Genomic DNA, 60,948 nt, shown 5'->3' with positions numbered 1-60,948 from the left:
TAAAAGGCAACCTACAGAATGGGAGAAAATATTTGCAAATCATATATCTGATAAGGCATTAATATCCAAACTACATAAAGAACTCTATACTTAATAGTTTAAAAAATCTGTTTTAAAATGGGTAGACACATTGAATAATTTTCCCAAAGAATACATATTATAAATCACCAAGAGGTATGTGAAGATGTGCTCAACATTTCTAACCATCACAGAAATGCAAACCAAAGCCACAATGATCTATCACCTCACATCTGTTAGAATAGCTATTATCAAGTACAAGACACAAGAAGTATTTGTGACCATATGGACAAAAGAGAACTCTAGTGTACTATTTGGGGGAATGTAAATTAGTACAGCTACTATGGAAAACAGTATGGAGGTTTTGTGATAAAAAAAAAAATAGAGCTACACATATTTAGCAATTCCCCTTCTGGGTACATATCCAATGCAAATGGAAACAGGATCTAACAGCGATATCTGCACTCATGTTCATTTTAGCATTAATAACTACAGCCAAGATATAGAAATAATCTAAGTGTCCATCAATAGATGAATGGGCAAACTGATGTGATATATGTATACAATAGAAGATTAGTTAGCTATGAGAAAGAAGGAAATCTTTCCATCTGCCACAGCATAGATGGACATTGTGGGCATAATGCTAAGTGAAATAAGTTTGACAGAGAAAGACATACTGTATGATATCACTTATATGTGGAATCTAAAGAAGCCAAACTTATAGAAACAGAGAATAGAATTGTGGTTTCTTGAAGGTAGGGGTTAAAGTGAAGGGAGAGATGATGGTAAAAGTGCACAAACATACAATTATAAGACGAATGAGTTCTGGGGACCTAATGTACTGCATGGTGATTATTGTTAATAATACTGTATTACACTTGAAAGTTGCTAAGTGAAAACATTTTCAATGTTTTCACCACAAAAAAAGCAAAGAAGCAAAGAATGGTAATTATGTGGTGTCTCAAAGATGTTATTTAATGCTAAGGCAGTAATTATTTCTAATATAAAAGCATTTCAAGTCACCTCAAATTTATACTATGTTGTATGTTGATTATATCTCAATAACTGTTTGGATATCATTAAAAATTTCTTGTATTAATGATTCTGCTGAATTATATTTGTAATGAACCACAAAAGGGATAAATAACTTTGACCCACAGCCAATGAATTCATCCATTATCAGTATTACCCTCTCAATGTTATTAGATGTTTCCTGGCTTGGATGTTAACCATTTGTACTTTAGTAGGAAAAAACTAAAAGTGTTTATTTTGTTCTCTTAGTCTTAGGAAGTCTGGAAAAATAAGAGAGTGGGCTTTCTCTTGGATTTGAGTTCAGTGAGTCACTAAATTTTTACATTACAAAAATTCCATTCTTGTTGCAAAGCTTCCTCCGGTTCTGCTTCAATTTGTTTATTCAAAGATTTTTCCAAGTCATTTAAATTTCTTAGTAATTAAGTCAGTTAAGGTATTGACTCCATTTTTGTCCATGATGGTATAACTGGAACCAGACTAACCCTCTGCCACAAACAACTAGAGAACTGGACAAATTATATGTAACAACTATTTTCAGGTATTGAACAGGCATCACAGAAACTTGACAACTAAGAGAAGGGAAGCTAATGAGGTGAACCCTAAGATCACTATAGCTTTCTGACTATAGCCACTTTTGAGATTACATTGCCAAAAATAGAATCAATAGCAGAAACTGGGGGTATCAATGAGTGAAGAAAAAGAAATGAGAACTTGAGGAGAATTGACATCTGGGAAAGGAACTGCCATAAATTGGAAATTCAAAATGCTCTACACTGTTTTCTACTGAAAAACTAAGGTACTAAGTTTGTGTTGATGCTGAAGTCAATTTTCACCCGTGGCCTTAAAATATCTTGATTTTTTTACCACTTTTATACCTCTCAGTCTTAGGAACCAATAAAATTGCTAAAATTCTGGGTCAATGAAATGTGACCTTTTTGCAGAGTCCATGTAGATAATAAGATAAAATCATTTCCAGTATTATCTAACTATTTCTGTCAGGGTAAATAGCCAGTGTGAAAGGGATCCAATTTAGGAAATTGGCCTCAGTGCCCAGTTGGTTTACTCTAGCAATGATGCCCTATCAGGAACTCAATGTTTAATTCTCTTCCAAGCAGATATGATCCTTTTGACACTCAGGGAGTAGTTACATGAGCCTCAGTAAATAGGATCCCATACACTGGGGCCCATGCATAGCTTTACTCTCTGTCACCATAGTCACTTTGTTAATTTGTTCTAGGAGCCAGAACTGGGGTGGATGATGATAAAAGCGGTCTGATGTGACCCGGCTGGGTAATTTTGCCTACTTAATTGCTTAATGCCAATTCTATGATGGTTGGTCTCTGGTGAGAAATAACATGATGTCCCATGGTTGAGTGTTCCATATTTAACAGGGTCCCATAACATGTCAGGAGTTGTTTTTCCAAAAACACATAATTCTTCAGTCCAGATGACTTTATATTGCTGTGTTGTGATTCTTCTATTAAGCTTGGCAGAGATTCCATACAGTGTCTTCTCTCACTGCTGATGTATTTAATGCTATAAGGTTTACCTAATATTGCAGACTATTACAGGCTGGACCTATTGCAGAATTCTTTCCTGCTCTGGGTCCATTCATAACTGATAGTCTTTTGAGTTATCTGGCCTACGAGTCAAGAATGGAAAAATATGCTTCCCCTAATTCCTGAAAAGGCCTACAATATCTATTATTTTTCTTTGCAGAAAAAAGGCAAAATGCAAAATCTATCCTCTTTTGGAAATGATAACCTTAAATATCCCTGATCACTGGATCTCAATTAATTTTACTGATGTGGAAGATCACACTTGAATATTCACAGGGTTTTTCTCCCACTTTCTAAAGCTCATGTGTCTTACACAGTTGCCCAACATACTAACCACGTTTTGCTCATCTTTCTGATTTGCATAGTGTTGTCAACATAGCTGGTTAGTACAATTTTCTGAAGGATATCCAGATAATTCATATCTCATTGGCCTATATTATGAGGGAAGAGAAGAAAGTTTATTTTATATAGTCTTCAGGCAAAATTGTATATACATGTATATTATTGTCTTTTCCAAGTGAATGAGAACTGTATCTGATCTCCTTTCAGATAGGGATGGCAGAGAACACAGTTACTAGAGCAATGACCTCATCCCATGTACCTGAAGATGTATGCTTTAGCAGAGATATCACATCAGACACAGAGTGTGAGAGTAGAATGAATTCTTGTATGAGTTTGCAGGATCCACTACCATTTTCCAGGATCTTTTGGTTTTGAGGGGCCCAGATAGGATGGAGCTCATCATTCTGCATTCTTTAACTCTTTAATATCTTTAATTTTCACCATACACAGAAGTGTGATCCTGTCTTCTGTTTGTGTTTTTGGGGTCAAGTGGTGGTGAGAGTAAGTTGTTTCAAGTCTTTAATGGGTTGACTAGTGGACACCCCAAAGTATGTCCAAGTTGTAACTCCCAGGATCTATAAAATTGACCTTATATGGAGAAAGCAGTCTTTGAAATATACAGGCATACCTCATTTTATTGTTCTTTGCTTTATTGTGTTTCACAAATATCAGCTTTTTAACAATTGAATGTTTGTGGCAACCATGAGTCAATCAAGTCAATCAATGCCATATTTTCAACAGCATTTGCTCACTACATACCTCTGTGTCACATCTGGGTAATTCCTGTAATATTTCAAACTTTTTCATTATTATTATATTTGATGTGGTGATCTGTGATCAGTGATCTTTGATATTACTATTGTAATTTTAGGGGGTGCCACAGAACCTCACCCATACAAAATGATGAACTTAATCAATAAATACATGTGTTCTAACTGCTCCATCAACTGGCTATTCACCTGTCACTCTCCTGCTCTTCAGATCTCCCTATTCCCTTAGACACAACAGTATTGAAATTAGGCCATTAAAAACCCTGCAATGGTCTCTGTGTTTTCAACTGAAAGAGTTGAATATCTCTCCTTTAAATCAAAGGTAAAAATAATAAAGCTTAAGGAGAAAGGCATATTGAAAGCTAAGACAGACCAAAATCTAGGCTTCTTGCACCAAAGAGTTTTTTTTTTTTTTGCAAAGGAAATGTTCTTGAAGGAAATTAAAAATGCTACTCCAGTGAACACACAAACGATAAAGTGAAACAGCCTTATTGCTGAAATGGAGAAAGATTTCATGGTCTAGTTAGAAGATTAAACCAGCCACAACATTCCCTTAAACCAAAGCCTAAACCAGAGCAAGGTCCTAACTCTTTTCAATTCTAAGAAGGCTGCAAGAGGTGAGGAAGCTGCCTAAGAAAAATTGGAACTAGCAGAGTTTGGATCATAAGGTTTAAGGAAAGAAGCCCTCTTCAAAACATAAAAGTGCAAGGTAAAGCAACAAGTGCTGATGTAGAAGCTGTAGTAAGTTATCCAGAAGATCTAGCTAAGATAATTCATGAAGGTGGCTACAGGCAGCAGATTTTCAATGTAGATGAAACAGCCTTATATTGAAAGAAAATGCCATTTAGGACATTCATAGCTAATGAGGAGAAATCAATATCTGGCTTCAAATTTTCAGAGAACAGGCTGACTCTCTTGTTATGGGCCAAGCAGCTGGTAATTTGAAGTTGAAACCAAAGTTCATTTGCCATTTTGAAAATTCTAGGCCCTTAAGAATTATGATAAATCTACTCTGCCTGTGCTCTATAAATTGAACAACAAGGCCTCGATGACAGCATATCTCTTTACAACGTATATTTACAGCTAAATATTTTCAGCCCACCTCTGAGACCTACTGTCAGAGAAAAGAACCTTTCAAAATATTACTGCTCACTGACAAGGCACCTGATCATCCAAGAGCTCTCATGGAGATGTACAATGAGACTAATATTGTTTTCATACCTTCTAACACAATGTCCATCATGCATCGCATGGATCAAGGACTAACTAAAACTTTCAAGTCTTATTATTTAAGAAATACATTTTGTTAGGCTATAGCTATCATGGATAGTGATTTCTCTGATGGATCTGGTCAAAGTGAATTGAAAACCTTCTGAAAAAAACTCATCATTTTAGATACCATTGTGATTTATGGGAAAAGGTCAAAATATCAACATTAACAGAAGTTTCAAAGAAATTGATTCCAGCTCTAATGGATGATTTTTAAGGAGTTCAAGACTTCAGTGGAGGAAGGAACTGCACGTGTGAAAATAGCAAGAGGACTCAGAAGTGGAGCCTAGGCAAAAAATATACAAATCAATTTTTACTGCAAAGTAAAGGAACTGTTACAGTGGAGGATTACTGGACTGAATATCAATATTATGACATAGTATGAGTATGTTTCGTGTTTGGTAATTGCAATCATTGTTGCTTTTGTTGTGGTCATCCATTTACAGTGCTTGGTGTCAGTCTATCTTTTGTAAAAATAAAATACAGTGTGTGTGTGTGTGTGTGTGTGTGTGTGTGTGTGTGTGTGTGTGAAAATAAATAAATAAATAAAAAGTAATAGAACCTAAGATTTAGAAATAAATAATAAATAAATAAAATAATTTATTTTAATGTTTTAAAAAAAAAAAGAAGTGGAGCCTAGGGATTTCCCTGGTGGTCCAGTGGTAAAGAATCCGCCTTCCAATGCAGGGGACATGGGTTCAATTCCTGGTCAGGGAACGAAGATCCCACATGGCATGGGGCAATTAAGTCTGCACCCCACAACTACTGAGCTTGTGCACCTCAATGAGAGAACCTGTGTGTCGTAAACTACAGAGCCCATGCAGTCTGGAGCCCACACCACAACTAGAGAAAAGAAAACCCACCCTCCATAACTAGAGAGAAGCCCACGTGCTACCACTAAGACCCGAAGCAGCCAAAAAAAAAGAAGTGGAGACTTAAGATGTGACTGAATTGCTGCAATCTCATGATAGAACTAATGGGTGAGGAGTTGCTTCTTATGGATTAGTAAAGAAAGTGACTTCTTGAGATGGAAAGTAGTGCTGGTGCAGATGCTATGAAGATTGTTGAAATGAAAACAAATGATTTAGAATATTGCATAAACTTAGTTGATAAAGGGGCAGCAAGGTTTGAGAGGATTGACTCCAATTTCAAATGAAGTTCTATTGAGCACAAAATGTTTTCAAATAGCATTGTATGTTACAGAGAAACAAAAGAAAGAGTCAATTGATGTGCCACAGCCACCCTTGTCTTAAGCAACCACCAGCCTGATTCATTAACAGTCATCAAAAAGGTAAGACCTCCACCAGCAAAAAGATTATGACACATTGAAGGTTCAGATGATGATTAACATTGATTAGCAATAAAATCTTTTTTAATTAAGGAAGGTACATTTTTTTACACACTTAATAGATTACATTACAGTGCAGACATAACTTTTACATCTACTGAGAAACAAATAAATTTGTGACTCACTTCACTGTGACCTTTGCTTTGCTGTGGTGGTCTGGAATGCAACCTGCTATACCTCTGATGTATGCCTGTAATTAAGTTAAAGATATCGAGATAAGTTCATACTGGATTTAGGATGGGCTCTAAATCCAATGACAGATATTCTTATGGCAAGAAGGATGGAAAGGGTTTATAGACACACAAAGGAAAAGGTGATGTGAAGAGAGAGACAGCAATTGGAGAGAAACCACAGCCAAGGAACAACATGCATTGTCAGAAGCCAACAGAATCTTGTAGCGAGCCATGGAATGGATTTTTCAAGAAATCTCAAAAAGTAATGGAGCATAACAACACCTTGATTTCAGACTTCTGGCTTCCATAACTGTGAAAGAATAAATTTCAGTTGTTATAAACTACCAAGTTTGTGGTAATTTGTTATAGCAGCCCTAGGAATTTAATACAGAGTGCTTCTACCCGACCTTTCCCACTATTATAACTTTTATCCCACATGTCAAGGATACAGTTTGCATTTGTGCCACTGACAAAGTATTTCTATCCAATTATATATTTGAGGGACTGAAAAAATCATTAGCTGTCCCAGGATGCTGTCATCCTCTTGGGAAAGAATTGAGGAAATTATTAGCATGTACACTTACTGTGATGCTACAGCGTTCTTCCTCTAAAGGACTTAGTCTCTTCATTAGTCAATGGATCAGGTCTAAAAACTCTCAGGTCTAAAAGCTTGATAAGTGATTATGATTTGAGTGAAGCGATGGTCCTCATCCTTCTGATACTGATCCTCAAACTCTTCTGGTAGTATAGACAGGACAATGCCCTTTTTGGTGGCCTGTTTATCTCTATCACCATATTGATAGCTTTTCATGAGTTAAGACTGCTTGGCTGCCACTCTAACCTCACTGTTCACTGTGATCATTGTGACTGTCTGACTTCTGATGATTGAGTACCATCACCTAGTCTCTCTTATTTTTGGATTTGATTACAATTAACATCATTGAGCTCAGTTTTGTTACTGCCAACCACCTGGCCCTCAGAATATGACCACACTGAACAATTTATAACTTCAGTAAACAATCATATGGTAGATTTTCCAGACTTACAAGCATATAAATCTTAATATATCCACTATTCTAAGCCTTTGGATTCCTTCTTTCACTGTTTATCATGGCACTTCCAGCATATCAGTTTTACTTCCTATGGGCCATCACTTTTTCCAAGTTTCTACAGGAATCTTAGTACTCTGTTACCACCATCTCCTGGAGTCTGAACCCAGGTATTAAATCCTATGTCCTGAGAGTGCTCCAAAGTTTTAAATGATGCTTCCTTATACAACTTTATGTTTTACTTTCCTTAATCCTATTCTTCAGCATACAGTTCCATATATAATCTCTCAGTTCCTGCTGGTAAATATTGGATAGGTCCTCCAGTTCTTTTGAGCTATACTATGTTTCCTCCCTTGGTTGATCCTTCTTATACCTGGCTTTATACAATGTGACTTAACCCTAGTCATTGGCCTGTGGCCAAGAGGGGAGATAAGAGCAGATACTGAGAGGGACATAAGATGTTCTGTAGGGTAGAGGACCCTATATCATCCTCAAACAATGGAGAAGTGCTACCCCTTCACAGAGAGGAGTGGGCTCAGGGGAATCTAGGAAATCAAGATTTTCACATACATTAACTATTTCTCTGATGTCTTGGCATTCTTTTCTTTCTCAACCAGGGTCCTGCTCTTCAAAAAAGTTAAAACTACGTTGGGAATTTAAGAAGAACTGGAAATGTTTTATTTTAAAATAAAACTGATTTTTCTTTTTCTTTTGCCTTCTGCAAGAGATGAGAATTGCTTTATATTCTGACAAGGAGGCTCCTCTGGCTTTCTCACTTAGTCTTATTACGATGGTCTAAAGTTCTCATTCTATCATATTTTCCAAAGCACTAATTCTGCAGAAACAAACATGTACCTTCATTTTCCTCATAATTTCTGCTTTTTCCATATTTATCAAATACATGATATATCACAAACACTGCTACCTTCTATTGGGTTTTAAAACGGGTCATGAGGCAGGACCAAACTCAAGGCTGGAGAAGTAGCTTCACCTCTTGACAGGAGGAGTTACAAAGAAAACGTAACCATTTATATTATACTGCAGTAAGAAACTTCATTAAATATAAATAAACTCATGAGGAACTACATCTTTCAAACATGGTTTTAGTAAAAAATCTACTTTAAGCATAAGAAAGTATGACTACTTTATGTAAACTTTATGTTTGTTTGCCTTACAAATCAAACATTTCTAAGGGCTCACACCTGATGTTCCTGCAGCTTTCAGAATGATATCTCTGATATCTCTTCTCCAGATCAAATTTTTCTATTACTGTATCTGTGCTATTTCTCTATTAGGAAGGAAAATTGCTTAGTTATGGATGAGTTGTCTCTGGGCATTGTTATTACTCCTTCCTTCTCAATGGATTAAAATTCATTTGCTAAGGAAAACTAAAGCTTTGGGGATTAACATTAGAATTATTATTATCAAGTATCTATTTTCTGATTCTACTATTACTGCCAATATGCTTTTACAACCAAGTCAGTTCTCCAGCCTAACTCTCCAGATTTTTTATGTCATTCCTTGAACAGGCACCCATCACAGCATTGTTGATTTAGTCTATGGATAGAAGCTGACAAAGGAGATATTTTGACCAAGCTATAATATATAAAAGTGCTAATTTTTAGCTTTTTGCTGTTGAATCTCTCTTTTACCCATTCCTCCTTGCTTAGTAATATTTTTCAGTTTTTCCAATACTTATATTTTTTCTTTTTTTTTTTTTTTATTAACATCTTTATTGGGGTATAATTACTTTACAATGGTGTGTTAGTTTCTGCTTTATAACAAAGTGAATCAGTTATACATATACATATGTTCCCATATCTCTTCCCTCTTGCGTCTCCCTCCCTCCCACCCTCCCTATCCCACCCCTCCAGGCTGTCACAGAGCACCGAGCCAATATCCCCGTGCCATGCGGCTGCTTCCCTCTAGCTATCTACCTTACTACGTTTGTTAGTGTGTATATGTCCATGACTCTCTCTCGCCCCGTCACAGCTCACCCTTCCCCCTCCCCATAACCTCAAGTCCGTTCTCTAGGAGGTCTGCGTCTTTATTCCTGCCTTACCCCTAGGTTCTTCATGACATTTTTTTTTTTCTTAAATTCCATATATATGTGTTAGCATACTGTATTTGTCTTTTTCGTTCTGACTTACTTCACTGTGTATGACAGACTCTAGGTCTATCCACCTCATTACAAATAGCTCAATTTCGTTTCTTTTTATGGCTGAGTAATATTCCATTGTATATATGTGCCACATCTTCTTTATCCATTCATCCGATGATGGGCACTTAGGTTGTTTCCATCTCCGGGCTATTGTAAATAGAGCTGCGATGAACATTTTGGTACATGACTCTTTTTGAATTTCGGTTTTCTCAGGGTATATGCCCAGTAGTGGGATTGCTGGGTCATATGGTAGTTCTATTTGTAGTTTTTTAAGGAACCTCCATACTGTTCTCCATAGTGGCTGAACCAATTCACATTCCCACCAGCAGTGCAAGAGGGTTCCCTTTTCTCCACACCCTCTCCAGCATTTATTGTTTCTAGATTTATTGATGATGGCCATTCTGACTGGTGTGAGATGATATCTCATTGTAGTTTTGATTTGCATTTCTCTAATGATTAATGATGTTGAGCATTCTTTCATGTGTTTGTTGGCAGTCTGTATATCTTCTTTGGAGAAATGTCTATTTAGGTCTTCTGCCCATTTTTGGATTGGGTTGTTTGTTTTTTTGTTGTTGAGCTGCATGAGCTGCTTGTAAATTTTGGAGATTAATCCTTTGTCAGTTGCTTCATTTGCAAATATTTTCTCCCATTCTGAGGGTTGTCTTTTGGTCTTGTTTATGGTTTCCTTTGCTGTGCAAAAGCTTTGAAGTTTCATTAGGTCCCATTTGTTTATTTTTGTTTTTATTTCCATTACTCTAGGGGGTGGGTCAGAAAGAATCTTGCTGTGATTTATGTCATAGAGTGTTCTGCCTATGTTTTCCTCTAATAGTTTGATAGTTTCTGGCCTTATATTTAGGTCTTTAATCCATTTTGAGCTTATTTTTGTGTATGGTGTTAGGGAGTGTTCTAATTTCATTCTTTTACATGTATCTGTCCAGTTTTCCCAGCACCATTTATTGAAGAGGCTGTCCTTTTTCCACTGTACATTCCTGCCACCTTTATCAAAGATAAGGTGTCCATATGTGCATGGGTTTATCTCTGGGCTTTCTATCCTGTTCCATTGATCTATCTTTCTGTTTTTGTGCCAGTACCATACTGTCTTGATAACTGTAGCTTTGTAGTATAGTCTGAAGTCTATTTTTTCTTGAAACCAGAGACACAAATTTAGATATGGGAAAACATTTGATAGATTAAATCATGCTATACTTCTTCATGGACTTGTTCTTTCCAGGCAGTTATCAAGCAACCTTTTGTTTATATTAAATTGCAATAATCAATACATTTCAGGAAGTTCCAGCTTACCTAGGAAGAAATATATAAATGACATGGAGATGGAGGTGAAAGACATCATTTCACTTAGTGCATCTCATTCATCACTCACCTTACTGATCATGGATTAACCAGGAATTTAGTCCTGCAATAACCTTTATTCTATAAAATATACATAGGAGGATGAGTCTTTTCGCTATGGAAGGGAAGACTTGTTGATTCCTGGTGAGATCTGCATCATTAGGGAGGGCTCTTAAGCCACTGGGGTTTCTCTGCTTGCCTTTCTTTACACCCCAAAAGGAAATTCACCTTCTCATGTGTAACCTGTTTATTCTCTGGTGGCTGACTAGGTGCAACTGGAGACCAAATTGAGACACATGTGAGTGATGCAAATTCTTTATGCTGCACTTCCATACTTAGCATGGAAGAAATTATAATCTTTAGAAATCAATTTCTCATTTAACCATTTATATCGACCTTGGGGCATTTCTTCATTCTCAGTGAGCATGATGAAATAGCAGTTTTATATCAATAAAGGAAGAAAGGTCTAATTTGTTCCAAACCCTCCATGAGTTTTAGGATCATCACTATTGCTAACTGCATGATGAGATTTTATGTCTAGGAGTCCTGGAAAGGAGACAGGATCTAAAATGAAGCATGTTAACCAGGGCAAATGATCAACGATGTGGGGAGCTTTCCCTCTGTAGAAGAATCATGATTTTACCACCTGACAAAGGTGAAAAACAGGTGCCTGCATTTCATGGTGTCATGTTGACTTCTGATATCATATAGGAGTGGTTTACATCTGAAGATATAAAAAGGTCATCTCTGTGGGAAATTAATGGAGGAATTGAGAGTGAGACATTAGAGCCAGAATCTAGAACCATGGTAGAATTGGAGTGGGATTCATAAGCAAAGAACCTGCAGAGGAAATGACATTGAGAAGCCAAGGGTAGGTAGTGATTCAATGTGCATTGCTGAGCTGATAGTTCCTTGTTCCATAGGCAGCAGACTCAAAAGTCCCAACTGTATTGCCGTTTGAAATATCACCATTGATAGTCCCATAAATTTGGGGAGTATGGTAGGTCTGAGGCTGTAGGTTAATCATTATTTTTGGTAAAATATGTAGAACATTACAGTAACAAACACTCCTCATCAGAAAAGGGAAGCAAGTTTGACAATCAAGACATACAACCATATGAATCACTTTTTATTTATAACAGATAGAGCTTCACTTTGTGTTCACACATATATGCATGTGCGTATGTACAAAATACCTGCATACACCTATTATTATTTTCAAATAAGTCATGACACAGAAGATATTTGAGCAGGATTTCCTAACATATAGATTATATAATATAGATTATATGTAGTTTACAAATAGAGTATTTTAAATCATATTGTTTTAACTGACTAGGAAAGCCAGAGGTCATCAAACTCCAGGAAAAATCTTCTTATTGAAACTTAAACTGGAAAAATATAGCATATTAGAAAGGTTTAACCTCTGCATACCTAAAATTATTACCAGATTGTTAATTTAGTTAATATAATGATGCATAGATAATATAAATAGGTAAATATTTGTGTTTAAGAAAAGCTTTGGTCTCTATAAATAGAATATATTCATTTATTTTTAGGAGTAGTTTTTTTTAATAAACAGAAATTGCTAACAACGTATCCAAATCTTGAGTTTAAACTCCCTTATATTATATCATTTTATAAGAATGAAAAAGTAAAGAGATATCTTGACATTAAGATTAAACTATGATTTTAAAGATTATTATAGGAAAGAACATTACCTTATTGCCAGAATAAATGATTTAGAAGTATGGTAAGTTATTGTTTTGATTACATGAATTAGATCTTAAAACAAACAGCATTAGTGCTTACATTTTTGAAACTTTATACCTTAAAGTATAATAATTATTTATTTCAAATCTCATAAAATTAAGAAAATACATTTTTTCTGCTATATTTCTTTATAGTTAATTTGCCATTTAAGAATAAATTTATATTTACATTGTACTTATTTGTGCCACTATTCCTGTTTAAAAAAACAGATAAATGCCCAAATAATTTTCATTTGTCCTAAGATAATTTTATATTATTTTCTAAAATATTTTTATATTTGATAGACTTATGTTTGTTCTATGATAGTAACTTTCAGTCTATTTTGCTTGGGTTATAAATATCAAAGTCCATAGTAAATTATTACTGAACTTGGTTGATATGTATTATATTGAATAATTTTTTGACCTCATGGGCAAATTATTGGCAAGCATACTGAGGATAGACTTTTTGGAAATGAAAGAAAGAGACTTTTTTTTAAATGGAGAATTTGGCAGAATTTCAAAATAAAATCACTGTCAGAACTCCCCAAAATTGACCCTGTATGGTTAGAGAAGAAGGAGAGGGAATATTCTTTTTTTTTTTGAGAACTTTCTATTAAAATTCAACATGTTGTCTTCATGTTTACTGCAGATTTCAGGCTGACAACTAGTTAATAAGAAGCCTAAGTACTTGTGCTTGGTATAGTGATCACAATACAGTTTGTGAGAAGACCAGGGGAAGTTATGGAGTAAAAGAAAAGGAAGAAATGAGAAAACTCACCGAGTTTCTGATTATATGTAGAAATCATCCTCACAGCAGATAGTATTTCAGAGAAATGCATTTTTCCCCCAAAGAATCTGCAGTGTAGTCTAAGAAGTTTGCTTATTTCCAAATGTGTTTATTGTAAGTAAAATTAATGTAGGAAAGAATTTTTTAAAAAATTAAGTTACTTTTAAAAAGTGGGTATTAAATTCCAATCATTTACTTTTGCTCCATCATACTATTAACCATGCTAACATATGATAATTAGTTAGTTTTCTGAAGCCACAAAGTGTTACAATACAAATGAAGTACTATCATTATTAATATCCAAATGAAAGACAATCTTCAAATCAAAGACAAAAAATAGTGTTTTGTATTCTAAGAGAGACAAAGTCCAGTGTGTCATATGAAAGGAAAGTGATGGTGTAAAATGTGCTTAATAGCAGAGTAGAAACCCTAACAGTCTCCTGACCTTCCTGATTGGAAGGGAAACTCTGACTAGAGAGAGTATGCTCTACACTACTTCTTGTAAAGTTCCTTTAGATAATATGTAATAATTCTTACATGCTGGACCCAAAATGATGTTAGATATTTAGGAAATATTCAATATGGTCAGTACTGAAAATTGTTAATCATTATGTTCCTAAGGCCTCAAGCAGCATCTCAATTTGTTGAGCTGAAAGCAATGAATGAAGTAAAACACTAAGTCTTTAATGGTAGCAACTTCCATGTGTTTATTTGTTTATCATCTCTTTTTAGAGAATAGATTATTTTAAACCTTAATTCTAAATCATGTGGCACATTTTGGGGGTGAGTCTTTGATCTTTGACCTGATAAGCTGAGGAATGGATAAGAACCCAGGAGAGTAGGAGAGGAATCTGTTCAAATCAGTGGCTGGATTAATTCAGATGGAGTTTATCAAGGTTTCCAGCCCAACTGTTAAAAAAACAAAAAAAACCCCACTACTCTTTCTTTTTCTTCTTTGCAGTTTTACCAAACTTCCAGTAACAAAACAGGCAACATTTAGTGACCAGGAATATAAAAGTTGCCACGCATGCTAGCAGGAACCCAATCACATCCAAAGAATTGTACTGGTACCAGGTGAGGTTGTGGATGGCTGGCCGAAGGTGTTTGGCTCCTTTGTGGCGCATGATAAACTCAATCCAGAAGACTGCTCGGTCCAGGGGCTTCATAGGCTGATCATGGTGAATTCTTGATAACTTCATAGCATTCTCTTTATAGCTAAGGATTGAATAAATATGTAGATACTCACTTGAAAAATTTGTTAAGGACATGAAATACCTAAGATTTTTATATATTATCAAAGGTATATTACATAATTATTAATACATTATTTCATAAATATATCACTAAGGGCACAGAATGCACATGAAAGTTTGTTTCCTCGAGATATTTCTAGATAAGGTGGTCTATCAGCTGGAATTCATTGGATGTTTCATAGTCTTAGTAATGATTGGAGGTAGGGGAAAAAATAATTTCTAATTGGAAGTAGAATTTTAAATGTTCAGAAATAGGAATGTAGAATATGTGAGTTGAGAATATAGAATTTGATCTCATTTGCTGAGTATGGTATTGGGAACATGATAGTGACAGGAAGCAGCATTGAGGGGTAGGTCTATGAGAAAGGAACCCCTTCCCCTTCCCCCTCAACCTTCCCCAGGTTCTGTCTGGAGTGTTAGTGTTAACAAGAAGCTAGTCTTCAACAGTAGCAAGAAAGATTTCAGTCTGTGATCTTCACGGCCCTGATATTTCAATTGAAAACAAAAAGCTTAATATGACCCTATGGGCAAGAAGTAGGGCCTGAGATTGAGTAGATGCTGGAAACTTTGCTTCAAGCAACAGAGGGATGCAAGTGCAGTGATGAGAGGGAAAAATGGCAATAACTAGAACACTAACCCTTCTAATTTTAGTCAAGGAACAGAAGACCAGTCCCTGGTTTTGGTTTAAGTTTTTGAACGGCTGACTTAGAAAAAGGATTTCCTTGGATTTGTGAAGGACATGAAGAAGGGAGGTTATTCTCCCACACTGAAGTGCAGTCACCATTGATGGAGAATACAGAACATTAAATTATAGAAAATAGTGGAACAGCATGTAGAAAGTTCTGAGGAAGATAATTGTGGCTAAAAAAAAAAATTATACAAAGTCCTGTTGCTCTTTGGTTAAAAAGAAAATACTACAGGCCTTTCTTAATACACAAGAATTTAAGGAGTAAATACCTCTGGATATATCTCAGGAAAACAAGGAAACAACAACAACAAAAGCTCCAAGACACAGAAACAAAATATTTGTCAGATAAAAAAATAATAAAATCGTTCAGGAATAGAAATACTGTAATAAAACATGAATTACATCAAGTCCATATAAACACCAAACTAATGCTAAACAATGTTGGAAATGTGGTCATGGACAAGATGTGTATGTTGTAAGCTTTGATAATGTTGTAATGATAATGCAGCTGACAGAAATTAACATGTGATGTTTAAGAGACATGGACTGGAAGTTGAGAATTGACTTCAAGTAAAAGTCATTCTATACTGACCAAAATTGGAAACATTTACAAAATAATTATTCTAATCTCTACTGTCAAAATTTTTTCATAGATTTATATGAAATTTTTAGTAAGAATTTATCTGATATTAAAGAAATATTTATCCAAAGTCTGGCAATACTTTTAATTTTAATGTTTTTTCCTCACAGAGTATATTTATTTGATTTTTATGAGAAAGAATAACATAATAAATATAATCATTCATCATTAGGAATTTATTTATCTATGATTAGAGCTAATCTTCATGTTGTTCAAAGTTCCCCACAATTTATTCACTGAAGTAAGTTTCAATTTACTGAAAGTTTGTAATTTTGTATAACATCTCTTCATTCCTCCAACTCCTAGCTCCTGGTAACCACCACTCTAGTATCTGTTTCTGTGTGTTTCACTTTTTATATACAAATATAAGTGCTATCATACAGTATTTTTCCTTCTCTGACGTATTTCATTTAGCATGATGCCATATTATCACAAATGGAAAGATTTCCTATTTTCTCTTTGCTGAATAATATTCCTTTATATACATATGCCACATATTCTTTATCCTTTCATCCACTGACAGAAACTTAGGTTGTTTTTATATTTGGCTATTGTGAACAAGGCTGCAATGAACATGGGAGTGAAGATATCTCTTCCATATTCTGTTTTTATTCCCTTTAGATACATACCCAGAAGTAGGATTACTGGAGAGTGTAGTAGTTCTATTTTTAATCTTTTGAGGAGCCTCCATACTTCTTTTTTATAGTCACTGCACCATTTGCATTCCCACCAAGAGTGCACTAGAGTTCCCCATTCTTCATATCCTTACCAACACTTGTTATAACTTGTCTTATTTTTTTTTAATAGATCTTTACTGGAGTATAATTGCTTCACAATCTATGTTACTTTCTTTTGTACAACAAAGTGAATCAGCCAAATGCATACAAATATCCCCATATCCCCTCCCTCTTGAGCCTCCCTCCCACCCTCCCTATCCCACCCACCCCTCTAGGTCATCGCAAAGCACCAAGCTGATCTCCCTGTGCTATGCTGCTGTTTCCTACTAGCTAATTATTTTACATTTCGTAGTGTATATATGTCGCTGCTACTCTAACTTCACCCCAGCTTCCCCCTCCCCCGCTGTGTCCTCAAGTTCATTCTCTATGTCTACATCTTTATTCCTGCCCTGCCACTAGGTTCATCAGTACCATTTTTTTTAATTCCATATATATGCGTTAGCATACAGTATTTGTTTTTCTCTTTCTGACTTATTTCACTCTGTGTGACAGATTCTAGGTCCATCCACCTCACTACATATAACTCAATTTTTTTTAAGGCTGAGTAATATTCCATTGTATATATGTGCCACATCTTCTTTATCCATTCATCTGTCAATGGGCATTTAGGTTGCTTCCATGTCCTGGCTATTGTAAATAGTGCTGCAATGAATATTGTGGTACATATCTCTTTTTGAATTATGGTTTTCTCAGGGTATATGCCCAGGAGTGGCATTGCTGGGTCATATAGTAGTTCTATTTTTAGTTTTTAAAGGCATCTCCATACTATTCTCCATAGTGGTTGTATCAATTTACATTCCCATCAACAGTGCAAGAGGGTTCCCTTTTCACCACACCCTTTCCAGCGTTCATTGTTTCTAGATTTTCTGATAATGGCCATTATGACCAGTGTGAGGTGATACTTCATTGTAGTTTTGATTTTATCTCTAATAATTAGTGATGTCGAGCATCTTTTCAAGTGTTTGTTGGCAATCTGTATGTCTTCTTTGGTGAAATGTCTATTTAGGTCTTCTGCCCATTTTTTAATTGGATTCTTTTTTGGTTTTTTTTTTGATATTGAGCTCCATGATGAGCTGTTTGTACATTTTGGAGATTAATCCTTTGTCCATTGCTTCATTTGCAAATATTTTCTCACATTCTGAAGGTTGTCCTTACGATCATACACCATGATCAAGTGGGATTTATCCCAGGGATGCAAGGATTCTTCAGTATATGCAAATCAATCAATGTGATACACCATATTAACAAATTAAGGAATAAAAACCATATGATCATCTCCATAGATGCAGAAAAAGCTTTTGTTCAATACCCATTTATGATAAAAACTCTCCAGAAAATGGGCATAGAGGGAACCCACTCAACACAATAAAGGCCATGTATGACAAACCCACAGCAAACATCACACTCAATGGTGAAAAACTGAAAGCGTTTCCTCCAAGATCAGGAACAAGACAAGGATGTCCACTCTTGCCACTCTTATTCAGCATAGTTTTGGAGGTCCTAGCCACAGAAATCAGAGAAGAAAAAGACATAAGAGGAATACAAATTGGAAAAGAAGAAGTAAAACTGTCACTGTTTGCATATGACATGATACTATATATAGAAAATCCTGTAGATGCCACCAGAAAACTACTAGAATTAATCAATGAATTTGGTAAGGTTGCAGGATACAAAATTAATGCACAGAAACCTCTGGCATTCCTATATTCTAACAACGAAAAATCAGAAAGAGAAATTAAGGAAACAATCCCATTTACCATTGCAACAAAAAGAATAAAATACCTAGGAATAAACCTACCTAAGGAGGTGAAAGACTTGTACTCAGAAAACTATAAAACTCTGATGAAAGAAATCAAAGATGACATAAACAGATGGAGAAATATACCATGTTCTTGGATTGGAAGAATCAATATTGTGAAAATGACTATACTACCCAAAGCAATCTACAGATTCAATGCAATCCTTATCAAACTAATGGCATTCTTCACAGAATTAGAACAAAAATTTTTACAATTTGTATGGAAACACAAAAGACCCCAAATAGCCAAAGCAATTTTCAGAAAGAAAAACGGAGCTGGAGGAATCAGGCTTCCAGACTTCCAACTATACTACAAAGCTACAGTAATCAAGACAGTATGGTACTGGCACAAAAACAGAAATATAGGTCAATGGTACAGGATAGAAAGCCCAGAGATAGACCCATGCACATATGGTCACCTAATTTATGACAAAGGAGGCAAGAACATACAATGGAGAAAAGACAGTCTCTTCAATAAGTGGTGCTGGGAAAACTGGACAGCTACATGTCAAAGAATGAAATTAGAACACTACCTAACACCATACACAAAAATAAACTTCAAGTGGATTAAAGACCAGACACTCAAATGTAAGACCAGACACTATAAAAGTCTTAGAGGAAAACGTAGGAACTCCTTGACATAAACTGCAGCAAGATCTTTTTTGACCCACCTCCTAGAGTAATGAAAATAAAAACAAAAATAAACAAATGGGACCTAATGAAACTTAAAAGCTTTTGCACAGCAAAGGAAACAATAAACAAGATGAAAAGACAATATACCTTGTCTTTTGATGGTGGCCATTCTACCAGGTGTGAGGTGATACCTTATTAAGGTTTGGATTTGCATTTCCTGATGCTTAGTGACATCAAACTGCTTTTCATGTACGTGTTAGCCATTTGTGTGTCTTCTTTGGACAAGTATCTATTCAGTAACTCTGCTTTATAAGAGTTCTTTATATGTTTTGTATATTAACCTCTTATCAGATATGTACTTTGCAAGTATTTTCTTCCATTTTGCCAGTTGCCTTTCATTTTGTGGATCATTTATTTTGCTGTGCAGAAGCTTTTAAGTTTGATGTAGTCCCACTTGTTGATTTTTGCATTTGTTCCTTGTGTTGTTGGTGTCATACCTAAAATATTGTTGGCAAAACCCTTGTCAAGGAATTTTTCCCCTTTGTTTTCTTCTGGGAGTTTCATGGTTTCAGGTTATGTTTTACTATTTAATCCATTTCTAGTCAATGATTCTAAGTGATGGAACATAGAGTTCCAAATTTCATTCTCCTGCGTATGATTATCAATTTACTCCAGTACCATTTAATGAAGAGACAACCATTTTCCTATTGATTATTCTTGGCTCTTTTTTCAAATATTATTCAACTTTGTATATGAAGGTTTGTTTCAGTGCTCTCAATCCTGTCCTTTGGTCTATGTGTCTATTTTTATGCCAATACCATACTTTTAAATTTACTATAGTTTTGCAGTATAGTTTGAAGTAGGAAGTGGGATGCCTTCAGCTTCATTCTTCTTTCTCAGGACTTCTTTGGCTATTTGAGATATTTTGTGGCTTCATACAAATTTAGGATTGGTTTTTCTACTTCTGTGCCCCAAAAGGCTTTAGAAGCTGGTCACTCAGTTCACTCTTCCCTTCCTGGTGAGGAACTCTTTCTAGCTGGGAATTTCTCTGTTGGTGCTGAGCAATGCTGGCCTGGGGATGGGATGATGCAGGCATAAATAAGCTGTCTTCACTGTTCTTGTGTGATTATTCTCAGAGTTTTTTTGTTCCACATTGTTGCTAAAATTTCTTAAGTGAACTTTAGAGCTCTCCCAGAGATATTTTTATTCATGGATAGTGTCTAATTGTTGATCTTTTTCAGGGGACAGGGAGGCTGGGGTCTTCTATGGCTCCACTTGGAGCTCTCAATTTTACTTCATTGACTTTCTCTTGAAATATTTTTAATTAAAAAGTAACATGATCCCATTTTTATAGGATTATTTTTCTTTTCTATTTATTAATTAGCACAAGGAAATAGCTGAGGCAATATTTCTACTGGTAATTGGTTATAGCTACATGAGGAGAGTTAAGTGGGTTTTCATTTTTATCTCCTTATGTTTTTGTCATATTGCCTGAATTCTTTATAATGGTAATATCTGCAATTTTTAAGAAATAAACAACAAACACTATTAATAAAAATAATAATATTTAGTAATAGCTTAGTTTATTTAAATAAATTTAGTATTTCTTTGAGATTGTACGTTGTTGCCCAGTAATCTATTGCCCAGGTGAATCTAAATGCATTCATAAAATTTGAAAGGTATAAGCCAATCATATTTAATGTTAGCCAGCCCCTGGTGATTATGTAAAAGTAATCAATTTAGTAGAATAAAACAATTTACTCCTTTTAAAATACTGATGCTTCTCAGAAAAGAATATATTCTATACTCACGAAGGGTTGTTAATAACTGCTTTCAAAGTGTTAAGCAGATCGGAACTTGTCATTCTTTGCAAGTCTACTTCAACAGCTGCCCCTTTGGCTTTTATACGAGCAATATTATCATGCTGATCACCAAACAGAGGAATTCCCACCATAGGGATCCCATGGTAAATAGCTTCATAGATCCCATTGGTTCCACAGTGAGTAATAAAAGCTCTGGTTTTGGGATGACCTAAAAAGAAAAAAATATATATCATTATTCTATGTTGTAAGAGTTTCAGAAACAGAAAATCATGACACTTGTATAAATAATTCAATTATGGAGCATCTTCTATATAATTCTGTGCCATGAGGCCATATGTAAATGCCTATAAACTCTAAAGAAAGCAGCAATTGATTATTCCATGCTAAGCAGCAACTAGTGATTCCAGCAATTAAGTGATCCCATAAGCCTCTGAAAGGTTTGCACAGAGTTAAATGATGAAAAATACTTGCCTTTGGACAAGTTTTTGGGGTGAGAATTCTTTAGTAAACAGGACTGAGGGATTTAAGAAAAAAATGCTTCTGTGGTTGGGGAAGGGGGGTAATATATGCAGGGTTTCAATGTGAGAATGGCTAGAAAGATAGATGAGGGCAAGATCATGAGGTTTCTGTTTAGGAAAATGGAATTTGCCCTTTATTTTGAGTAATATGGAACCATTTATAACATTATAGTTGGTGAAATGGTTTATCAGATTTTTTTCAAATAGTTATAGTGAGAAAAAGAGAAGAGAGGTGGGAGAAAATGGATACAGAGTCAGGATGATGCTGAAATATTGTATACAAAAGTTAATGAGAGCCTGATCTAAAGGTACTTTCCTTGACTCTGATTCTGAGGAGGGAGAGATTGTATCATAAATGCGAGAATTATAAATTCCATATTTATGTTAGAACTTAACAAAGATTCTATCCTTGACCAAAGTCTAGTCAAACTCCTCTGAACTCTCTTCTCAACTAGGCCCTGATTTGGGGGTTTATTTGTTTATCTCTGCATTGCCCAATTTTAGCAAGCATCCTACTAAGTCAGTTTAGCGAGACTCTTCCAACCTGATATCTGATCACCCTACGTAGCTGTTGCTTCATACTTCACCATCCCCCAAGTGATGTTTGCCTTCAGCAAGAATCTGATTCAGGCAGTTTTGCCAGGGTACCCACTTGGCCCTGAGGTTTCCTTAGTAATCTGCCATCCAGTGACACCCCCTACTCTGAACTTTGCCTACAAATTTCCCACTTTTCCTTTTTGCACTCAGAGTTGAGCCCAATCTCTCTGACTTACTGTAGAAGTCTATTGCAGTAGTAGCTATATGTATCATGATGGTTTTGAATAATGTGTGCCTTACAGTCTTTATCAAGTGCCATTTATAATTTTTTCTTTAACAAGCTCCACAAGAAATGTGAAGAAGACATCAAGGGTTTTTTGTTGTTGTTGTTTATTCCTTATTTTGAATAGAAATTTGTTGGATTTATTTGTTATTGAGTAATCATTCAGATTATCCCTCATTCACTTCCATTTAATTTTGCTTCTCTTTGGTCTTACCAAGAAGATCATTCTGTGGAATCCACTCATATAGTCGGGTATTGGCTCCTAAAGTTTCTGGTTTCTTTCCTGTGTATCTCCATAGGACCTGTTAAGATAAATGCCTTTACTCTAGAAAATTTTTAGAATCACATCCTATCAGAAGGAAGCAACTGACTGAGAATTAATCTGGTTCGGTGCCTCCAGGTAATACACAAGCAAACTGAGACCTGAAGTGATTAAGTAATGAATGTTTTTAAACCATTGATGCTATAACCATGTTTACAAATGCTTGCAATAATCCTAATCGATAGGCTATCATCATCAGGTTAATTCTTACTTAGGAGATGAAGAAAAAAGATAACCTGTACCTGAAACAATTACATAGTGGTGTTACTAAGCCATTCTGGTAAAGAGGATTTTTGAAACAGTTTTCAGAGGCAAAGGAGAGAGATGTTATTTACCTCACTAAGAAACTGTTAGTGCTTTGACCTTTGTTATATATATATATGTATGTGTGTGTGTGTGTGTATATATATATATATATATATATATATATATATATATATATATATACACACACACACACACACATTAATATAGAATCAAGCATTGCCTTTTTTAATTATAGTAAAATATACATAATGATATTTATCATTTTAAAGTATTGTAAGTATAGAATTTGGTGGCATTAAATACATCTATAATGTTTGTAACCATAAGCACTATCTATACCCCAGATATTTTCACCTTCCCTAACATAGACTCTGTACCATTAAGCAATAACTAACTCCCTATTTCCTCCACTCCCTAGCCCCTGGTAAAGTACATTCTACTTCATGTCTCTTTGAATTTGACTACTCTAGACTTGTGATATAAGTGGAATCATACAGTATTTGCCCTTTTCCCACTTAACATTATTTCACTTAGCATTGTTTTCAAGGTCATGCATGTTGTACCATGCCAGAATTTCCTTTCTTTTTAAGGCTGAATAATATTCTGTTTTGTGTGTATATCACATTTTCTTTATCCACTCATTTACTATTGTGAATAATGTTGCTGTGAACATTGGTGTGCAAGTATTTGTTTGAGCCCCTGATTTCAATTCTTTTGGCTATATAGCCAGGATTAGAATTATTGGGTTATATGATAGCTCCGTGTTTAATTTTCTGAGGAACGACAAAAATGTTTTCCAGAGAAGATGCATGATTTTGCTCTCCTACTAGCAATGCAGGAGGTCTCATTTCTCCATTAACACTTGTTTTTTTTTTTTTTAATAATAGCTGTCCTATGTGAAGTGGTATCTCTTTGTTCTTTGATTTGCATTTCCCTAATGATTAACGATGTTGAGCATCTTTTCATATACTTTTTGACCACTTGTATACCTTCTTTGGAAAAATGTCTATTCAAGTACTTTCCCCTTTTTCAATTGGGTTTTTGTTGCTGTTGTTGAGCTGTAGGAGTTCTTTATGTATTGTGCATGTTAATTCCTTGTCAGCGATATGATTTGCAAAGATTTTCTCCCAATCTGTACATTGTATTTTACTTTCTTGATAGTATCTTTTGATGCACAAAAGTTCTGCATTTGATGTAGTCCAATTTATTTATTTATTTATTTACTTTTTTTGCTTATACTTTGGTGTTATATCTATGAAATCCTGACATAATCCAATGTGATAAAGTTTTCCCTGAGAATTTTCTTGGGAAAGTGTTACAGTTTTACTGCTAAAGTTTGTCTCTGATCCATTTTCAGTTAACTTTTGCATATGGTGTAGGGTAAGGATCCAACTTCAATCTTTTGCATGTGGATATCAAGATTTTATCAGCATTATTTGTTGAGAAGAGACTGTCCTTTCCCCCAATTGAATGGTCTTGCACTCTTGTTGAAAATCAATTGACCATATATATGAGGATTAATTTCTGCATTTTCTTCTGTTCCATTGGGTTATATGCCTGTCCTTCTTCCAGTACAACAGTGTTAATTTACTGTAGGTATTATAGCATATTTCTAATTTCAATGTTTATAAATGTGACTCCTTTAACTTTGTTGTTTTTCAAGATTTCTTTGTCTGATTGTAGTTCTTATAGTTCCATATGAGGTTGAGGATTGGATTACTCATTTCTATAAAAAAGGCTGTTAGAGTTTTGATAGGCATTGCATTAATCTGTAGATTGCTTTGGATAGTAATGACTTCTTAACCATGTTAAGCTTTCCTATCTATGAACATGGGATGACTTTCCAAGTATTTAGGTATTCTTTAATTTCTTGCAGCAATAATGTTTTGTGGTTTTTCAGCAGCAAATATTTTACTTCCTTAATTAGGTTCATTCTTAAGTATTTGTTTTGTTGTTTTCGTAAATGGAATTTAAAAAATTTCATGTTCAGTGTGTTCACTGACATTTATATAAACAAAACTGATTTTTGTATGTTAATCTTGTATTCTGCACTTTTGTTAAGTTTGGTAATTAGTTCTAGTAGCTTTTTCTGAATTCTTGAGATTTTTTATGCATAAGATCATGTCATCTGCAAATACACATTGTTTTACCTCTCTCTTTCCAATTTGGATGCCTTTCATTTCTTTTTCCTGTATAATTCCCATGCTAAAACTTCTAGTATAAGGTTATATAACAGCAGTGAAACAATACATCCTTGTATTGTTCCTGATCTTAGTTTCCACCATTGAGTATGATATTAGCTGTGGGTTTTTCAGAAATACCCTGTATCATTTTGAGGGCTTTTCCCTCTATTCCTAGTTTCTTGAGAGTTTTTATCAGCAGAGAATGTTGGATTTTCTCAACTTCCTTTTCTGTGTAAGTTGAAATGGTCATTTGATAGTGTTTTTATTTCCCCTTCATTATAATCATGTAATGTATTACATTGATTGATTTACTTTTGGTAATTCAATGAATGTAATATTTATTTACTTTGCATAAATAGCATAAATACTATTTTACTACGGTGAATACTGTTTTCAACATTCTAGCGGATCTGATCTGCAAATATTTTCTTGAGTATTTTAATATCTATATTTAGAGATGATCATGGTCCGTAATTTTATTCTTGTGTGATGTCTTTATCTGGCTTTTGTAACAGGGAACATCTGGCCTCATAGAGTAATTTATTGTTTCCTTCTTTCCACATTTTTTGAATATTTGAAAAGGATTACCTTAATTATTCAATTCCTTAAACATTTGGTAGAATTTACCATTGATGTTATCTGACCCTGATTTTTCCTTTTTGGCAGGTCTTTGATTACTAATTCAGTCTCTTAATTTGATATAGGTCTGTTGAAGTAATCTGTTTCTTTTTTAGTCAGTGTAAGTAAATAGAGTTTTTCAAAGCATTTATCCACTTCTTCTAGATTGTCTAATTTTTGTTGTGCAACTTTTCATAATATCCTCTTTTATCTTCCAGTTTTATGAGATATAATTGACATACAGCACTGTGTAAGTATAATGTGTACAGCATTATGATTCTACTCACATACATTATGAAATGATTCTCACAGCAGGTATAACATTAAAGAAATTTTAAAAAAAGTTTCTTGACATGAAAACTCTTAGGATTTACTCTCAGCAATTTTCACATATAAAGTACAGCAGTGTTACCTAAATTTATGATGTCTATTGCATCCCTAGTACTTATTTATCTTATAACTGGAAGTTTGAACCTTTTAACCACCTTCTTCCAATTGTCCCTTTCCCAATCCCCTGACTCTGATAACCACAAATCTGATCTGTTTTTCTGTGAGTTTGTTTGTTTCTTTTTTGTTTTTGAAATAAAACTGACCTACAACACTATGATAGTATCTGTTACACAACATAGTGATTTGGTATTTCTATATGTGTCAAAATGATTATCATGATAAGTCTAGTTAAAACATGTGAAGATATTACATACTTATTGTCCATGTTCCTCACACTGTACTTAGCAAAATAAATACAAATATATGTACTTGATTAAGTTGCTGATCTCTTAAGATTAAATGCATTTTAAACAACCTTGCCTTTTTACTTCCCTCACCACACTTACTGTTTTTGACATCATATTTTAAATCTTTTTGTTTTGTGTATCCCTTAACTAGTTATTGTGAGTATACATGATTGTATAATTTTGTCTTTTAGCCTTCCTTCTAGCTTAATACATGGCTGATTTACTGACTTTGCAGTATATTTGCCTTTACCAATGAGATTTTTCCTTTTGCAATTTTTATGTTTCTAGTTGTGGGCTTTTCTTTCTCACTTAGAGAAGTCCCCTTAACTTTTCTTGTAAACCTAGTTTGGTGGTGCTGAACTCTCTTAGCTTTTGGTTGCTTGTAAAACTTTTGAACTCTCCATCAAATCTGAATGAGAGCCTTACTGGGTAGAGTGTTCTTGGTTGTAAGTTTTCCCCTTTCATTATTTAAAATATATCCTGCCACTCCCTTCAGGCCTGCAGTGTTTCTGCTGACTAGTCAGCTTTTAGCCTTATGGGAGTTTCCTTGTATTTAACTTGTTCCTTTTTCCTTGGGCTTTTAAAATTCTCTCTTTATGTTTTATTTTTGCTGTTTCATTACAACATGTCTTGGTGTGGTCTTCTTTGGGTTCATTCTATTTGAGATTGTCTCTGCTTGGATGACCATTTCCTTTCCCAAGTTAGGGACGTTTTCAGCTATTATGGCTTCATTACTTTTTTTTTTTTTTTTGAAGAGTTCACATATTAACAGGTTTAATGTTTTAATATAACTCCCTCACCAATTCTCTTTGTATTAAAATTTCAACTTGGGGTCTACAAGTTATGGGTGACTAATTTTCCAGTTCACAGTAATGCTAAAGATTTTTTTTCTTTTAATCTTTATTGGAGTATAATTGCTTTACAATGGTGTGTTAGTTTCTGCTTTATAACAAAGTGAATTAGCTATACATATACATAGATACCCATATCTCCTCCCTCTTGCATCTCCCTCCCATCCTCCCTATCCCACCCTTCTAGGTGGTCACAAAGCACTGAGCTGATCTCCCTGTGCTATGTGGCTGCTTCCCACTAGCTAACTATTTTACATTTGGTAGTGTATATATGTCCATGCCACTCTCTCACTTCGTCCCAGCTTACCTTTCCTCCTCCCCATGTCCTCAAGTCCATTCTCTACATCTGCGTCTTTATTCCTGTCCTGCTCTTAGGTTCTTCAAAACCATTTTTTCTTTTTTTAGATTCCATATATATGTTAGCATATGGTATTTGTTTTTCTCTTTCTGACTTACTTCACTCTGTAGGACAGACTCTAGGTCCATCCACCTCACTACAAATAACTCAATTTTGTTTCTTTTTATGTATATATGTGCCACATCTTCTTTATCCATTCATCTGTCGATGGACACTTAGGTTGTTTCCATGTCCTGGCTATTGTAAACAGAGGTGCAATGAACATTGTGGTCCATGACTCTTCTTTTTTTTTGAAGTTTTGTATTTAATTTAATTTATTTTTTTATACAGCAGGTTCTCATTAGTTATCCATTTTATACATATCAGTGTATATATGTCAATCTCAATTCATCACACCACTCCCCTCCACCACTTTCTCCACTTGGTGTCCATACATTTGTTCTCTACGTCTGTGTCTCTATTGCTGCCCTGCAAACTGGTTCATCTGTACCATTTTTCTAGGTTCCACATTTATGCTTTAATATACAACATTAGTTTTTCTCTTTCTGACTCACTTCACTCTGTATGACAGTCTCTAGGTCCATCCACCTCACTACAAATAACTCAATTTCTTTACTTTTTATGGCTGAGTAATATTCCACTGTATATGTGTACAACATCTTCTTTATCCATTAATCTGTCGATGGGCATTTAGGTTGCTTCCATGACCTGACTATTGTAAATAGTGCTGCAATGAACAGTGGGGTGCATGTATCTTTTTGAATTATGGTTTCCTTTGGGTATATGCCCAGTAGTGGGATTGCTGGGTCATATGGTAATTCTATTTTTAGTTTTTTAAGGAACTTCCATACTGTTCTCCATAGTGGCTGTATCAATTTACATTCCCACCAACAGTGCGAGAGGGTTCCCTTTTCTCCACACCCTCTCCAGCATTTATTGTTTGTAGATTTTTTGATGATGGTCATTCTGACCTGTGTGAGGTGACATCTCATTGTAGTTTTGATTTGCATTTCTCTAATGATTAGTGATGTTGAGCATCTTTTCATGTGTTTGTTAGCCATCTTTATATCTTTGGAGAAATGTCTATTTAGGTCTTCTGCCCATTTTGGATTGGGTTTTTTGTTTTTTTGATATTGAGCTGCATGAGCTGCTTGTAAATTTTGGACATTAATCCTTTGTCAGTTTCTTCAAATACAAATATTTTCTTCCAGACTGAAGGTTGTCTTTTCATCTTGTTTATGGTTTCCTTTGCTGTGCAAAAGATTTTAAGTTTCATTAGGTCCCATTTGTTTATTTTTATTTCCATTTCTCTAGGAGGTGGGTCAAAAACCATCTTGCTGTGATTTATATCATAGAGTGCCTTGCCTATGTTTTCCTCTAAGAGTTTTATAGTGTCTGGCCTTACATTTAGGTCTTTAATTCATTTTGAGTTTAATTTTGTGTATGGTGTTAGGGAGTGTTCTAATTTCATTCTTTTACATGTAGCTGTCCAGTTTTCCCAGCACCACTTATTGAAGAGGCTGTCTTTCCCCTATTGTATGTTCTTACCTCTTTTATCAAAGATAAGGTGACGAGGGGCTTCCCTGGTGGCGCAGTGGTTGAGAGTCCGCCTGCCTATGCAGGGGACACGGGTTCGTGCCCTGGTCCTGGAGGATCCCGTGTGCCGCGGAGCGGCTGGGCCCGTGAGCCATGGCCACTGGGCCTGCGCGTCCGGAGCCTGTGCTCCGCAACAGGAGAGGCCACAACAGTGAGAGGCCTGCATACTGGAAAAAAAAAAAGATAAGGTGACCATATGTGCATGGGTTTACCTCTGGGCTTTCTATCCTGTTCCATTGATCTATATTTGTTTTTGTGCCAGTACCATACTGTCTTCATTACTGTAGCTCTGTAGTATAGTCTAAAGTCCAGGAGCCTGACTTCTCCAGCTGTGTTTCTTTCTCAAGATTGCTTTAGCTATTCAAGGTCTTTTGTGTTTCCATACAAATTGTGAAATTTTTTTGTTCTAGGTCTGTGAAAAATGCCATTGATAGCTTGATAAGGATTTCATTGAATCTATAGATTGCTTTGTCTAGTATAGTCATTTTCACAATGTTGATTCTTCCAATCCAAGAACATGGTATATCTCTCCATCTTTTTTTTTTTTTTTCTGTTCAGCTTCAGTGTTTTCCAGTACTTTATCTTTCAGCTCACTGCTCTCTTTCTCTGTATCGTCTAATCTGCTATTGATTCCTTCTAGTATATTTTTCATTTCATTTTTTGTATTATTCATCTCCATTTTATTCTTCTTTATATTTTCTAACTCTTTGTTAAAAACTTCTAACTTCTCACTTTGTTCATCTAATCTTCTCCTGAGTTCTTTGAACATCTTTACAGTCATTACATTGCACTATCAAGTAGATTGTTATATGCACTTCACTTAGTTCTTTTTTTAGGGTTTCATATTGTTGCTTCATTTGGAACATATTCCTCTGTCACCTTATTTCATCTAATTTGCTGATTTTTTTTAATGTATATCTGGTAGGTTGGTTACATTGCCTGACGTTGGAGAAGTGACCTTTTGCAGGAGACATCCTATGTGTCCAAGCACTGCACTCTCTTCTAGTAATGAGAGCTACATGCTGTAGGGCAGCTCCAATTTGGGCTTCTTGGGATCTTCTGTGCTGTATGTTGAGTACTATGAGCCCTTGGCTCTTCTGAAAGTAATCCCCACTCACCTTCAAAGCCAGTGTTCTGAAGGCTTGACTTCCTGGTGCGGGAGATGTGTGCTGGGGAGCCCAATGTTTGGCTCAAACTGTTCACATCTTGGAAACAACCTCTGCTAATTTGCTCACTTGGAAATACAAATCTTTTTTTTTATAGATGACTTTTGTTTTATTTTATTTTAATTTTTATTGGGGTATAGTTGATTTACAATGTTGTGTTAGTTTCATGTGTACAGCAAAGTGAATCTGTTATGCATATACATATATCCATTCTTTTTAAGATTCTTTTTTCATATAGGCCATTACAGAGTATTGAGTAGGATTCCATGTGTTATGCAGTAGGTCCTTATTAGTTATCTATTTTGTATATAGTAGTGTATATGTGTCAGTCTCAGTCTTCCAATTTATCCCTCCCCCACTCTTACCCCCCTGTAACCATAAGTTTATTTTCTACATCTGTAACTCTATTTCAGTTTTGTATTGGGTTGGCCAAAAAGTTCTTTTGGGTTTTTCCATAACATTGTATGAAAAACCCAAAAGAACTTTTTGGCCAAGCCAATAGATAAGGTAACTTGAAGCCTTTTTTTAGATTCCACATGTAAACGATATCATATATTTGTCTTTCTCTGACTCACTTCACTCAGTATGCCAATCTCCAGGTCCAACCATGTTGCTGCAAATGGCATTATTTTGTTCTTATTTTGGTTCTTTGTTCTTTTCTCTTAACCATACTGCTTCTCCATCACTCCTATCTGGCTCATTGTGGTTCCTTCTTTATATCTTTAGTTGTAGAAGATCTTTTCTGCTCATCTTCTTTTTCTCATCAGTAGTTGCTCTGCAAATCAGAGCTATTTTTGTGTGCCTGTGAGAAGAGGTGAGATTGGGGTTTTCCTACTCTTCCATCTTGGACACAGCTCCATCATATCCTCTGATAATATTTTAATCTCTGTACAGCCATTAGTAATCTCCCTAGGTTCATTTCTGATTTTAATTATTTGCATATACTTGATTTTTCCTCTTTGCGAATCTAGCTAAAGTTTTGATAATTTCCCTGACTTTTTCAGAGAACCAGCCTTTGGTTTTATTGATTTTCTCTGTTTTTTGTTTGTTTGTTTTGTTTATCTCTGCTCTAGTCTTTATTAGTTCTTTCCTTCTGCTAGCTTTTGGTTTAGTTTGTCCTCTTTTTATAGTTCTTTAAAATATAAGATTAGGTAATTGATTTTAGATCATTATTCTTTTTCAATGTAGGTACTTGCAGCTATAAATTTCTCTCTGAACTCTGCTTTCTCTGCATCTCTTGCTTTGGTCTCTTGTGTTTTCATTCATTTAAACAAATATTTTCATATTACTTTTGTAACTTATTCTTTGACCTATTGATGGTTAACTGCAATAGCATAAAAACATGTGCTCCTTTATAGATCCATCCATCTCTCTATAATTGATGACATAAATTACATACATATACATACTGTTCCTAATTACATAGATCAATAATTGTTTTTATAAATTTTATAATTAAATTTTATAATTAAATAAATAATATTTATAATAATAATAAATTTTAATAATTTAAAATTATTAAATAATTAAATTTTTATTTAAATTTTATTTAAATTTTTTATTAAATAATTAAATTAAATTAAAAATTAATAATTAAAATTATTAATAATAATAATAATAATAAATTTTATAATTAAATTTTATAATTAAATTAAATTTTATAAATTTAATTGTTTTTATAAATTTTTATTTTAATCATTGAAAAAATTTTTTTTTTTTTTGTGTTACACGGGCCTCCCACTGTTGTGGCCTCTCCTGTTGTGGAGCACAGGCTCCGGATGCACAGGTTCAGTGGCCATGGCTCACAGGCCCAGCCACTCCACAGCATGTGGGATCTTCCCAGACTGGGACATGAACCCGTGTCCCCTGCATCGGCAGGCAGACTCTCAACCACTGCGCCACCAGGGAAGCCCAAGAAAAAATTTTAATAAATGGAGTTACAACAAAAATAACAATAATACTAGTTTTTATTATTGCCTTTAGTGCAATTTTACCTCACTGCAGATCTTTATTTCTTCTTATGGTTTTGTGTTACTGTTTAGCAACCTTTCATTTCAACAAGAAGTATTCCCTTTTGCATTTTTTACAGGGAAAGTCTAGAGTTAATGATGTCCCTCAACTTTTGTTTATCTGGGAATGTCTTAATTTCTACTCTTTAAAAAAATTTTTTTAAGGCCACATTGTGTGGCATGTGGGATCTTAGTTCCCCACCAGGGATCAAACCCATGGCCCTCGCATTGGGAGGGTGGAGTTTTAAATACTGGACCACCAGGGAAGTCTCTACTTCATTATTGAAGGACATTTTGCCTGATATAAAACTCTCAGTTAACAAGTTTGTATTTCAGCACTTTGAATTTATCAATCCACTGCCTTTTGGCCTCCAGTGTTTCTGATGAGAAATTGGCTGATCACTTTATTGAAGATATCTTTTAGGTGATGAATTCTTTCCCTTGTTTCTTTCAATAGTCACTCATTATCTTTGTTTTTCACCAACTTGAATATAATGTGTCTTGGTGTAGGTGTCTTTGAGTTTATCCAACTTGAAGTTCACTAAGCTTCTTGGATTTGTAAATTTATGTATTTTATTAAATTGGGACTATGTTAAGCCATTATTTCTTTAAATATTCTTTCCGCCCATTCTGCCCATTTCTCTCTTTCTGGGACTCCCACAATGTGTATGCTCATTCACAGGATGGTGTCCCACAAGTCCCTTAGGCTTTGTTCATTTTTCTTCATTCATTTTTCTTCCTTGAACTCGATAATTTCAAATATCCTTTCTTCAAGTTTGCTGATGATTTTGCCTGCTCATATCTGGTTTTGAACCCCTGAGGTGAACTTTTCATTATAGTTATTGTAATTTTTAACCTCTGGAATTTCTTTTTGATTCTTTTTAAAAATAATTTCTTTCTCATTATCAATATTTCCTTTTGTTCCTCCATCATTTTCTTCTCTTTGTCATTGTCTTCCCTTAGTTCTTTGTACATCTTTAAAAATGTGGTTTTAAAGGCTTTTTCTAGTAATTCCAAAATCCAGGCTCCCTCAAGAATGGTTTCTCTCAGTTTATTTTGTTTCTTTGATTGGGCCATACTTTCATCTATCTTTGTATGCCTTGTGATATTTTTCGAGTATTGTACATTTGCTTTTTATAATGTTCTATCTTCAGACATCAGATTTGCCCCTTGTTAGAGTTTGATTTTGTTGTTGCTGTTGTTGAAGTGTTTCTCTTTGCTAGAAATCAGGGTGAGGTTAAAGTTTTAGGTTTTCTCAGGTATTTTATGAGCCAGTGTTTTTCTCTGGACATGCACATAATTTTGTAAATTCCACTATTTGTGAGGTTGTTTTTTTAAAATGTCTAATTCTCTAATGCCTGGCTCCCAAATGGAGAAGAAAGTAAAAAGAAAAAAAAAAAGCTTATCCTTTAAAACCCCTGGAAGTTGCTTCTTCTAATGAATGTTGAAACAACTGTGCCCAGCTTCTGTGCATATACCTCAATGACCATGGGCAGTAATCAGCAATTAGAATGCAGAACCACAGTATTTGGAGGATAAGGTCTTATTGTCTACCGGTTCCACCAAATTACACCAGGAATGCAGGCATGTTGGCTGCCATGGGACAGAGTGATGAAGACTTTGAAGATGCTGCTATTCTAAAGGGATGACATTGACTAAAATTAACCACAGTTCCCGCTCAGTTTTTCCACTGCGAGTTGCAAGTGCTCAGTTAGAGTCCAGAGTTCCAATATAGTTACTTCAGACAGTTTTTGCTAGTACAATTTTGTTTAGATAGAGAGACAGGTCTTAGTGCTTCCTAGTCTACCCTGGTTTCACCCCTAAACATTGTATTTTAATGCAATTGAAAGTTTAATATTTTTATGAAGATGGAATTTAGATTAAATATTTAGATGGGTGCTGCTTCCACAAAACAATTATTGAAAGTAATTTGGTTATGAATACAATAATTATCGTGAGCATTTGTAACTTAAATTTACATGCAATTTTCTATTTTAACTAAATGTAGGGGAAAAAAGTGTTCATGGTGGTTTAAAAACAGTGCCACTCAGTTATAACCTAGAATGGTATAAATAAAAAGTTATAATTTTGGGGAACTTCAAGGAGTGAACTGCATAAATCTTGTACTGTATTATTAAAGATTTTAACTGTTTAAAATGAAGAGTATCTATTTAGGAGTATTCCAGGAATCTAAGTTGTCAATTCCAGGCTCAACCATGGCCTGGCACAAATCCATTAATTATAAGGAAATATAGTCCTAAGGCATCCAGTGAATTAAGGCTGTATTTTTGAATATCTATTCCTTTATTCTCCATCAAGGTAGTTGTAACTTGTGTATATGTCTCAGATTAAAAAATGAAGAAACAAACCAAAAAACTCAATAAACACCAAAAACCAATGTTAGATTACATGGAAGCCTTAAAACCTAGACACAAAGCTGACTGATTGTTTGACAGTAATGAATGATTAAGTTTTAGGTCACTATTTAAAGAAAATTGTGCAATATGTTTTCCTGTTAGTAATGTCAGGTTTAAAGCAAGATAAGAATCAAATATCCTGTTTTACCATTTAGTATTTTTTCTTTACAGTTCAGTTAAATTGACACTAACAATACCAATAACTTTTCCTACGTTTTTAAGCACACTTTTAAGGATATCTTCATGGAATTTAAAGAAGCTGTTACTGAAAAAGTAAGATTATCTGACCTTCTGAGGAATCTGGGCAAGGGCTGATGCAATCACATTAGACTTTTCTTCTGTGAGGTTTTTGATCATTGACCCCAGAGTAAACACCACAACTCCATGTTTTCCAGAGCTTTGAACAAACTTTTCTAACTCCTGTGAGGGAAATAGTCTTTGTTATATGAAAGTTGATATTTACAAGAATGTCACACACTTTTCTCAATATGTCTGAATTCTTAGAACACTTCTGTTTTTTCGTATGTTAACCATTTCAGTGTACAAAATATAACCTGAAATCACTGGTTATTAAGCAAATTAAAAATGATTTAAATGGAGGTTCCCTTCAGCATGATAGAGGGTAGTGTGTGTGTGTGTTTACAAATTATTGACTACATGTTATCTTCTCCCAATTACAGAGCTCTTTACATGTCTGATTTAACTTAGATATATGGGAATCTTAAGAGATATGTATACATTTACATATGAGAAAGCTATCTCAGTAAGGTTAAGTAATTTGTCCAAGTCTACGCAGCAGTAGCTGGCAGAGCCAAATTTCTAGTTTAAGTTAAATAGTTCTGGTGCTTCACTTTATATTTAGTTTTGGATGCTAATAAGATTATCATTCATTTTTCTGCTGAAGCACAGTCAGTATAATGACATATTTTTTGTATATTTACTTTTTTCTGTTTTCTAAATTTCAATTTTCTTTTATTTTGGTTACATTTTCTCTTCGTATAAGCTTCCACAAACACATTTAGAAATGAGGTAGACATATAAATTCCTGACCATATAAGACATGCAGAAAGAACTATAATGAATACTCTGAGGTTAACAGTAATATAGTAGAAATATATGGCTTTCCATTAAAAATAAAAATATCATATCTAATTATAATGAAGTAAAAAAAAAATCTTTTCATCCTATGCTGAACTAGTAGCAAAACTAATTCAACCAAATAAGAGAAGATAAAAATGTGTAAGACTTAAAGTGGAAAGACAAGGAAGAAATTTATATTAAGGAATTAACTCACATGATTATGGAGTTTGGAAAGTTTAATCTGCAGAATAGGCCATAAGGCTGGAGACTCAGTTAAGAGCCATTGCTCTAGTTCAAGTCTGAAGGCTGTCTACTGGTAGAATTCTTATTTTTCTTGGGAGTGTTCAGTCTTTTGTTCTATTCAGGTCTTCAACTAATTGGATGAGCCTCAGCCACATAATGGAGGGCAATTTGTTTACTCAAGGTCCACATATTTAAATGTTTATGTCATCAAAAAAATATCCTCACAAAAACTTCCAGAGTGATGTTTGGCTAAATATCTGGGTACCTGGCCCAGGTAAATTGATGTATAAAATTAACTGTTACACTGTATTTATAGATGGATTGATATAATATGTAAAGCTATCAATCACTTCAAATTTATTTTCAATTATATCATCATATTCTCATAAATAATGAATAAACTTTGAAAAAGAAAAAGGAGTACTGGAGACTATTTCAATCCGATAATAATAAACAATACAAAATGAAATCTACTGACCTGCTAACAAAGTCAACAACAGAATAAAGTAGTGAGGCCAGAAAGAGAGCCATGAGTATGTGAAACCCTCCTGTATGATAAGATGATATAATTCATTGGGATAATCAGTGAGAAAATATCACACTAAGTGGATGGTTTATTAACTGGTGGTACAATAATATGTTCATTATTCAGACAAAAAAGGGAGGTGAATATTTACCTCCTATCATGTATTAATTTTAAAAATCTGAATGGATTAAATGTATCACATTAAAATAGAATATTATACATTTAACAATAAAATATAGGAGAATGTCTTTTTAACCTTAGTAAAGAGAAAAGTATTTTAAATGAGATTTTTAAAAGTACAAATCATAATGTATAAAAAGATGGATTTGATTACATCAAATTTGGTACTTTATGTTTAAAAAAGGTAATTAGAGAAAATATTAACAAATATATGGACTCATAGGAGAAGATATTTGCAATGGCTAGATCAAGGATTTATACCTAGATATTCTAAATGATGGAAAGAATTGATATTACTTGGAAAAAAAAGATTATCCAAAAAATATACAAAATATATGAGTTTCACAAAGGGAAAATAAGGATAATTGATAAGTTTCTGAAACAATGTTCAACTTTGCTATAAATGGAGATTACAAATAAAATTCATCAGTGTGATATCCCTTTACCTCTGTGAAACTGACCCGTATTAGAAAATAGAATAATAATCAAGGTCTAGGTAAAATGTGGAAGATGTAACCCCCTAAGCATTCCTGATACCAAAATTCTCTGCTACAGTCAGAATGAATGAAATGAATTTACAAATTGAAACTTGTATACATATGAAAAAAATTATATATACTAATAAGAATGAGAAAATGTGAATTATAGCATAACATCATTTATATAATTAAACAACTCAAATCATTTCTACATATAGTTTAAGGATACACAGTTATCTGTTTAAATTGAAATAAGATGATAAACATTAAATTCATTTGACTGGGTGCCCACTGGTTGTGGGGTAATGGAAGAGAAGAAGATAAAGAAAAAATGTAAGAAAAATTAATCAAAAGAGATGTTTGCCATGGGCTGATTATGGAGTGGAATGAACTGAGAGTATGATTAATACATTCTGTTGCCCTGAGATGCACGAAAAACAAATTCTGTAATTCCACAAACTTATGTTGTGGCATTCAAAATCAAACTGACATTTTTATCATGTTGTAGTGCGAGGGAAATTTTTCACTCCTCTCCCCAACGTTTTCGTACGTCTTCCTTACAAGAAAGAGATGAAAGTCTGAGTCTTACTGCAGATCCCTAGTTGGGTCACATTCACTAGAGGATTGTTGTGCTGAGAGTTATAAGAACACACATACATGATTAACTGTGATTCTCCCTGTATTTCTTCAGTAGATGCGGCTAAAGTTTAAGAAGAAAAGACCATGTTCCAAAGATACTGGCACAAAAACAGAAATATAGATCAATGGAACAGGATATAAAGCCCAGAGATAAACCCACGCACCTATGGTCAACTAATCTATGACATAGGAGGCAAGAATATACAATGGAGAAAAGACAGCCTCTTCAATAAGTGGTGCTGAGAAAACTGGACAGCTACACATAAAAGAATAAAATTAGAACACTCCCTTACACCATACACAAAAATAAACTCAAAATGGATTAAAGACCTAAATGTAAGACCGGACAACATAAAACTCTTAGAAGAAAACATAGGCAGAACACTCTTTGACATAAATCACAGCAAGATCTTTTTGACCCACCTTTTAGAGTAATGGAAATAAAAACAAAAATAAACAAATGGGACCTAATGAAACTTAAAAGCTTTTGCACAGCAAGGGAAACCATAAAACGACAAAAAGACAACCCTCAGAATGGAAGAAAATATTTGTAAATGAATCAACAAAGGATTAATCTCCAAAATATACAAACAGCTCATGCAGCTCAATATCAAAAAAACAAACAACCCAATCCAAAAATGGGCAGAAGACCTAAATAGACATTTATCCAAAGAAGATATACAGATGGCCAAAAAACACATGAAAAGCTACTCAACATCACTAATTATTAGAGAAACGCAAATCAAAATTTCAATGATGTATCACCTCAGACCAGTCAGAATGGCCATCATCAAAAAATCTACAAACAATAAATGCTGGAGAGGATGTGGAGAAAAGGGAACCCTCTTGCACTGTTGGTGAGAATGTAAATTGATACAACCACTATGGAGAACACTATGGAGGTTCCTTAAAAAGCTAAAAATAGAATTACCATATGACCCAGCAATCCCACTACTGGGCATAAACCCAGAGAAAACTAAAATTCAAAAAGACACATGTATCCCAATGTTCTTTGTGGCACCATTTACAATAGCCAGGTAATGGAAGCAACCTAAATGCCCATCGACAGATGAATAGATAAAGAAGATATGGTACATATAGACAATGGAATATTACTTAGCCATAAAAAGGAATGAAACTGGGTCATTTGTAGAAACGTGGATGGACCTAGAGACTGTCATACAGAGTGAAGTTAAATCAGAAAGAGAAAAATATCACACATTAACACATGTATGTGGAATCTAGAAAAATGGTACAGATGAACTTGTTTGCATGGTAGAAATAGAACACAGATGTAGAGAACAAATGTATGGACAACCAGGGAGGAAAGGGGGGTGGGATAAATAGGGAGATTGGGATTGACATATATACACTAATATGTAAAAAATAGATAACTAGTGAGAACTTGCTGTATAGCACAGGGAACTCCACTTCACTGTACAGTAGAAACTAACACAACATTGTAAAGCAAGTATACCCTAGTAAAAAAAAATAATAAAATATTTTTTAAAAGTTCAATTTTTTAAAAAAGTATACTTGTCTTTATGTCTTTATTCTATACTTTCATCTATTTCTCTAATGTCAATGGTCAGGTTTTCAGGAATAACCCCTCTTCACAGAAGCCTTAGGCATCTAGTTTATAGTATTTTGATCCACCCCAAGTTCTGTTTTTCACTCTGGGTGATGTAATGCTCACAAAATGCAGCCAGTAAAAAGTCATGAGTTCTTATTCCTTGACTACTAATGTGAGACTACTGCTTATGGAAAAGACAAATCTATGGAGAAAGTAAAAAAAAAAGGTGATTTCCAGAGATTTAGGGACAGGGAAGGATGAAGAAGTGGAGCACAGGGAATTTTTAGGACAGTGGAGAGTCTGTATGACAGTATACGGGTAGATACATGTCATTACGTATTTATCAAAATATAGAATGTACAACACAAAGAGTTAACATTTTTGTATGCAGTGGACATTGGTTGAGATTAATGTGAATGTTGGTTCATAAAATGTAACAAATGTGCTGCAGGAGTGTGGGATATTGATGGTTGGGGAAGCTGTGCATGGGAGGGGGCAAGAGATAGGTGGAACTCTCTGTACTTTGTGCTCCATTTTGCTGTGAATGTGTCTCTAAAAATAGTCTATTAATTTAAAAAACCATAAATACTATGTAAATCTGTCCCCTGAGATAAACCAATGTATTTGGTAGATGCTTGCTAGACACTGCATTGTACCACATTCAACATATGCAAATATGAACAAATCATTTTCCCTCACAACTGTTCCCCTTTCCTTCTCCTCGTAAATGATAATATTCTCTACTAAATTGCCTGTACAAAAAATAAATAAAGAAATGTAAAGAAATGACATGTACAAAAAACAAAAAGCCAAAGATTAATTCTGGAAATCTCTCCCTTAATCTCTAGCCTTTCAGAAAATCCTATTGACTTTCTTTGTAAATACTTCCTAAACCTCTCCATTTATACTCAAAATTGTTATCATATTGTAGTTTGGATCTCTACAATGGCTTGCAGGAACTATTGCACTTCTATCTCAGCTCATTTCCCTCCTTTAAATCTTGCTCCATTCCAAACAATTCAATAGATAATATTTATGAAAGGGTAAGTTGTATCACGTTACTGCTTAAAAAGTATACATTGATCATTCATTGACCTTAAATTTGAAGTAAAGAATACTTAGTACTGCCCATTTGTTTATTTATAACCTATCCTCCGATAATCTCTCCAGGCTAATTTCTCTCCTCTATTCAAACCAAACAGGTCACCATTACTGAACTTATGCCAGGATTTTGGGTGGGCCATCAATCTCTATTTGATCTTTTCTCAAACTATTATAATTTCCCTACTATGTCCAGTTTTTAGACTAGGTTATGCAAAATAACTTTCAGCTCCAAAATCTCAGTGGCCTAAAACAACACCTTATTGTTACCAAGTCCAAACTCGCTATGCTCACTGCAGGACTGCCCAATGAACTGAAGACGAGGTGCTGAGGCAAGGAATATGACTTTATTCAGAAAGCCGGCAAACTGAGAAGATGGCAGACTAAAGTCTCAAAATAACCATCTTATCGGGGTTTGGATGCCAGTTTCTTTTATAGCACAAAGTGTGTGGGGGGGATATGAGGGAGTAAAGTAAAAAGGCCGTAAGTTTTGCAAATATCACCTGGAACGGCCAGCCTCGGGGAGGGGATGTGTTAATTTCTTCTTTCTTGCAGCCATCCACAGGTGGACAGGGTCTGGATGTTTGCCTGAACAAAGGCACTTTGGTTTAACATTCAGGCAGAGGGGTAGGGTTCCCCAAGGCAAGCCATTATGTATAGACAGTATCCTTTTAGTGAACAACAGCAGCGGAAAGCAAAGGTTAAAGTAAAAGAAACAGATCCAACATGTAGTCAAGATTTGGCTCTTCCCTGTTACATTATTTCTTTCTCATGTCATATGTCCATCATTGAGCTGCAACTGTTATATATATTCTTTAACCAGGACTCAGATTGGCAGAGTAGCTACTCTGGAACACAGCCCAAAGACATCACAAAGGAAAAGAGAACTCTGGAGTAAGTGCACCTGATAATTGTGTTGGACCTGGAAGTGATACCTGTCACTTCAGTTCATTCTCATTGCCCTGAGAGTATTGGACAATTCCACTAAACTCAGGGGCTAGGGACATTACTGTTGTCAAATATGTGGCATATTTGATAAGCATCACTAATGATTACCACAATAATGTAGTAAATACTTAATGGTAATGTAATAGTCTAAGGTGGATAATTCCTGTGTCCAGGTTTTCAGTTTGAGGGTCAAATACTAAAAAATAATAAACTAGAAATGATTCCAGGAGGTAAATACTCAGAGAAGCAAAAAGAAGCACATTTAATTACCTTAGGTAAGGGCTTTGCAGGCTTGCAGTGCAGTCCTCCAACAAATTCAACATTAGGTAAGTAAGGGAATGGAAATTCAAAATCCCAGTATGTTCGAATCAACCACATTTCAGCTTTCCCCATAATTTCACATAATGTGGTACGTTTTCCTGAACAAAAATAAAAGACGATAGAGGGAAAACAATCTGATATGTTAAGTGGGACATGCTTTACGATAGAATTTTCTAAGAAAAATCTTTAAAGAAGCAATATTAGTTCTATGCAACCCATGAGAAATCAATAGGACTTTGCCCCCCAAGAGTACACAATACTGAGATTATGAATAACCAAACACAGATTTAAGTATGGAACAAGGCAAAAGCCTGCTGCTTTCTCTCTGCCAACAGACTCTTTCTGCTTGAGCATACCTGAGTCCCACTCCAAGCTCAGAATCAGCATGTGCTCCTAGCAATGAACAAGAAATTCAGCCAGTGATCCCAGCCTACTATGGTAGAGTCTCCTCCTCTTCTGGAATTCCAATTTATCTCATCCTCATTGCTCCAAAACCTCTGATATCTTTTAAAAACAGCTTTTGAAATGTATCCATCTTTTCTTCTGGTGTTTGGGACTATGCTTCCATACTTATTATATCCTATCAGGAATGGAAATCTTTTCATAAACATTTAAAAGTGATTATTCCTTTGCTGTACATAATTATAGCTCCTGTTTTACAAGACTTTGTCCTCTTTGGTGAAGAGAGAGCACTGCATAATAATTTGGTGATGAAATATTTGCTATTTTGACATATTTAGCTGGTAAACAGTACAAAAGGGTTACCTTTGAACTGAAGTGGAAACCAAGTGAACATTAACAGAATAAGAACTCAGATTAGTGACTCTGAATTAAATCATTTTACTTAGTTGGGAACTACAGCTTCATTTTTGAATTCTATTCAATTACTGTGGTATAAAAACCTTACACAGAGTTTTGGTGTCCTTTTGAAATACGTACTCCATATCACTGATAGGAGGAAACTATAGCTATCTGGTTTCTCACTGCATGGCTTTTTGAATATTCTCCTTGATGTTCTAAGTGTGGTAAAGTTTTGATCAGAAAATATAAGGGTTTTGATCTTACCAGGACAATCTATCTATGTAAAAGATCACAAGCAAATCTCAGTAATTTAGGGGTTTTATTCTGGTAATGACAAAAGTATTCAAAATCCAGTTTCAGACCCAGTACAGACCCCATATTGGAGCCTTATTTGTATCAGCCATGGGTATAATTTTATTCTCTTTGTGTGATGCTTTACACCCACGCTTTTCTTAATGACAGTTTTATTGAGGTATAATTTATATACCGTACAATTCTTCTTTTTAAATAAACTATTGAGTAGTTTTTAGTACATTTATAACATTGTGAAACCATCACCATTATTAAATTAAAAAAAATTTTATTACTTGCAAAAGAAATCCTGTATCCATTGGCAGTCATTCTTCATTTCTCCCTCTTCCCAGCCCGTGACAACCACTAATCTACTTTTTGCTTCATTTGCCTATTCCAGAAAAACCCTATTTAACTTAATATAAATGAAATCATATACTATGTGGTCTTTTTTGCTGCCTTCTTTCATTTAGCATAATGTTTTTCATGGGTCATCCACGTGGTAGTATGTATCAGTATTTCATTACTTTTTGCTGTTGAATGATATTTTTGTAAGGATATACGTCATTTTGTTTATTCATTCATTAGTTGGTGAACTTTTGGGTTGTTTTCATGTTTGTCTACTATAAATAATGCTGCTCTGAGCATTCATGCATATGTTTTCTGTGGACATATGTGTTCATTTTTCTTGGTTATAAACCTAGGAGTAGAATTGCAGGGTCATATGTTTGGTTCACTTTCTTTCATATCAAGATGATATCTTTTTCCTGTTAATTCTCCACTACTGATTTAGTAATCTGGTGTGATTAATGCATCTTATTGAAATGAAGATAATATTGTAGGAGAAATAAAAAAATAATTGATCTGAATAAGGAGATTGTGAGAAAATATGTCAAATTTGGAAAAACTTTTCCAAATTTCCAAAAGCAATGCCACATTTGATATAATGCTGGGGCATTTGTTGAATGATTAAAGGATTATTTACATCTTCAGGAAAGTGTGCCTACATTTTATTTTGTTATTATTGATTTATTTTGGACTTTTTTGTTCAGACACTGTGAAGTTAAAAAGTTGGTGTGTATATTTCTGTCTGGTAGAAAATATCATCCCCTAAATTATGATTTTATTGCCCTATTAGACATTGACCATTTTTGTGTCTAACCCAATAGTATTATCCTAACATTCCTTTGTCTCCCAAAATGTTATATTAATATTTCCTCAAAATATGGTTTGAACCAGATACCTTCTTACTTGTTTTCTCCTCAATTATTTGAACATATCTATGACATGATTCAATTTATAATTGTATAAGTTATGAGTTACAGTTTTGAAATTTGAAAAATATACTTGGAATACATTTTATAATGGAGATACTAAATTGATACTGAATGATAATCTATATCTAATAGCATTTTAAAATTTATGAGAGTAAAAGAAATTTTTTTCTTCTATTTACCAAGACTTTATTATTCTTTCTCAGATTATTGATATATTCCCCAAAAGAATGTTCTAAGGTGCCAAGAGCTAGCAAGGAATCAGAGACAGAGTTGTGTCCTATAACTTATGTCTCACTATAAAAGAGCTTCCAAAACTGAGTACAAAATTGCTGGAACCAGAGGTAAACAAATAACTTCAATACACCTATAGATCAGTCACTGCTTGATCCATGGCTCAGAAAATGTCACTAGGATGAGATTTTAAGTTATCTTTTTTTGGTTTTGCCTTTTGCAGCTTGGACTGTGACTTTGGGTAAGTGATGGGTACAGCAGTTTCTGTCCACATTTATTTTTGTTTTAGGGTCAAGTCTAGAGATATAAGCACCTGTTTCTGTCACAGAGTGCCCAGAAAAATCCTCAGTGCAACATGTCGACCTTGATTAAGTCATATGCCTTTTTTGAATATATGGCATATTCCTGGGCAGCATACTTCATTAGAAGCACTCATATTGTTTGTGAGTTGTTGAAGAAATAATTTCTCGGAGGAAATTTTTAACAGATATCCAAAAAAGAAAAATGGAAGTGGCTACATAAAATAATAGATCACAACCAAAAGGGTAAATTTTAATTCTTTAGGAATAAAATTAATTTTTAGTAATGATAGGGTATTAGAGATACTCCTGTTAAAATATGTACCAAAGAAAACACTTTCAAAATTCATATGGAAGTGCAAAAGACTCCAAATAGCCAAAGCATTTGTGATAAAGAAGAACAAACCTGGAGGCATCACACTTTCTGATTTCAAGCAATATTTTAAAGCTGTACTAATCAAAGCAATATGGTACTGGCATGAAAACAAACCCATTGATCAGCCCAGAAATAAGCCCATGCATATAAGGTCAACTAATATTTCACAAGGCAGCCAGAAATAGTGGAGGAAGACAGTCTTTTAAATAATTTTCGCTGAAAAAATTGGATATTCACATGCAAAAGAATGAAACTAGACCCCCATTTTACTCTGCTACAAAAATTAACTTGCAAAGGATTAAAAACATAAATATAAGACCTGAAAAACCATAAAATTCCTAGAAGGAAACATGGGAGAAAAGCTCCTTGACATGGGTCTTAGCAATAATTTTTAAAATATGACACCAAAAGCATAAGCAATAAAATTAAAAATAAAAAAGTGAAGACTACTTCAAATTAACAAGCTTCTGAAGAGCAAAAGAAATGATCAACAAAATGAAAAAGCAACCTATGAAATGAGAGAAAATATTTGCAAACCATGTATCTGATTTGTCATTACCACCCAAAATGTCTAAGGAACTCATAGAATTTGACAGCAAAAAAACAAACAAACAAAAATGCAAATAATTCATTTAAAAAAATGAGCAAAGGACCTGAGTAGACATCTTTCCAAAGAAGATATTCAAATAGCCAACAAATACATAAAAAGGTGCTCAGCATCACTAATCATCAGAGAAAGGCAAATCAAAATCACAATGAGGAATCACCTCACACCTATTAGGATAGCTATCATCGAAAAGACAAGAGTTAACAAATACTGGTGAGGATGTGGAGAAAAGGGAGCACTTGTGCACTGTTGGTGGGAATGTAAATTGGTGCAGGTACTTTGGAAAATAGTATGGATGTTCCTCAAAAAACTCAAAATAAAATTCCTACTGTACTCTCATGTCCATTGCATCATTATTTACAATAGCCATAATATGGAAACAATCTGTTTTCCAATGGGTGATGGATAAAGAAAGCATGGTTATATAAACAATGGAGTAATATTAAGTCATGAAAAAAAGGGACAACCTTCCATTTGCATAAACAAGAATGGAACTTGAAATTGTGGTAAATGAAGTAAGTCAGACTGAGAAAGACAAATACTGTTTGATATCATTTAGATGTGGAACTTCAAAGAAAAAAAAAGAAAAAAACGTTTCAGAGAATAGATTGGTTGTTGCAAGATCCTACGGTTGGAGGGTGGGCACTATAGATAGGTAAAGGTGGACGAAAGTTATAAACTTTCAGTTCTGGGATGTAATGTATAGTATGGTGACTATAGCTAATAATACTGTATTGAATATTTGAAATGTGCTAAAAGAATAGATCTAAAGTTTTCATCTCAAGATAAAAAAGACTTTTAACTATGTGTGGTGATGAATGTTAACTAGAGTTATAGTGGTGATCATTTCACTATATGTACAAATATAAAATCATTATGTTGTCCACCTGTGATGAAACAAAATGATTTTAAGGCAGGACAAGAAAAATTTAAAGTAAAATTTTCTCTGCCATTTGAGCTACTACCCTGCTCCCCTTTAGTGTCCATTTTGCATCTGCATTGTACATTAACAAGATCTCCTTAGAAGACACAGGAATGTCTGCTCACAAACAAAACAAAAATGAAACAAACAAAAAAGCCAGTTTCCTCCTGGTGCCAACAAGGTAACTCCTTAGGATATAACATTCCTTCCTTAATCCCCTAAAGGGTCACAGTAACTCATTACTCGCTTTGTTGGCCTATGTAAACTGTCAATACATTACTCTGATGTATAACCCTTTGATGTAAAACCCTTTGTCTCAAAAACATATAACTGTGCTTTGACTTCTAATGGGTGAAACATTCCTCAGAGCTTTCTGAAAGACTGTCTCCTGGGTTATAATCCCCACATTGGCTCAAATAAAGTTGTCCATTTCTTAGATTGACTATTGATTAACTTTTTCATCCACACCTGAAACTAATACAATGTTATATATTAATTATATCTCAAAAAATCTAAATAATATAAATAGGATACTGCTTCCTCTAAGATAACTAATATACTATGCAAAATCATCCTTAACACAATTAAATAAAAGTTTCTTTAATAAAAAAATCAATTATGCAAAAGGAAAATTAAAGTGGTTACAGACTTGCTTAAATTGAGAAAAGCTTTGTGCTCAGGGTCAAAGCTCTCTAGTTGACCTCTAATGCAATTATGAATAGAACAATAACAAGATAACAATGGGATAAGTTTAAAAGTCTAGAAACATGGTCCTTTAGAGAAAAATCTTCCTTGTTTCTCCTTTTGAAGACAAGAGCAAATGAAATCAAGATATATTTATTTATTTTCCAGTTTCATGCTTACCACTTTCCAACCCCAGGAATCAGTCAATCAAGCCTTGATAGGATGCAAACAGAAAGCCTGAGAGACAGCAGGTTAATCAGAAAGAAAACAAGTGTATAAAAGGAGAAGTAAACAAGAGAGAAGTAGTCTAAGGTTATGGAACTTAAGCACACGTCAGATTTGGCTTTTCCAGATACTCTGGAAAAAAAATTAGTAGCATCAAATAGAATTTATGGAGAAATATAGAGAATATTCCTTCTCTGATATGTTTGCAGTACTCAATGATCTAAAAAGAAAAATTTAAAAAAAGAAAGAAAAAGAGCTGTTTTTATTGTTTTCACTCAAAACAGTTAAGCAACAGGAGCTTGGGTCCTCACTTAAAAAAAAAAGTCTTTTGTAAGTTTTCCTACAGTCAGATAAATATTCACATTTTACATATGAAATATGAATCATTATTACATGCAAATTTCTCTTACCTAAAATCTTGCTGTAATACTCATCCCATTCTGCAAATGCATAGTATGAAGACATCATATCACTCATTGTATACAATAACCAGTTCTCCAGCCTCTGTATAAAAGTCATGTTGTCTGTCAGTCTTGATGTGATGCCAGGAACATATGAAGAAGGCATAGGAAGCCTGGCACACAATCTCTCAATGACATTCCCATAGGAAAACCGAAAAGAGTATATAAACGGAATATTGAGGAGTTCAGCCACCAATTCCCCACAAAAGCTTAAAGGGTCAGCAATACAGATATCAAATTTAGCTGCCTGTAGCCTGCTGAGTAAATCCTTGTTTGTGACAGCACTGTCACATACTCTTTTAGCTGATGCTAAAAAATTTTTTATAACTTTTGTCATTTTCACTTGCCTGTCCCACCATGAAAGTTTCGGCAGTTCAAAAGAAAGTGTATAGAGATCAGCACTGAATTCTTCCATGAAACTTTCTTTACTTATTGAAAGTTGAAGTATCTCCACATTAAAGGGAATCTTGGTATGATCAAGCAGAGAACTTGTTGAAGGTACCAGGATGGTTATCTCATGTCCATGAAGGTGGAGTTCTTCCAGAATAACTTTTAGATTAATCCAATGACTAAAATCCATGGGCCACACAAGTACCTTCCCAGTCCTTCCAAAGTCAAAGAACCATAGATGCAGCATGAAAAGGACACAGAAGCCTTTCACAGTCTTCATGATATTAAGTTTGCTCAAACTAAATCTGGGCTTAAACCAAGTGCATGAAACTCACAATCCAAAGATTTGTACTTGACCCTCCCAATCAATTTATAGTAGGTTGGGCTGAACTTTGAGTTGTGTACTTTGTATTGAGGAGTAAAATGAAATGCAAGTGCCTTGATGGAAAAAAAAAATGTCAATAAAATAAGTTAGGAAAAAACAAACCTCAGAATGAGAGTTACCAAACTTCTTTTAGAGGATATCAAAAAAAGGGTGTGTGAAGTTAAACACAAATCCATAATAATTTCTAAATAATATTAAGAAAATCCATCATCATCTGATGCATATGCAAATAAGACTAGATTGTTTGGATCTTTTTCTCTGGTTTTATTTGAATGTTCTTTTGAACAGAATGGTCTCTGTAGTGTTTCTCATACTGATAATTCTGCCAAATATTGCAGATAAGAATGAGGCCATCACTTACTGCCAGAAGGAGAGAATATGCACACTTTGAGATGTTAAGGCAGGGAGATTTAGATCCAAATGTTCTGAAGCTAAATTCAGTGCCTTTCCTGCTAAATCACATCTATCTTTAAGAGAAGAAGAAAAAGATATCTTTTTACTGTTATTGAAGATAGGAGTTCAAGTTCTGGTTCTCATCAGATTAATGTTATATCGAGAAGAGATATCTTAGAATGCAGAAGTCATGAAGAACATAATTAGATAATCTTATCCTTCCTTCCAGCACATCCAATTCTATTTTCCTTGCCTTCCTGTTCTAAGATACTTTTTATAATGTAAAATTCCATTTTTTGCTTGGATCTTCACCACTGGAAGACACTATACCATGTAGAAATGTATTCAATGATATTTAGGACAATAACTTCATCTATAATCCTTTTGCTTAAAAAGTTGATTTTCCTCAAGCAATTAATCAATAAGAATATATGATGATAATAACATTATCATGAGAATAACTGGTCCTTAATAAAAATATAATTGTGTAATTATTCAATTGCTTACTATTTCTATACATTCTACTCACAAATTATAAATCAACCTATTTTCATTTGTAGTCTTCACTGCATCTATCTGACTGTAGTCATTTTTATATCTAACTTTGACTTACTGCAATACCCTTCTGATATCACTGCTTCAACTTCTGCATACCTGCAACTCACTCTCCATAGAGAAACTTCTCTGATTTTCAAAAAAAAATCTGTTTCAGAAATTATCATACTTGAGTAAAATGCTTTAATAACTTTCTCTCGTCTATACATTAAAACCTATACTCTCTGAAATGACCCACAAGATCCTGACTTGTTTTCTAATCTTATGTTGTTCCACCTCCATTGATATCAGCTTCCTTTGAGGTTTTCATGGTAAGAATTTCTTTTCTGTAGTGACATCAGCAAGACTGCAGAATAGGATATCTCTACTGTCATCCCCACAGAGAACAGTGATTTTGGCATTCCCCCAGGGGTGAGCATAACTTTCTGGGAATCAGAAAGTCTAGTGAAGAAGTTTTGTTCCACCACTGAAGCAAATAATTCCAAAAATGTGTGCATTGAAGAGGGTAAGAAGAATAGTTTCATTTTTCTGTGTCATTCCTTTCCACATTATTGTGGCTTAGTGCCAGGAAAGATACATGTGAAATGTAATGTCTCCCACAGGGGAAAGTGAAGTTGTATGAGTGAGTGCCTGGTTTCCCCAGCAATGAGGAATGTACACTTTTTCCTCACCTTACCGAGATTACTGAGGTGATCTGAAAAGCGTAGGGGCTACGAAAGGCTGGGATCATTGCCAGGCCTTAAACTCATCAAAGCACTGCTACTAACCACTTTGTGATTCTTCCTGCTAAACCATTTGTGGACTCCATCAGGATTCCCACCATCTCCTTGGGCACCTCATCTGCAGACCCCTCTGAGTGACCACAGGTTTCTCCAGTGCTTCGTGTACCTCACCCACACCACTCTGCTCCTCCTCCCTGACCCACAGAAATGTATCCTTCTGTGCACTGCCATGGACAGCAGGAATTAGCAAGTGCAGAAATCAGACCCATGTCTGTTGGATTGGAAGAATACTCACAAACTAACATTTCAGGACTCAGTACTAGGGAAAATAAATGGAAGATTCTCAACATGTGGCTTGCATTGTGGGATCAATAGGAGACATACAATTGAAAGAAATCCCCCACAAGAGGGAAGAAGCAATGTGGAACAGACGTATCCATAGAAATGTTCTGAGAAAGTCTAAAAAACACCTCATATCAGACAAAGAAATACCCATTGGAATATTATTGGATTTCTCAGTAGAAACTTCACAGTCCAGGACAGAGTTGGTTCGTATATTCAAAGTTCTGAAAGACAAAATCTGTGACCCAAAATATTTTACCTGAAAATGATGTCCTTCAAAAATAGAGATAAATAATTTCCCAGAAAAACAAAATCTGAGTGAGTAAAAAATTACAGACCAATATCTTTGATGAATATAGACGTAAAATTTTTCAATAGGACATTAACAAACCAAATTAAACAGTGCAAAAAAAGGGACCATACACCATGATCAAATGGGATTTATCCCTGGGATTCAAGGATGGGTCAACATAAGTAAATCAATAATGTGATACACAACATTAAGAGAATGAAAAATAAAAATTATGTGATCATCTCAATAGATGCAAAAAGTTTGGAAAAACAACATCTTTTCATGATAAAAACACTTAAACTCGGTATAAAAAGAACATGACAACATAATAAAGGCAATCCATGACAAACCCACAGATAACATAATAGCAAATAATAAAACATTGAAAACTTTCCCTCTGAAGTTTCACCAGGAACAACAAATATGTTCTATTCAACAGAGTATGAGAAGTCATGGCCAGAGCAATCAGCCAAAAATAAATAAATAAATAAATAGATAAATAAATAAAATAAACGACATCCAAATTTGAAAGGAAAAAGTAAAATTGTGTTTCTTTGCAGATGACATGATCTTATATATAGGAAATTCTAAAGACTCCACCAAAAAAAACTGTTAGAAATAATCAGTGGATTCAGTATATTTTCAGGATAAAAATAAACATAAAAGAAATAAGTTGTGTTTCTATACACTATTAACAAAACACCTAAAAAAGGGACAAAGAAAATAATCCCATTCAAAATGGCATAACAAATAATAAAATGCTTAGGAATAAATTTACCTAGGAGGTGAAAGGAAAGTTCTGTACACAGGAAACTATGACATTTTTGAAATTAATAGAAGAAGACACAAAAAATTATAATGATATACAAAGTCATGGATGAGTAGAATATTGTTAAAATGTCCATAATAACCAAAGCATTCTCTATTTAATGCAGTTCATATAAAAATTCCAACGTATCTTCACAAAAATAGGAAAAAACAATCCTAATATTTGTATGGAGCCACAAAACACCCTGAATTGCCAAAGCAATCTCAAGAAAGAAGGACAGAGCTGGAGGCATCACACTTCCTGATTCAAATTATATTACAAAGGAATAATAATCAAAACGGTATGGCACTGGCATAAAATATGCACATAGACCAATGGAACAGAATAGAGAGTTCAAAAAAAAGCTGTCATAAGTAAGGTCAACTAATATTTGACACAAAATCCAATAACTCTAAATGGGGAATGGATAATCTCTTCAGTAAATGGGGTAGGAAAACCAGATCACCACAGGTAGAAGAATGAAACTGAACCCCTATACAACACCACTCACAAAATTAGCATGAAATGGATAAAGAATTAAATATGATAACAAAAACTGAAAACATTCCTAGAGAAACAGACAGGAGAAATGCCCCTTGACATTGGTCTTGGCAATGATTTTTTGGATTGACACCAAAAGCACAGCAACAAGAGCAAAAATAAACAAGTGGGACCTTATCAAACTAATAAGTTCTGCACAGAAAAAGGAAAAATCAACAAAAGAGAAGGTAACAGACAGAATGGGAGAAGATATTAGCAAATCATATATCTGATAAGATATTAATATCCAAAATATAAAAAGAATTCATATGTCAAACCCAATCTCCCAATTTGCTTTGCTGTACAGCAACTAACACAACATTGTAAATCAACTATATTCCACTAAAAATTAATTAAGAAAAAACTCATACATTTAACAGTAAAAAAAAAAAAATCTAATTTAAAAATGGGCAGACACATTGAATAATTTTTCCAAAGAATACATATATATGACCAACAACTACATTGAAATATGCTCAACATTTTTAAAGATCACAGAAATGCAAATCAAAGCCACAGTGATATGTCACCTCACTCCTGTTAGAATGGTTATCATCAAAACACAAAGTATAAAAAGTGTTGGTTAGGGGGCTTCCCTGGTGGCGCAGTGGTTGGGGGGTCCGCCTGCCGATGCAGGGGACGCGGGTTTGTGCCCTGGTCCGGGAGGATCCCGCATGCCGCAGAGTGGCTGGGCCCGTGAGCCATGGCCACTGAGCCTGCGCGTCCGGAGCCTGTGCTCCGCAGCGGGAGAGGCTGCAACGGTGAGAGGCCCGCGTACCGCAAAAAAAAAGAAAAAAAAAAGTGTTGGTTAGGATGTGGAGAAAAGAGAACTCTAGTATACTGTTTTGGGAAATGTAAATTAATATGGCTACTATGGAAAACACTATGTAGGTTTCTCAAAAGAAAAATAAAGCTACCACATGATTAAGCAATTCTGCTTCTGGGTATATATCCAATGGGAATGGAGACAGAATCTTGGAGAGATATCTGCACTTTCATGTTTATTTCAGCATTATTAACTACAGCCAAAATATGGAAACAACCTGAGTCCATCAGTGGATAAAGTTGATGTGATACATTGCATACAATCAAAAATTCTTTAGCTGTGAGAGAGAAGGAAGTCTTTCTTTTTGCCACAACATGGACGGACCTTGAGGTCATTATGTTAAGTTAAGTAAGTCCGATAGAGAAAGACAAATACTGTATGATATCACTTATATATGGAATCTAAAAATGCTAAACTTATAGAAACGGAGAATAGAATGATGGTTTCCAGGGGCTGAGGGTTAAGGTAAAGGGGGAGAAAATGGTCAAAGGGCACGAACTTCCAGTTATAGGATGAATAAGTTCTGGGCATTCAATGTACAGAATGGTTATTGTTAATAGTATTGTATTATGCTTGAAAGTTGTTAAGTGAATAGATTTTCAGTTTTCTTACCACAAAAGAAAAGAATGATAATTATGTGATGTCATAGAGGTGTTAATTAATACCAGTATATATTTGTAATATATAAGCATTTCAAATCACCTCAAAATTATACGTTATGTGTCAATTTTATCTCGATAAACTGGAAAAAATAAAATTTTAAATAATGCTTAGATGTCACTAAAAATTTCTCTGCATCAACGCTTTTTCAGAATTATATTTGTCATGAACTACAGAAGAGTTAAAGAACTTTGACCCAGAGCCAACAAATTTATCCATTATCAACATTACTCTCTCAATATTATTAGGTGTTTACTGGCCTGGATGTACTTTAGCAGGAATAAAAGGTGTTTACTTTGTTCTCCTAATCTTAGTAAGTTTGGAAAAACAAAAGGGTGTGCTTTCTCTTGCATATGAGTTCAGCAAGTCACTGAATTTCTACATTACAAAAATTCCCTTTTTGTTAGAAATCTTCCTCAGTTTCTGCTCCCATTTGTCTACTCAAAGACTATTCCAAGTTGGTTAAACTGCTTAGTAATTAAGTCATTTAAGGTATTGACTCCATTTCTGGCCATGATAGGGTTAACAGGGACCAGACTAACCCTCTGCCATGAGCAAATAGAAAACTGGACAAATTATACGTAACACTATTTTCAGTTATGAATATCAGGCATCACAGAAACATGACAACTAAGAGAAGGGAAGCTAATGATGTGAACCCTAAGATCACTATAGCTTTCTGACTGTAGCCACTTTTGAGATTACATTGCCCCAAACAGAATCAACAGCAGAAACTGGGGGTATCAATGATTGAAGAAAAAGAAATTAGAATTTGAGGCGAATTGACATCTAGAATAGGAACAGCATAATTTGGAAATTCAAAATATCCCATACTGTTTTCTACCAAATAAGTAAGCTACTCATAAGACTTTGTGTTCACACGCTGAAGTCAATTTTCACCCATGGCCTTAAAATATCTTGATTTTTTTACCATTTTTATATCTTTCAGTGTTATGAACTGTTAAAATTGCTAAAATTCCTGGTTAATGGAATGTGACCTTTTTGCAGAGTTCATGCAGTTAATAAGATAGAATAATTCCTAGTATATGTGACTATTCCTGTCAGGGTAAATAGCCAGTGTGGAAGAGATCCAAGTTAGGAAATTGGCCCCCAGTATCCAGTTGGTCTACTCATACAACAGTGCCTTATCAGGAACTCAGTGTTTAATTAGATTCCTAGCAGATGTGATCATCTTGATACTCAGTTAGGGAGTAGTTACATAAGCCTTGGTAAACAGGAGCCCATATGTTGGAGCCCATGCATAGCTCCACTCACTGTCACCACTTTGTTAATTTGTTCTAGGGACAGGCACTGGGGTGGATGATAATAAAGGCTGTCTGATGTGACCTGGCTGGGTAATTTTGCCTACTTTATTGCTTATTCCCTATTCTATGATGGATAATCTCTGGTAGGAAATAATATTCTGTCCTATGGTTGAATGTTCCATCTCTAACAGGGTCCCATAGCATGCCAGGGGTTGTTTTTCCAAACACATGTAATTCTTCAGTCTAGATGACTTTGTAATGCTGTGTTGTGATTCTGCCATTAACCTTGGCAGAGATTCCGTACAGTGTCTTTTCTCACTATTGATGTATTTAATACTATAAGGTCTACCTAATATTATAGCCCACCACAGGCTACACCAACTGCAGAATTCTGTTCTGCTATGGGCCCACTCAAAACTGGTAGTGTTTTGTGTTACCTGGCATATGAGTCACAGGATGGAATACATATGCTTTCCCCAATTCCTGGAAAGGCCTACAAATAACTACTGTTTTTTTCCCTTTGTAGAAAGAAAGGCAAATACAAAAATCTATTCTCTTTTGGAAATCATGTCCTCAAATACCCCTGATCACTGGATTCCAATTAATGTCACTGATGTGGCAGATCACACTTGAATATTCATAGGGTTTATCTCCCACTTTCTAAGGTGCATGTGACTTACACAGGTGTCCAACATAATAGTCACTTCTTGTTCATCCTGTGTGATTAGCTCAATGTTATATCAACATAGTCAGTTCATACAATTTTCTGAAGGATATCCAGATAATTCATCTCATTGGCCTATATTATGAGTGAAGAGAAAAAAGTTTATTTTATATAGTCCTCAGTAAAAATTGTAAATGTTTGCTGTTTCTGTTCCAAGTGAATGAGCCCTCTGTCTGATCTTCTCAGATAGAGATGGCAGAGAACACAATTACCAAAGAAATGACCTCCTACTATGTACCTGAAGATGTGTTAATAGGCTCTAGCAGAGATATCCCATCTTAAAGAGAGGCTGAGAGTAGAGTGAATTCTTGGATGAGTTTGCAGGAGGCCAGTACCATTTTCCAGGATCTTTTGGTTTTGCAAGGCCCAGATATGATGGAGCTAATCATCCTGCATTCTTTAACTTTTTAAGACCGTTAATTTGTACCATCCATAGAAATGTGATCTTATCTTGTGTTTGTGCTTTGGTTTGGATCAGGGTGGTGGTGAGAGGAAGATGTTTCAAGGCTATAGTGGATATCCCAAAATACATCCATGTTGTAACTATGAAACTGATCTTATATAGAGAAAGGGTCCTTGAAATGTACACTCATACCTTGTTTTGTTGTGTTTTGCTATATCGTGCATCACACATGTTGGCTTTTGACAAAGTGAAAGTTTGTGGTAACACTGAGTGAATTAAGTCAATCCGTGCCATTTACCAATAGCCTTTGTTCACTTCATATGTTTTTGTTACATTTGGGTGATCTTGAAATATTTCAAATTTTTTCATTATTATTATATTTTCGATGGTGATCTGTGATCAGTGATCTTTGTTGTTACTATTTTAAGTTGTGAGGTTGCACCAGAACACCTCACTCATATAAGATGATGAACTTAATCAATAAATATATGTGTTCTAACTTCTCCATCAATTGGCTATTCCCCTGTCTCTCTCCCACTCCTCAGATCTCCCCCTTCCCTCAGGCACAACAATATTGATATTAGGCCATTAATAACACTGCAATGGCCTCTAAGTATCTAGTAAAAGGAAGAGTTGAATGTACTTCGTTTTAAATCAAAAGCTAGAAATAATAAAGCTTAGTTATGAAGGCAGGTGGAAAGCTAAGGTAGGCCAAAAGCTAGGCCTCTTGCACAAAATCAAGGAATATTTTTGCAAATGAAAAGTTCTAGAAGGAAATGAAAAGTGCTACTCCAGCAAGCACACAAATGATAAGAAAGTGAAATAGTCTTATTACTGATGTGGAGAAAATGTCTGTGGTCTAGATAGGAGATCAAATCAGCCACAACATTCTCTTAAGCCAAAGCCTAATCCAGAGCAAAGACTTAACTCTCTTCAGTTCTGAGAAGGCTGAGAGTGGTGAGGAAGCTGCAGAAGAAACGTTGGAACTAGCAGAGTTTGAATCATTTAGTTGAAGGAAAGAAGCCAACTTCATAACATAAAAGTACAAGGTGAAGCAGCAAGTGCTGATGTAGAAGCTACAGCAAGTTATCCAGAAGATCTAGCTAAGATCATTCATAAAAGTGGCTACCCTAGGGCTTCCCTGGTGGTGCAGTGGTTGAGAGTCTGCCTGCCGATGCAGGGGACACGGGTTCGTGCCCCTGTCCGGGAAGATCCCACATGCCGCAGAGTGGCTGGGCCCGTGAGCCATGGCCACTGAGCCTGCGCGTCCGGAGCCTGTGCTCCACAATGGGAGAGGCCACAACAGTGAGAGGCCCGTGTACTGCCAAAAAAAAAAAAAAAAAAAAAGCAAAACAAAACAAAAAAAAGTGGCTACCCTAAACAACAGACTTCCAATGTTGACAAAAGATCCTTATATTGGAAGATGATGCAATTTAGGACTTTCATAGTTAGAGAAGAGAAGTCAATGCCTGACTTTAAAGTTTCAGAGGACAAGCTGACTCTCTTGTTAGGGGCCAAAGCAGCTAGTGACTTGAAGTTGAAGCCAGTGCTCTTTTACCATTCCAAAAGTCCTAGGGCCCTTAAGAATCATGCTAAATATACTCTGCCTGTGCTTTATAAATGGAACAACAAAACCCAGATGACAGCACATCTCCTCTTTACAACATGGATTACTGAATATTTTCAGCCCAGTGTTGAGTCCTCTGCTCAGAAAGAAAAGGTTCCTTTCAAACATACTGCTCATTGACAAAGCACCTGGTTACCCAAGAGCTCTGATGGAGATGTGTAATGAGATTACTGTAGTTTTCATGCCTGCTAACACAACAACCATTCTTCATCCCAGAGATCAAAGAGTAATTGCAACATACAACTCTTATTATTTAAGGAATACATTTTGTAAGGCTATGGCTGCCTCAGATAGTGATCCCTCTGATGGAGCTGGGCAAAGTCTGTTGAAAATTTTCTGGAAAGGATTCACCATTCTAGACACCATTAAGAACATTTGTGATTCATGGGAAGAAGTAAAAATCTCAACATTAACAGGGATTTGAAAGAAGTTGATTTTAGCTCTCATGGATGATTTTGAGGGGTTCAAGATTTCAGTGGAGGAAGTAACTGCAGATGTGGTGGAAATAGCAGGAGAACTTGAATTAGATGTGGACCCTGAAGGTCTGAATTCACTGCAGCAATCTCCTGATAGAACTAACAGGTGAGAAGTTGCTTCTTATGGATGAGCAAATAAAGTGATTTCTTGAAATGGAAAGTACAGCTGGTGCAGATGCTGTGAAAATTGTTGAAATGAACATAAACGATTTAGAATATTACATAAACTTAGTTGATAAAGTGGCAGCAGGGTTTGAGCATATAGACTCCAATTTTCAATGAAGTTCTACTGAGAGTAAACTTCTATGGAACAACATAGCATGTTACAGAGAAATTATTCATGAAAGGAAGAGTCAGTTGATGTGCAGACTTCAGTGTTTTCTTATTTAAAGAAATTGTCACCTAGTCTTAAGCAGCCACCACTCTGATCTGGTAAGTCTTTAACAAGGCAAGACCTCTACCAGCAAAAAGATTATGACCCACTAAACGTTCAGATTAGCAATAAAGCACTTTTTAATCAAGGAAGGTACATTTTTGTACACTTAATAGACTACATTGTAGTGTAAACATAACTTTTATATACACTGAGAAACCAAAAAACTTGTGACTGATTTTATTGTGATTTTTGCTTTGTTGTGGTGGTCTGAAACCCAAACTACAATACCTCTGAAATATATCTGTAATTAAGTTAAGCATATAAAGATAAGTTCATACTGGTTTTAGGATGGGCTCTAAATCCAATGACAGATATTCTTATGACAAGAAGGATGGAAGGGGTTTATAGACACAAAAGGAAAAGGTGATGTGAAGAGAGACAGCAATTGGAGAGAAACCACAGCCAAGGAGCAACATGCATTGTCAGTAGCCAACAGAATCTAGGAGAATCATGGAATGGATTTTTTCAAAAAATCTCAAAAGGAAATGGACCTTGACACACTTTGATTTCAATCTTCTGACTTCCAGAACTGTGAAAGAATAAATTTCAGTTGTTATAAACTACCAAGTTTGTGGTAATTTGTTATAGCAGCCCTAAGACTCTAATACAGACTGCTTCTACCCAACCTTTCCCACTATTACAACTTTTATCCCACATGTCAAGGATACAGTTTGGATTTGTGCCACTGACAAAGTATTTCTATCCAATTATATATTTGAGGGACTGAAAAAATCATCAGTTGCCCCAGGATGCTGTCATCCTCTTGGGAAAAAATTGAGGAAATTATTAGCATGTACACTTACTGTGATGCTACAGCGTTCTTCCTCTAAAGGACTTAGTCTCTTCATTAGTCAATGGATCAGGTCTCAAAATTCCAGGTCTAAAACTTGGCAAGTGATTATGATTTGAGTGAAGCGATGGTCCTCATCCTTCTGATACTGATCCTTGAACTCTTCTGGTAGTATAGACAGGACAATGCCCATTTTGGTGGCCTATCTGTTTATCTCTATCACCATACTGATAGCTTTTCATGGGTTAAGGCTGCCTGGCTGCCACTCTAACCTCACTGTTCACTGTGATCATTGTGACTGCTTGACTTCTGATGACTGAGTGCCATTACCTAGTCTGTATTATTTTTGGACTTGATTACAATTAACATTATTGAGCTCAGTTTTGTTACTGCCAACAGCCTGGCCCTCACAGTATGGCCACAATGAACATTTTATAACTTCAGTAAACAATCATATGGTAGATTTTCCAGACTTACAAGCATATAAATCTTAATATATCCACTGCTCTAAGCCTTTGGATTCCTTCTTTCACTGTTTCTCATGGCACTTTCAGCATATCACTTTTACTTCCTATAGGCCATCACTTTTTCCAAGTTTCTCCTGGAGTCTAAACTCAGGTATTAAATCCTATGTCCTGAGAGAGTGCTCTAAAATTTAAAAAGATGCTTCCTTATACAACTTTAAATTCTACTTTCCTTAATTCTTTCCTCAGCATACAGTTCCACATATCATCTCTCAGTCCCTGCAGGTAAATACTGGATAAGTCCTCCAGTTCTTTTGAGTTATACTATGTTTCCTCCCTTAGTAGATCCATCTTATACCTGGCTCTATACACGTGATTAACCCTAGTTATTGGCCTGTGACCAAGAAGGGAGATAAGAGCAGATACTGACAGGGATACAAGATGTTCTGAAGGGTAGAGGACAGTATATCATCCTCAAACAATGGAGAAGTGCTATCCCTTCACAGAGAGGAGTAGGCTCAGGGGAATCTAGGAAATCAA

The 60,948-nt window shown here is 34.9% G+C and overlaps 1 protein-coding gene across 4 annotated transcripts; it reads right to left on the bottom strand.

The window, feature by feature from the left end:
• Nucleotides 1-12,163: 12,163 nt before the first annotated feature.
• LOC132425935 (UDP-glucuronosyltransferase 2C1-like) lies at nucleotides 12,164-49,051 on the bottom strand. 4 transcript variants are annotated; one of them, XM_060012439.1, is made up of 7 exons: nucleotides 48,260-49,050; nucleotides 42,086-42,234; nucleotides 35,335-35,466; nucleotides 22,737-22,824; nucleotides 21,173-21,392; nucleotides 18,322-18,430; nucleotides 14,729-14,827 (listed from the first exon to the last, which is right to left on the bottom strand). In XM_060012439.1, the coding sequence occupies exons 1-7, from the start codon at nucleotides 48,978-48,980 to the stop codon at nucleotides 14,822-14,824; spliced, it is 1,425 nt and encodes a 474-aa protein (XP_059868422.1). In that variant the 5' UTR covers nucleotides 48,981-49,050; the 3' UTR covers nucleotides 14,729-14,821. The 4 variants fall into 4 exon arrangements, with proteins under 4 accessions (XP_059868420.1, XP_059868423.1, XP_059868422.1 ...); XM_060012437.1 differs by lacking the exon at nucleotides 18,322-18,430 and having other exon boundaries at nucleotides 12,164-14,827; XM_060012440.1 differs by lacking the exons at nucleotides 18,322-18,430; nucleotides 48,260-49,050 and adding an exon at nucleotides 42,493-43,043 and having other exon boundaries at nucleotides 12,164-14,827.
• Nucleotides 49,052-60,948: the final 11,897 nt, after the last annotated feature.

Source organism: Delphinus delphis, chromosome 5 (assembly GCF_949987515.2).
Source record: "Delphinus delphis chromosome 5, mDelDel1.2, whole genome shotgun sequence".
Lineage (NCBI taxonomy): Eukaryota > Metazoa > Chordata > Mammalia > Artiodactyla > Delphinidae > Delphinus > Delphinus delphis.
The sequence above is the reverse complement of the archived record's forward strand: the minus strand, read 5'-3'. Positions and strand labels throughout refer to the sequence as shown.

What these genes read in the sequence shown, in the direction of transcription:
- LOC132425935 (XM_060012437.1), bottom strand. Translation starts at nt 48,980, where the DNA reads ATGAAGACTGTGAAAGGCTTCTGTGTCCTTTTCATGCTGCATCTATGG. An exon ending in CTGCAAAGCCCTTACCTAAG is followed by an intron (nt 35,467 to 42,085) that starts GTAATTAAATGT and finishes TTTCCCTCACAG; the next exon opens with GAGTTAGAAAAGTTTGTTCA. An exon ending in TTGCCCAGATTCCTCAGAAG is followed by an intron (nt 22,825 to 35,334) that starts GTCAGATAATCT and finishes TTATCTTAACAG; the next exon opens with GTCCTATGGAGATACACAGG.